Source organism: Panthera tigris, chromosome A1 (genome assembly GCF_018350195.1).
Source record: "Panthera tigris isolate Pti1 chromosome A1, P.tigris_Pti1_mat1.1, whole genome shotgun sequence".
Lineage (NCBI taxonomy): Eukaryota > Metazoa > Chordata > Mammalia > Carnivora > Felidae > Panthera > Panthera tigris.
This window is the reverse complement of record NC_056660.1, coordinates 42145695-42217783: the sequence shown is the minus strand read 5'-3', so window position 1 is coordinate 42217783 and position 72089 is coordinate 42145695. Positions and strand designations below refer to the sequence as shown.

General features: G+C 35.0%; 1 long non-coding RNA gene across 1 annotated transcript; it reads right to left on the bottom strand.

Moving 5' to 3' along the window:
* Positions 1–39220: 39220 nt before the first annotated feature.
* On the bottom strand, positions 39221–45339 carry LOC122231002. Its single transcript, XR_006208095.1, has 2 exons — positions 45188–45339; positions 39221–39784 (listed from the first exon to the last, which is right to left on the bottom strand). It is a non-coding gene; the product is annotated as an uncharacterized LOC122231002 (long non-coding RNA).
* Between the last annotated feature and the right edge of the window lie 26750 nt (positions 45340–72089).

The window sequence follows — 72089 nt, the reverse complement described above, 5'->3', positions numbered from 1 at the left end:
AATCTGTATCAGTTGTTAATTGATTGCTTGATTCAAATACTGTGTTCAAGGAATACTGTTTCATGAAAAATATAGAATAGGATGTGAAGAACAAGAAATACCCAAGCACAAAAATAGCTGATTCAATCATGAATGTGAATAATCAAGGAAGTAAAAAGAGCTGATGTTTTGGGAGAAAAATAGAACAATTTAAAGTGAGTGTCAGGTTGGTCAAACGCTAACCTTTGATTCTGTGATTAACAATGAGAATTAGGTTGCAGTTCCTATTATACAGAGAGAAAAAAAGAACAACTAACACTTCTTGCTTTTGTACTGAAAAGGTGATTGTTTAATCAAGAATGACTTTGGATTTACTTGCCTCTTTGTGGTATACTCAGTACCTATGTTGAGATTGGATGGCATAGCATTTCTTTTAGAGACAAACTGAAAAAGAAATGGTAGGTTTTTTTATTTTAAAAAGCTTGTTGGAAAAACCTCTGCCTCTTGACAAAGCCAAGATACTTTATTTATCTGTTTAATCTGATCTAGTAAATATACAACAATACTTTCTGAAATCTTTCTGGATCTCAAGAACTTATCATTTCAATAACTCCTTGTTTTAATTTGCTATTGTTTATTAACAGTCAGAATCGTATTTATGTGGTAGTAATGTCCATTATCCCGAATCTCTCTCTCTCTCTTTGTCTCTCTTTCTGTCTCTGTCTCTGTCTGTCTCTCTCTCTCTCACACACACACACACACACACACACACACACCATTATACTCAGAAATAGTCTATTTTGTAGGAACATAAACCTGATTCTGTCTCCCACATTTTACCTTGAAGGAGTAATGCTGTTACAAGCTAATCAAGATGAAAAGATGGCCTTCAGGTTTTCCTCAGTTTGACTAGTCTTTAGACAGGCTTATTCTTGACTCTAGGCCCTAGCTCCCTTTTCTTAGAACATTTGTTCTAAGAACGTGTTCTTAGAACATTTTCTTAGAACCTTAAAAAACTTGTAATTGTAAATTCTTTATCTTCTTCTTTGAGATGTAAATCTTTTTTAAAGCCTCTTGCAAATTTTACAACCCAGGAATATTTTTCTCGAGGACCATACTTTTCAAATATATTCATCAAGGAAGATGGCACCCCAATCTCTGTTTCTGTAGGCGAGGAGGAGCCTAACTTCTGTAGGTAGCCTTGTTCCAGATTGTAAACCTACTTCTTGGCACAAAGGTAAGAAAGCTTAGTTTTCCTTTTGATAAGGCCAGTTAACAAATATGGGTGGCCTAGGATTCCCCCTCAGCTCTTAAGGACTTCAGCTCTTAAACACTTTCCTAACCTTCCTTTCTGTGGAGTTTTCTATCTGTCCGCTCTATTACAATGGTCAGAATAAAGTCTTCCTCACTTGTTTAACTTCTACCATTTCAATGTTTGCTTTGATAAAGCCAAAATCATGGTGTTAGGAAACAATGTCTCTTAGTGTGATGTGGGATGATACTGTAATCTTTGTTCAACTTCTCTGTTGACAACCTCTTTCTGAAACCCTCTTTCCATTTGTACCTAGAGATTTTTCTTAATCCTTATCCCTCTGGGGATTTATTCTCTCATGTGTCTCACATTCTAAGGTACAGCTGGAATGCCTCTTATTTTGAAGGTGTGTAAATTTTCAGAGACTCTTAGGTATAGGTTGCTAAGACCCAAGAAGTAATTAGATAACATACTTCTTTTCACTTGTTAATCTTTTCTTAGAGTGATCTTTCCTAGTCTTTGATCCTTGGTAACAGCAAGGCCATGAGGACCAAGATTAGAATGTATGGATAGGGTATTGAAACTTCTTTGTCTCATAAACATTTTGACAGTTTGGTGAAGCCTATGAACCTCTTAGAATATTCCCATTTAAATCCATTAAAATAAAATACTTACAAATTAAAATTAAAGCCAATTATTTTAAAATACAGTTACCAAAATGTTTTAAAAAATTGTTGTATACTAATACATTTGCCTTTTTAACACTGTAAATAATAAAATATAATATAAAACAAAATATATATAAAATATAATAAAACATAATTAAGCAAACCTCAAAGTGGTGACAAGTGATATTTCAAGATAACCACAGCAACTAGGCAACCAGAAAAAGAGATTTAACTTCATTGGTATATATCACTGGTATATATCAACAGTTTAGCTGATTCTACAGTGTTTGTTGCTGTTGTTGTTATTGTTGTGTATTCATAATTGAAGGAAGTGTTAAATTCCAGTTGGTGGTTAGTGGGGAAAAGAAAGATGTTTTATGTTTTGTTTTTGTTTTTGTTTTTTTCCTATTCAACTATATGGATAGCCTGGCCTAGAGTACATGGACCAGAAGAATGTTCTGATTCTAAATCAGGACTTCAAATGAAAACTTACAGCCATACAAGCCCATTGTGGCTTTTCCCCATTAGTGACTATGTGTAGGAGATTGTGACTGAATCCCTATAGAACTAAACAACAAATCCCTTCCATATCTTCCTTATAACACAGAAGCAGTGCTAGAAAGAAAATTCAAAAGGTTGGAATTCCAGCACAATTTAATCACATGTTATTTTTATTAATCTCTGACTGCGTGCGCATAAAATGTCCTCACTCATCAGACTATGCTAAATTCCAATGCCTTAGGGACAAGCTATTCACTTTCAGTGGATATTTTTTTTTTTTTAGTGGGAGATAGGAAAAGGCCCCCTGAGAAGGATTTTTTGCGTAATGGCAGAGATAGGGATCATTTACTTAAAGTGTTCTCTAACCTTTTAAACACATCGAGTTTTAGAAAAACTTCCATAACAGCTGTATAAAAGTGAGTTTGTTTATATATTAGAATGGCATTATGCATTTCTCCTAAATGCTGGTTTCTTTGCAGTTCCCATATTGAATAGATTTTTGCAATCATAATTTTGAATAGACTTTGAAAAAAAGATAAACAGAAATACAGCTAATGAACCCTGTAAGAAAGAAGTATTATATACTTTTAATCTTTGCTATTATCAATTTATGTTTCATTCTGACACCAAGAACTATCAACCTTATTAAAAGCAAGAGGACTAGGAATTTTTTTTAAGGGAAGAATTCTCAAACCAATACAGGGTAGAAATAGTAATTCTTGAATAGAGGCTTCAACAATACCAAAGGTAGGGGGGAAGTGGTAATTAAAATTAAACCTAATGCATTTAATCTTATGTGACATAAACTCTGCCAAAATTTACTATCATGAGCCTGAATTATATTGTTCTCTGCAGTGTTTAATGCTTCCATGCTAATTCTTTTGTGTTTTATAAAATGCCAAAGTTTTAACATTTTTCCCTTTGAAAATTACTAAGGAGATGTATAGAAACACAAATAACTCAATCGGCAATTGTGTTTATCAGAGAAATCAGGAAAGCCCACACCACTCATTCCCATCAGATAATACCTAGATTGTTTCTTGAAAATAGAGTCATCTGAAAAACAGACTCTCAAGTTCGGACATAGGATTATTTCTCTGCGTCAGGTGAACCAACAATAAAAGGATTTGGCCAGCAGACTACCAGTTTACCACCTCTTGTTGATTTGCATAAAGCACACCAGGGTTAGAAAGAAAGGAAAATTGAGGGGGCACTTTTGGTCCTGCAGCCAGCTCATTGACATAGAACACCTCAGTCTCTGATGCGGAGAGAGAAAGGACCACTGTGTGCATTTTGATTTGAGAGCCTCTCAGATTATCCCTTGACCTAACTCCACTCAATCAAATGCCAGGAATTGAGGGAAACGGAGGTTATTATAAAGAACAAGGCAAATCAAAGCTGCATCACTGTGCTTTCTGTAGACAAGAGGCAGTTCCACCTTGTGACTTTAGTACAACAATAAGAGCTTAATAAAGGGGAAATATTTGAGAAGTGACAACAAGACAGATGCACTTTGCAGTATTTTTTTTGGTGGAATCATTCACCTGGGTGCAGCGCTGGTCAGATGCTGTCAGCTTCTAATACACCTGGAGACATCAATCAGAAGCAAATATATTGGCAATATACGAGCCAGGAAGCCATGTAAAAATGGGAACAAAGATGGAATTGTGAGACCTCCCAGGATTTATCCAATTGAGCAAGTGAAAAAAAACAAAAAAAAGTAAACATATGCCAGTTACAGCAATCTAGCTCCTGAGTAGAATCACTGGTGGTAGCCCACAAATTCCTGGTTTATTTTTATTTTTATTTTTTTTGATGTTGTTTGTCCCTTGATCTGTTATTACCCTCAGGCCACTGGCTTAGGTGAGACCAATTACAACTATGATAAGAGGTGTCTAAACACTTCTAGTTAAGTGTTCAGACTCAACAACTTACTTTGACCTAAATAATATATCTTCTGCATGTACAATTGTTTATTCAGACGCTAGAATTCATTTTTTGCTTAAGATATCAGTGTGGCTCATCAGTGCATCGATGAAGCAATTTTTGAGTTAATGGTCTATGCAGTATCCACAAGTAGAATTATGAATTTTTGAAATGTAGTAAAAGAGTATCTTCCTTCTGAGACATTCAACTTCTGGATATCATAATTATAACTCCAATGATTTAGAGAGAAAATTAAAACTAAATATCTATACTCTTGATCTGAGAGTCCATGACTTAGTAACAAATAGAGGAAATCAAAGGAAATAAATAAACCTACCATTCAGGGTTAGAAATCTCCTTATTCATGTTACCCTCAGAAGAAGATGCATGCTTTTCTGCCTATCAGCCTCTTACACAGTTCCTGGCCCACAGTTTGTCATCGTTAATACAATAACAAACGGGAAAAGTCAATTCATAACAGATTTTTTTATCAGAGATAGAAGAAGCAAACTATAGCAAGCATATATGGGATACGTAAATATCACCAAGGAAATTAACTTCATACCCCATAATGGTTTCCTAAATGAAGTATTTACAAACTTTCCTTAATGTAAGCTAACAGTTCCTATATGTATCTATTAAAATTTTGCATCAGACATTGTACCATTTTTCACTCTGAGAAGGAGTTTACTTATCTTTGGCCTGTTTTTGTAGTAATGACATGTGTTCAATTCATTGAATCCTACTTAGTTAAGAAGTGTACTCTAATGTAAAATAAGTAGACTTTTGCATACTAAGAAACACGGCAAATGTGATTGAAATTATTTGCTGTTAACAAACAGAAAAAAAAGGAAAAAAAGAGAAGTAAAAAAAGCTTTTCATCTAAGTGTATTTGTTTAGTTCAATGAGACTATTAAAACATTAAAATTCTTTAGTATCAGTTTTTAGTTATTCTCTGTGTTAATTGTTTGCACTTATATACCAACATAATATTGTTTTCATATTCTTGCACCTTTTTTTTTCTAAATAAAGCATATGTCACACAAAGAGGCAAATATATTTTATTTTTAAATACAGCATCCTTCTTACACATGGTATCCAGTTAATAATTATCAGTTTAAATGTATGCCAAGTCTTTTATGCCATTGCCTGAAATATCTGTCTCCTCCAATCCCAATCCAACTGGAAACCCATCTGGATACACTTCTTTTATGTTTCAGTGTTAAATTTGTATAAAAACACCATAAAGAGACCCTTTTTTCCTCCACTGCAATCCAAAGACTCTTCTTTTCTTTTGAAAATTTTTTTAGATCTGAACCTATCTTAGTGCCTGGTGGAAGCTGAGAGTTTCTAGAGAGTCTGCAACTCCCATATCACCAGAAGTGGGGCTTTTTCCAAGAGATGTTTAGGGCCTTGGGAACTCACTAATTCTTTAGTTCCCTAGTCAAGTTTCGATTTCATTATCTACTGCTGCTTTTTCAAACTTTAGTAATCTCTTGAACATGGCCACACACCTTCCATTTCACAGACAAAATAAAGAGAAGATATCAAAGAGAACTCTCACCAACCTCAGCCTTTCTTTTTCCAAGTCTTCCCATGGATCTGCCAGGTCACACCTTTCAAAGACCTTTCTCAATGTATCTTCAGTTTCTTTCCAACCCCCAGGACATTGAAGATCCTTTTATTTGTTACTAAGTCATGGACTAACCCTCAGTACCTACCTTCTTCGAACCTTTGACAATGATTCTATATTTAATGCTCTCTTCCTTTTGCTGTCTTTTTTCTCCCATGTCTGATTGTTCCCTTTCAGTTTCTTTCTATTCCTTCTATTTCATAAATATTGGTTTTCTTCAGTCAAAAGAAAAATGATGAGCTGTAAAAATATGTGCAACATAGTTTTCTTCTAATTAGTAATAATGCTTATAACCGATGACAAGTTCCCAAAAATGTTGAATTCTGAAATTCTGTACTTTATTTCATATGTACTCCCAAAGTTCTCCATCACCATCATTATCAGAATTATTAGCCCAAACTGTCATTATCTTACTTGGAATATTAAGAACTTCCTTCCTGTTTTCCCTATAAATCCTGTGGGCACCTGTAATCTATTTTATACACAGAACCCGGAATAATATTGGTAAAATACAACCCAAACATGCCCTACACACACACACACACACACACACACACACACACACACACCATCACTTCAAACTCTTTTTTTCTAAGAAGAAAGCCCATGGTTCTTAACCTGACCTGCAAAGTGCTATATGGTTTCTTTTGCTTTCTGCAACTGCCTCACTTCACACAAGTTCCCTGTGCTCTCCGGACTCTTGTTGTAACTAGTCTGCTGTCATTTCCTGTAACATGCCCTAGTTCTTTACAGTCACTGCAAGATTTGGCAATTAATGTTCTACTTCTAAGTGTCCTCCTCCCCTTTGACCTACTTAACTCATTTGCATTCCAATTTTGCTGACGCATCACTTCTTCAAGGCAGCTCTCCTACCCTGACTTCTGACCAAGTTAGATTCCTTTACTTACATTGTTTTAGCACAGTCTATCTTTCCTTTGTTGCATCGTTGCAGTTTGTAACCATGGATTAATTTTATGGCATCATTTATGTATTTACTCAAGCCAGAAATTAAACATCCAACAAGCTATTCCTATCTCTTCTGCTCCCTTAATTTCTCTCAAATCTTGCCAACTCTTTCCATGCTTACCATGAAATTTTACCCCGATTACCTCTACAAATTAGCAAATATTTCCCCTGTTTCCAGTCATGGATTATTTAATCTAATCTCTGTTCCTTAATCAAAAATAACCCTTCAAAAACAAATCTGATCTCTTTCTTCTCTTGTTTAAATCAGTGCAAAGAAGCACCATCGTCCCCAGAAATAAAGTGCAAATGTTTTAATTTGGTTTACAAAACTCATTGTAGGAGAAGTTCTTCTCATCTGTATTTATTCCCCACCTATCACTTGGTATCAAATGTCAAGGGCTCCCATGCTTCCCTGCCACTGATTCCATTCATTCTGTTTCCTTACCTGCCTATCATTTAGGCATCTCTGTGGGGTTGTCCTCCTTGTTTGCGGTAGTTTAGCTGCTCTTTCTCACGTCAGATTTCTCAAGGCAGCTGAGTTTTGTTGCTTTTAGTCTGATTCCATAGAATACCTGGATTTTTTATAGTTTATCTATCTATCTATCTATCTTGGTATCTATCAACAATATATCTAAACACACACACATATGTATATATACGTATATGTATATACGTATATATGTGCATATGCATGCATGTGTATGTATGCATGTATACTTTAAAAAATTAATTTATATAGTTCTCCTTTGTCCTACAAGGCAGTAAACTCCTAGAGGGCAGGGTATACTTTATTCACTTTTGTTCCCCCAAGGCATAGAATATGTATTTCTTAGACATTCATTAATATCTAAGTTTTTTTAAGATAATAAAAATTTTTAATATAACAAATCGAAGGGGTCTGAACACCCAATTCCAACATTTGGGGGGAAGTTTCCCCTACACCACGAAGCAATTTTCAGATACCAGATGGATAACCTATAGTACAATTCAGTTCCTACACTATCTCCCCAGACATAGCCATAGTGTTGCATCCCACAGGTTAAGGGCTCAGTGCTCACTTCTTCAAGACTGCCTGCCCTCTGCTTTAGATGCCAAGCACAAGTCCAGGTTGTACTTCTGAATGACTAGCTACAGAATGGAGGTTCCCTCAAACTCTTCTTTGGGTTTGGTTAATTTGCTAGAATGGCTCACAGAAATCAGAGAAACATTTTGCTTACTAGGTCACCAGTTTATTATAAAAAGATATAACAGAGGAAGAGCTAGAATGAAAGGATAGATGGAGAAGGTATGGGGAAGGGGTCCAGTGCTCCCACACCTTCTCTGAGTGTGCTACTCTTCTGAGTGTGCATGTCTTCAGCAGCCTGGAAGCTCTCCAAACCCTATCCTTTTGGATTTTTTAGAGGCTTCGTTACATAGACATAACTGATGAAATCATTGGCCATCAGAGATTGATTTAACCTCTAACCTCTCTCCCTTCTCCTGCAATCAGGAGTTAGGACTTCAAGTTCTGCCTGTGTCATCACATGGTTGGTTCTCCTGGCAGCCAGCCCCCAATCTTAGGTGTGGTCCAAAAGTTGGATCATTAACATAACAAGAGACAGCTTTATCTTTCTCAAAGTTTAGGAAATTCCAAAAGTTTTAGAAGCTCTTAGCTGGGGGGGCACCTGGGTGGCTCAGTCAGTTGAGCATCCTACTTTTGATTTTGGCTCAGGTCATGATCTCAGGGTTTATGGAATGGAGCCCTGTGTTGGGCTCTGTGCTGACAGTATGCAGAGCCGGCTTGGGAATCTCTCTCTCCTATTTCTCTGCCCCTCCCCTGGGCATGCTCTGTCTCTCTCTCTCTCAAAATAAGTAAATAAACATAAAGAAAAAAAGAAGAAGCTCTGTGCTACAAAAGGAGATGAAGAAGAAATACATATTTCTTATTTTAAATCACAATATCACAAAATCCATGCCCTATCAACGAACTTTTATTGTGATAATGTATATACTCATCTAATGCATTATGAACTTTTTGAAAACCATAATATTAATATTTGTAAAGCTTTATCAAATGCAAGATAACTTCACTTGCAGTATCTCATTTGACTTTCAGAACAAATAAGATTGATGAAGCAGTCATATTCATAGCAAATCAATATTGCTATCCTCATTTTTAGAAATGTATAACTGAGACTCAAAGTGGCAAAATAACTTTTTCAAGTCCATATTCTATTACATATTAAATTCAAAACCCATTTTTTGAGTTTCAAATTACATACTTGTTACTCTATTTGATTCACATGTTCCAACTATTTTGCAAGTTTAAAAGCACTTGGCTGGGTGAATTGCATACAATTTTTTGAATTAATTAATTAATTAATTATCTAAATGAAAACATCATTTTTGTGTTAATATTTTATGATTATTAGAGGAATATAAAATAAAATATGGTGGACTTAGTTTTCTGGGAGCTGGAACTGTACAAGGAAAAGTTTAAAGTATTGTAAAATGAACGACATATAAAATGGTATTTAACTTTTTTTTTGGAAAAGATCAAGAATATGAAGAAAATAGGAAGTGTAATGCAGGATGCAGAACTTTGTTTCATGTTAGAAATTTAAAAATTGGTTTAAAAGGTTATATATCAGATTTAACTTTCCTTAATACAGAAGTTTTCCAAAACAAGTCACAATCTTTCAGACAGATCTATTTCCATTGTAAAGTGAGTTTATATTTAAAATCATAGTGGGGCGCCTGGATGGCTCAGTTGATGAAGGGTCTGACTTCAGGTCAGGTCATGATCTTGAAGTTCATGAGTTTGAGCCCTGCATTGGGCTCTGTGCTGACAGCTTAGAGCCTAGAGCCTGCTTCAGATTCTGTCTCCCTCACTCTGCCCCTCCCAACTCATGCTCTGTCTCTCTGTCTCTGTCTCTGTCTCTGTCTCTCTCAAAAATAAATACACGTTAAAAATCTTTTTAATAAAACAAAATCACTGTGATTTTATGGGATGCCTGGGTAGCCCATTCAGTTAAGTGTCCTACTCTTGATTTTGGCTCAGGCTATGATCTCATGGCTCATGAGTTCGAGCCTTGCGTCAGGTTCTGTGCTCATGAGACAGAGCCTGCTTGGGATTCTCTCTCTCCCTCTCTCTTTCTGCTCTCTTCCCTTGCTCTCTCTCTCTCTCTCTCTCTGTGTCTCAAAATAAATTAACTAATTTAAATAAATATATATATATACACATATATACACACACATATTTACACATATATATGTGTATGTGTATGTATATATACGTGTATATATATATATATTTAAAAGCTTAGTCATTTTGTACCCTGAAAACTATAGAATGCTTATGAAAGAAATTGAAGAGGACACAAAGAAATGGAAGAACATTCCATGCTCATGGATTAGAAGAAAAAATATTGTTAAAATGTCTATGCTACCCAAAGCAATCTACACATTTAATGCAATCCCTATCAAAATGACACCAGCATTCTTCACAGAGCTAAAACAAACAATTCTAAAATGTGTACAGAACCAGAAAAGATGCTGAATAGCCAAAGCAGTCTTGAAAAAGAAAATCAAAGCTGGAGGCATCACAATCCCAGACTTCAAGCTGTATTACACATCTGTAATCATCAAGACAATATGGTATTGGCACAAGAACAGACACATGGATCAATGGAACAGACTAGAGAACCCAGAAATGGACCCACAAATGTATGTCCAACTAATCTTTGACAAACAGGAAAGAATTTCCAATGGAAAAAAGATAATCTCTTCAGCAAATGGTGTTGGGAAAACTGGGCACCAACATGCAGAATGAACATGTATCACCCTCTTACACCATACACAAAATTAAACTCAAAATCGATGAAAGACCTAAATGTAAGACAGGAAACCATCAAAATCCTAGAGGAGAACACAAGTGGCAACCTCTAATCTCAGCCTCAGCAGCTTCTTACTAGACATGTCTCTGGAGGCAAGGTAAACAAAAGTAAAACTGAACTACTGGGACCTCATCAAAATAAAAAACTTTTGCCCAGCAAAAGAAACAATCAATAAAAGTAGAAGGTAACTGACAGAATGGGAGATGATATTAATAAATGACATATTGGATAAAGGGTTAGTATCCAATATCTATAAAGAATTTATCAAATTCAACACCCAAAAAACAAATAATCCAGTGAAGAAATGGGCAGAAGACATGAATAGACACTTTTCCAAGAAAGACATCAAGATGGCCAATAGACACATGTAAAGATGCTTAACATCACCCAACATCAGGGAAATATAAATCAAAACACCATGAGATGCCACCTCACACCTGTCAGAAAGGCTAGAATTAACAACTCAGGAAACAACAGAGGTTGGCAAGGATGTGGAGAAAGAGGAATCCGTTTTCACTGTTGGTGGGAATGCAAACTGGTGCAGCCATTCTGGAATCTGGAAAACAGTATGGAGTTTCCTCAAGAAATTAAAAATAGAACTACCCTACGACCCAGCAATTTCACTACTATATATTTATCCAAAAGATACAGGAGTGCAATTTTGAAGTGGCACATGCACCCCAATGTTTATAGCAGTGCCATCAATAATAGCCAAGTTATGGAAAGAGCCCAATTGGTCATCAACTGATGAATGGATAAAGAGGTGAAATATATGTATGTATATATATTAATATTACTCAGTGATCAAAAAATAATGAAATCTTGCCATTTGCAACAACATTTATGGAACTAGAGTGTATTATGCTAAGCAAAATAAGCAGTTAGAGAAAGACAAGTATCATGATTTCACTCATATGTGGAATTTAAGAAACACTACAGATGAACATAGGGGAAGGGAAGGAAAAAATAAAATAGGATAAAAACAGAGAAGGAGGCAAACCGTAAGAGACTCTTAAATATAGAGAGCAAACTGGGGGTTGATGGAGGGAGGTAGGTGAAGGGATGGGCTAAATGGGTGATGGGCATTAAGGAGGGCACTTGTTGGGATGAGCACTGGGTGTTATTTGTAAGTGATGAATCACTAAATTCTACTCATGAAACCAATACTACACTATATGTTAACTAACTTGAATCTAAATCTTAAAAAATCATAGTGATATAAGATTTCATAAGCCTGTAAAGCAGTATGAGCTGTACCTGCATTTATGTATCTCTGTTCATGTAAGTATAAATGCAAATTGTAAGAATAAGAAAATTATACTTGACCTTGAACAGTGCGAGGGTTAGGGACACTGACCCCCTCATGTAGCTGAAAGTCTGTGGATAACTTTTGACTCCCAGAAAACTTAACTACTAATAGATTACTGTTGACCAGAAGTCTTACCCATAACATAAACAGTCGAATATACATATTCTGTATTTGTATTATATACTCTATTCTTAAGCTAGAGAAAAGAAAGTGTTATAAGAAAATCATAATGGAGAGAAAATACATTTAGAGTACAATACTGTATTTATCAAAAATTCCACATATAAGCACAGTTCAAACTCAGGTTGTTCAAGGTTCAGCTGGATATGCAATTCACATTTGTTGTAGCCTTGTTTTTGTAACAGTGGCAGATGACCATAATCTCTCATCCTGGTGAACACATAGAGCATCATAAAGGGCCACTCCCACAAAGAGTTTTCTTCAAACATAATGAGAGAATAAAATGGACAATACGATCAACTTTAAATTACCTTCAATAACATGGCAAGAATTGTTCACTTTAAAAATGAAACCACCGTCATTAACTCTTATAAGTGTCTGCATAACCCTCATTATTGCTGAAATAAAAAGAAGTGGAAGAAGAAGAAGGAGAAGGAGAAAGAGAAGAAGGGAAAGGAAGAGGAGGAGGAGAGAAGGGAAAATTGAAGCCTTTCTTGTCTTTAGATTATACCCTGAGGTAGACTAACTGTAGTCACATTTTTAAAAAAGTAAATGTTTTTGACTCAAAAGAAAGGAAGGAAGAATAAAAGCAACAAAAAGAACATGAATTGCTATGTATCATTAGTTTACAAATATGTCTTAATCTTTTATTTTAATGATTTAATGGGATGGGACAATGTTACTTTAAATATTTTACCCAACAGGCTACATATCTTGGAAAAGCAGAATACTTCCGATTGTCAGGCATAAAAGTTCTTTTTTCTGCTCTATTATACAAATGCCTTACAGGATTTATAATAATTACTTAATATTATATTATTTAATATATTTGAGTCTACTTCTCAAGAAGTAAGTATGCATTTTATTAAACTGTGTACAACTGTGTTCACACAAGCAGTTTGAGAACAAATACATAGGATTAAATGGTTATACATACATAAGCATTTCAAAAGATAGAAACTCTTTTAAAAAGTTAGCAATAGCCCTTAAATATACTCTGGGGGCACCTGAGTGGCTCAGTTGGTTAAGCATCTGACTTCAGCTCAGGTTATGATCTCACGGTTCGTGAGTTCAAGCCCCGCATCAGGTTCTGCACTGACAACTCAGAGCCTGTAGCCTGCTTCAGATTCTATGCCTCCTTCTCTCTCTGCCCTTCCCCCACTCAGTCTGTCTCTCTGTCTCAAAAATAAATAAACATTAAAAAAATAAAAAATATATATACTCTGAAGACTTGCATTTCATTGCAAAAACTGTAAATGAGAAGCTTTTGATTCTAAGGCTTAATGTCCATATCATGCAGAAAAGTTGCAACTTAGATACACAGTTGTGGCCAAATACACAGTTAGTGAGTTTATGAACAGTCAAAGGACTCTGGAAACAGCATACACATGCTGCTAAATAATGCAATTTCTATTTCTTGCTTAGATCACCCAAGAGGTCACTGAACAGAATTTTTCTTTGTTGCCTATTTTCTGTGGTAAACAAGACCACACTGAAGAAGAATGTAAACATTCCCCAAAGTTCTCAATTGATACGTTTGGCATATTATTCCATTATTTCATGTTAATAATGGGTAACTTCATATGCTATTCTAATTTACAACTTCAGGAAGACTACTTCTGCAACAGATCTAACAGGGATCCACCCACTCCCAGTGCTTAACTGGATCAATTTTATGCAGAGTTAAATTCTTTATATTGACACCTGTCCCATATTATGTAATGCCTATGTGCTTGTGATTCTTTCTTTAACACCAAGCACAATTGGAAAAAAAAAAAAAAAAGTCGACGATTTGAAAGTTTGCTATCCATAGGCTCCAGTTCTAAATCCATCCTGTAGGATGCAGGGCTTCTGCACACTCACCCACCAACCTACATGAATCAACTCAGTCCCATTTTTAATCATTTCCTAGCACAACTCCAAGTTTACTATTCCTGCTTATACTTGCTTAAACCATACCTAGGATTCCAATTCATAATATTTACACATACAATATCTTTTTTTAGTCCTGCAAAGCCTGAATTGTTTGGGCAAGAATACAGTTAAGAATTAACAGGCAGTAGCTATAGCTGAATAGCTGAAAAATCCTAGGAAGCAATACATATTCTAAATCATGTGGACTTTGCTAGAGTAAATCCCAGTAGAACAAAAATAACTACTATTGACCCATAATTCCACTTGACCTATAGTGATTCATGAATACCACTCTGCGTCTTAGATGTGTAGTTATTCCCAAGTTTGCTAATTATTATCCAACTCACCCTGAATCGTCTCTCCCTTGACTTTCTTCACTACTTGCAAAACTATATGCAACTTTTGGTCAACAATTCAATCTTATTCTTTCCAATTTGTTTCTGGGTTTGAAACTCCTGATGGACAAAAGTCATAAAACTCTGATGAATGGGTCACATATAATCTTTGCTATCAAACTATAATTGGTCCTTTATTTTTCCTCATTAAATATTTTCATTATTTTTGGGCTCATTTGAGCCTTCTTTATAGCAGTTCTTTTCATGTTTTCAGAATTCCTCCTGTTTTCAGTATTATTCCTGCTTGACTCACTAAGTAGATAATTTTACCTATTCTCAGGTAAGACTAAAATCATTGGAAATAATTTTCACAATGTCCTTTTTATAGACAAACTCAACACCTATCAGCAAATACTTATCTGTACCTTTATATATTACTCTTCTTAGGCCAGAGGTAACCCTTGACCCCAGACCTTCTTCCTATCTGTCTTAGCAAATAGACTGTCTCTATTCCTCTTTGTTCAACAATAAAAGTATTCTATGATCCCACATAGGAATTAAAATGCTACATCAAAGAGAGAGGTACAAAGAACTTACCAAGATCACTATCTCTACTTTGTAACACCTAGTCTAGGATTTTTTCATCATTAAGAGGTCTACATATACTACAGAAAGTCCATTCTGGCATTTCCAAGGAGCTGCCAAACAAGAATACCTAGGTAAGTCTGTTACTGAGAATACAGGAACTAGAAAAAAATACTTCTTACAATTCAAATTTGGTTTCAAAGGCAACATGTTTGAAGTTCAATTTGCTATAAAATGTCTAATTAAAATATGAATCTTAATAAATGGTGCTTAAGGAGTATTTATTATGCACTTTTAATTTTGGTAATGCCATCTCATTTAGAAAAGCAGTTATAAATACATTATTATCACTTGAAATTTCCAAGATTTCACATTGTGATTGGATGAAAAATTCAGATTTTTTCCCCTCTCAGTGTACACCAGTGTATAACATGGATATTACTCCCATGTTAACTCATAATGTCCTTTATTCTTTACCCCTATTCTGATATTAGTTCTTTCCTTCTCCCCAGCCACTATCACAAATTTCCAACATAATTCTAAAATAATTTTCTATTTTACACAACCCAATCCATAACATGTTCAAACCAACAGATATCACCCTCTGAGAATCTTTTATGCACATTTACTAATGGCCAGACCTGAGTAAATCCATTATCTCCTTTATTTAATTCTAGCCTTGCTAGGAAAAGTATGGTGATTGTATTAATCGGTCTCTGTACATTTTCAATTTCACTTAATTCAACAAATACTTATTCATTGCCTCTACCACTCAGTTCTCATCACATGGTTGAGCACAGGGAAATAAAGGAAAAATGAGATAATTCCTCTTTTTGAGAAACATTCCTTGTGCTAGGTGTTAGACACATGAGCTAAAATAGAAATCAATATCGTTGGACGTGTGCTAAGAAAGGAAGAAAAAACCTTTGCATGGCCTTATAGGCATGCAGATGAGGAACATCAGCCAGCCTGGGCTGAAGCTTGGGGAGTGTCATGAGAATAAAAGGGTTCCATTTAGAAAGATGAGTGCAACCAGGGGAAATAGTCCAGTGTGTTTAAGGAATTCTAAATCCCTTCAACCTAGGTAAGAGTTGAGTCTATGCAAGTAGAAAAAAGATTGGTTCTAGAAGTTTTTGTCCATATCAGTTTAAGAAAAGGAATAAAGTGTCAGCATTCTTGATCAAGAAAAGAGAAGAGACTGGATCTTGGACACGAGGACTTTGATTAGAAACTTCCAAAGTAAGGTGCACATCATGCAATAAAATACACAGTTTTAAAACATAGGATAGATATTTGGGTAGAAAACACGTATCTGAGAAAATCTTTGTGTAAGTAATAAATGAATACGTGATTGTAAATGAGATCACTCATCTGAAAGAGGTGAAATAAGGATAGTTCAAAGATAGAACCCCAAGGAATTTCAGCAGAACGTTTAGGAACAGAATGAGGAGGAGAAATCTTGAAACAGCTTATAAAAGCACTTGAGAATAAGAATAAAATCCAAAACTGATTATGCCGCAGAAGGCAAGAATGAGACTTCAAGAAGGCTGTGTAGAAGAGGACTTCATTAAAAAACACAGAACAAATGACACTGAATATCCATATGATCTCTATTTAGAAAGATGTTTTCTAAACATAAAAGAAAGTATGTAAATTTCAAAGAAAAAATATAAATGTAACTACAAAAAGTAAAAAGAAACATGTACCACAAAAGAATAAATACATTGAAGATACTTATCAAATCAGGAAAAACACTAAGAACAAATATAACATGTGGTTAAAATTATATTACTGTATAAAAATTCAACATAAGTGAATAAGGGGGAAAATCTTTCCAATAGAAAAATAGGCAAAAAGCGCGAAGAGAAATTTAATAGAAGAAGATCAAATACTAAAAGTATATTAAAATGCTCCAAATTACCAGTAACCAAATAAATTCAATCTGAAGCAGGAATAAGGTAACATTTTGCCTATCAAATTAATTAGACTACTTCATTACTGGCTAGTGTGTGGTAAGATAAGACATTTCAAACATTGATAATTAAGAGCAAACATTCAAAAACTTTTTAAAAAGCTATCTGGAAAAATCTATCAAGAGCCTTAAAAATGTTCATTTCCCCTTACTTAATTCCACCTGTAGGGTCATATGCTTCTAAATGGTAATAAATACTTAGGAAAAAATACATTTATTTCTGGTTTGATAACCAAAATAAAACTTATAAATAATAGGAAATATAAATTAAATGAACCGAATGTCAGCATAAATTATGACACTTTTAGATAAAAGAATTATTGTAAACATAAATATTGTTTATGTCAAACTTTTGGTGATTGTGCAAATAAGTTTTAATTGGCTGTTCATTGAAACAGTAGGAGAAATGTAGAGCATATTTTTAAACGGATATGGATTTTTTCCTGTGGTGGAGTGAGGATTGTTTGCAGCAGGAAGTCCCAGTTGAGCTCTCTCTCTTTATGGAATGCAGATATACCTGGGAACTTGGAGACATTTGTAAGGTGGACCTATCAGAAGCCTGCTCGGGAATATTCCATTCTAAAATAATAGGAATATTGGATACTGAAAACTTTTCTTTTTTTGAAAATGGTTTTCCAAATTCTGCTTCTAGAATGATGTTTGTCACTTAAATTTTTTAATTCCATGAAGTCACAAGTGTGTCCTAAAGTAATGCTATTATTCTAAATAAGTAGTGTAAGGCCTAAATAACAACAATTTGGGAAAAATCTAAATAAGTGTTATGCTTGAGAGCAAATAACATTCTCTCTGGGTCTGAGTGTAGCTTTGAGGACCTACAAGATGGTATCTAATAAATAAGAAGATATTTAACAAGGGAGACACATTAGTGGACACCAGAAAGAAAGCAGCATATATAGCAGTAAAGGAAGATGGCAGAAGCACTTAGTCCCAAGGATTTGACCATAGCTTGTATGGACATGTTCTACTGATTCCCAGAAAATACTGGAAGAAATGTTTTCAAAATCAAAATTTCTACAACTACCTAAGAAATATATTATACTAGTTTCTTACTGCTGTTATAACTATTCAGCATAAACTTAGTGGATTGAAACAAAACACATTTATTATCTTACAATTCTGGAGATCAAAATGGTTCTCACTGAGCTAACAGAAAGCTGTTGACAGGGCTGCACTCCTTTGGGAAGCTCCAGGGGAGAATATGCTTCCTTGCCTTTGTCAGCTTCTAGATGCTTCCTAATTGAGTGATATTAACTCAGGGTCCCATTCCATCATCAAAGCCAATAATCATCTGTCTAGTCTTTCTCATGATAACATCTCTCTGTTTCTGACTCTCCTGCCTACCTCTCTATCATGTAAAGACCTTTGTGATTACATGGAGCCTATCTGGGAAACCCAGGATTATTGGATTATTATTGCTATTTAGCAACTTTAATTCCTTTTTTGCCAAAACAGGTTCTGAGGATTAGGATTTTGACATCCCTGGGGGACAAGTATTCTACTTACCCCCACACAGTTTACATATTGTTTGACCTAAACTGTGTGTACTACAGTAAAATGAAAGTCTTCAGGGTTATTAAGAAGAAGCAATTGTTGGTTGGACTTGGGCTAGTAACAAGGTTTTCCTTTTTCTTAGTGATACCTAAATAGCTTTGTCTTGCTAAATGGCATAAGATTCTGTACAGTTTTAAAAAAGGAAGTATTTGAGAGGCAAGTTGAATCCATGTAAATGGAGATGTTGAGCAGAAGATTTTGATTGTAAGATATGTGTATATCAGCTATTAGGGTGGAGAATTTGGTGAAAGTGCAAGATTTTAAAGAGATTGTTGAGTTATATATAATGTGATCCAAATTTTCATCTATCAATAGTCTGGGAGTCATATTTGTTTTCCATTGCACATAATCAAATGTTAACATTTTATAATGGGAGAAAGAATGATGCCCAATGAAACCCCCATATATTTGGGTTGCAAATATAAATATTGCTTTCAGGCTTTTGATCCCAAGTGCTCCCCAAAATGTGGTTCACAACCAACTTTTTCTCTGTTTCTGGTTGTTCTGGTGTGTAGCACATAACTTATGTCTGCAGCCCCTGAGAACACTTTTCGGTGATAATCCTATTGACAACCATACAGAAATTTCTACATAACCTATTATATGTAAAAATCCAATAGCTTATCCTCTTTGTGTTTATTATACATTCACTAGTTCTCTAAGACTTTTGTTGTCTTTCAGAAATAACTATTTTAGAAACTCTCTAAAATTTTTAACTTTTAGAAACATCAATTTTTTAATACCTCTCAGGATATTGTTATTTATAACTATCTATTCCTGATGAATCTCCACTAAAAGAGTTAAAAGTTTGATCCCTGGTGTGCAGGCTAGTAGTACTTGCTAAATAAAAGTACCATAACAATACTTATGTATATCAGGATATGATACATTCTCATTAAGTGTATCTCTATGCCTTGAGCACATGCTCAGATATGTAGTGTTTCTAAAAACGTATAGATTAAAATATTAACAGACCACAGTAATACATTTTTATTTAACCCAGCAGCTGATTCGAGTTAATAAAAAATATAAATATTTCCCTGGATTAATATAATATCTCTCTTCCTCATCCAGATGGAAGCCATATTATGAAGTACCTCCTTGAAGAGACTTATACACATTAGGACTACAAACTGGTCTATAATACAGATATGTAATAGAATTATGATTAGTCTTATTTTCAGTATTGTAATAGATAGATGGAGTAGTATACTATATTTGATTATAATTTCATATTTGATTTATTTAATTATTTCAATTGAATAATGTTAATGGGTTAGTAAGTCTTTTAAAAAATCCTATCTGTAGTCAGAAATATTTTTATCAAAATCCTAAAAATACAAATAATATAGCACAAGATGTAATTATTTAACAATATCTTCACACACACCATTTGAATATGCCTTTTTTCCTTATGTTCCAAAGAAGCTCAAGTGAGATTTTCATCTATTTGCATCATGGATAAGAGATATAGCTTAAACAGAAAAAAACGTGTAAACTGTTTGGAAAAGGAAGATGCTTGTGGCAGAAAGGGTAGCATGCATGCTGGGCAGGTGAATAGGTTTGCATATTTAAATATTTATACAGTTATTAAAGCCCGTAGAGTTATAAAAATAAGTTCTACTTAATTGGCTATGTATCTCTAAAAGAAATACTCAAGCATGTTATAATGCCTTCTGCTTTATATAAAAAGTTAATCAATATCTTTATAGAGAATTGGTTAAATTACTCCCCTGCCAGAAGACCTTTGTATTTTATCTAACATAGCACTTAAATTAACAATTGTAAAATGAACAGGAGAATGCACCAAGATTATTGCGCTGTACCTTCATGTGCTAGGGTACTTTGTGTGATATTTCACTGCAAAATCAGCAAATCAACTCAATGCTATTCAGTAAAAATGAATGGATGAAGATCAAAAGGATCTCTTCAATCCAGTGTTCTGGAAATGCGTGATTTTTGCATTTGCAACAACGCATTGTGATGTTAATTACTTAAAAGAAAAGGACAAATAAAAGCACTGTATCATTTTAATTCTTATAAAATTCTCCTCTTCAAGTTCCTGGTTGTTTCATTGTTATTTATTTATTCATTTATAACACTCAAATACTCAAATTAACACAAATCCTTGCCAAGATTAATTTAATTATTTATATCCCAATTTCTTTGATGGGAAAATATGGATGATCATTATTCACATCCAGAAATATTAGAGCTAAGGAGTCGTAATTATAAAATCACGGTGTGTATCACTTATGCCACTGGCTTATCCGCTCAGTACCCCTTTCTCACACCTTCCAACTAAGTTTTGCATTTTAATAATTGATTTTAGAACAGCAAAAGTCGAAAGGAATGAAGTTAACCAAAAATCCAATGGCAGAAAGTAGTAGAATAATACGATTCTTGTGTTTTTTAGCATTCAGTGTGTCTGCAAGATTCCCCTTCCTCTGTGTAAAACGGGTTTTCTACATTACAAGCTCTATGTATCCTTTCTGAATAGACTCTGAAAAGGAGGTTCAGATAAACATTGAACAGTGCCACAGTCAGGACGCAAGTGTCGTGCATTAACATTGGTGTTATTTCGTCCTAGTTACATAATTATGCCAAGAGAAATTGCAACTGTTTTTCATTTGGCAATTATAGTTACCTAGGATTTTTTAGAACCAAGTGATAAAGGGAGATAGAGAAGGAAGAATAAATCATTGTGAATCCAATCAGCACAGAAAAATTGTAAATTGGAATTAAATTTGGACCACATGCCTGAAAAGATGGTCTTCCACCTAATGTAAAAGTGCTATTTGGCTATCTATTTTCCATGGAAGTCCACAGTAGCAGAATTGTTAAAGATTCACACAGTGGTCTACTACGTGGTGCTAGGCATGTACCCAATGGCGGTTCAATAAAGAGTAATTATTGCTGCTATTTCAGTACGCTAAAGCAGCCTCAGAACATTGTATAATCAATGGAAAGAGAGTACAAATTACATTAGTGGATTTTAAAATTATTATCTCGGGGCAAGAATGGCAAGGAGTAAATAGAGCAGATACCTACCGGCGCGGCATTGCTAAGGGGTACTTTCAGGACAGCATGAACAAAATGTCTACCATAAGTTCTAGATATTGCAATCCTTCCCTGCCCACCTTTGTTGGAAATAATATTGACCTCTCTGCGGAGGGCATAGGCAAATTCAATGTCTTATTTTATTTTCTGTGATAATAGAATAATTAAAAATAAAACAAAAATCAAAGAAAGAAATATGGAATGTTAATTTAAGAGAAAGGAATAGATAGATGGATGAAAAGAAGGAAGAGGAAGAAAATGGGGAAAGAGAAAAAATGATAGAAATATCCTTTGGAATCCCAGTGTCTTTTGGAGAGAGGTACTCTACTGGCTGTGGGTGAGGGGCAATGACTCTTCCTTGTGGAGAGATAGTTCACATCCTTTGATCCCCATGTAAAAGATAGTGACACCTTCAATCACTATGAAAAACAAAACTATATGTAAACATTTCCAAATATAACCAGGTGGATGGATGCCCGCCCCCCTCCCCCCCAGCTTAGGAACCACTGCAGAACTTTGTAACTCATGAAGCTCCTGTTAAAGTAAAAATACACCAGAGACCCATGGCACATGACACCACTGGTTCGCAACCTTGGTTGCACAGTAGAATCATTCAGAGAGTTTTTCAAATTCCCAAAGCCAAGGCCACAATCCTGGTCAATTATATCAGAGTCGGTGGAGGAAGAACCCATATATCAATATTTTTTAAACATTCTCTTCTCCAGGCCAGTAATTTCAATGTTTTAAACCACTTCAGTGACCCACCCTTCTGCCTAAAACTTTAAAATCGATGAGTTGGCTTATAACCAAGTCAAAACCGTAGTACCCCTTCCACCTGTAAGTCTGGGACTAATATTTTAATGAGTGTAACAAAAGACATTAACCATTTATTGATAGCCCATTATGTATCAGAATCCTGCTAACTTATATAAAATATACATATATGTACATATGTGTGTGTATTATATATATATACACACATATATATGTGTGTGTGTATGTATATATACACACACACATATATATGTGTGTATATATATATATATAAATATGTCAGTTCTCAAAACCAATCTGCAAAGCACAAATTACCATTCTGTTTGGTTTTTTTTAAATGAGGAAACAAGTTGTAATAATTAACTCATTGAATATCATGTGAGTAAAAGATTCCAGTTACAAACCAGTTACAAAAGAAACCAGTTACAAAAGATTCCAGTTACAGAAGGCTATTCACTTCTTTCTGTTTCAGAACATGAAGTAACGCTAGGAGAGAGCAATTCCATGGGAGAGATGCCAGCAGGGGCCACAACCAGAATGTGGGGAGACGGTGCCCCTGAAAAAAGAGGAGGAGGAGAGGAAGTGGCAGGCTATGCTGGCTTCTGTCTTTGGATCAACAACTCCTATAATTAAACTTGGTTTACATAGTCAAGTTTCAGCAGTCAAGACCTAACAGGAGGCAAAACATAAAAATAGTGAAGCATGAACATGAATTCTATAGAGTTCATGAAAGGCAGAGATTGGGAGTAGGGGTGGAGGAAAGACAGTATGATCAAAGAGGTGCATTTTTAATTAGCACTTTCTATTTAGATTCAGGGTTTATAATATACAAAACATAACTCAAACCTGTAGAGAATTTTCCTAAATAAATAAAGAATCCTAAGATTTCTAATTTTCTTATCCCAAAATGAAAGAGACACTAATAGTATGTAAATGTAATGGGTACAGAGGTCAAAAAGAAGATGAGTTGTTAAGGAAATAACAGCACCACAGAAATAAAGTCCCTGGGGAGAGTAATTCTAAATACTATAAATATGTTTCATTTTCAACCATTTTATTGAAGCAAAAAGGGAAATGGTATACAGAGAGGAGAAATAAAGGCTTATAACATTCACCTGCATTAAAAGAAAGGAAAAATCTGCAGAAAACATTTCATTATGACACCTCACAAAAGGTAACATGTTCTGCTTCTTTTCATTATAATAGAAAATTAATGCCATATTTTGTTTTTAAATTATATGTGTTCTAGATTTAAAGGTTGTTTTATTTTTTCCAAACTATATATAATAATTATGGTATACCCCCACAAGTGCCGCATATTCATACCAATCTGTTTTGAATTCATACATTTTAAGAATATGATTAAAAATTAAACTTATTCATATTTTCTAAAGCATAAATCAGGAAAATTATATTTCACCATTTAGCTCCTTTACTCCTTGTTTTGGTTTCTTTCCTAAAAACTATTTGAGAATGTTATAAAGTATAAAGACGAATTATGGGTTTTAAGTTTATTTTTGTAAATAGCATTTGTTTAGTATTTTCTTTTTATTGTATTATGTTAAGTGATTAGGAGTTTAAATTTTTAGTTACAAGCATATTTTGCTTAAATTAAAATATTTTCAAACATTTTGAGCAATATATTATAAGTATCTACAAAAAAGGATTTGGGAAAATAAATGACCCACAAGAATCAGCTACAGGCTTGGTAATCAAATCCGTAATATCGTGCCTTGAAAAGGAATCATGGGCTGCATACTAAATATCTGACATTATTTTTCCTACTCCCAAAGAGAATATGACTTTCCCCTGCAAAACATTCAAATTGTAGTTTGTATCCAATGCTCTCAGACTCTCAAATTGTTTAAGACTTTAAAATTTAATCAAGGGATTCCTTAATGGAAGCTAGGAAGAGCAACATCAGAAATACATTTGACAAAAGGGTAACAAATTTCTACTTAATTATTTACAATGGCCATATATGGCTACAGAGAGACAGAAAAGTAGTCAGACTCTTGTGCATCAAACTCAGCTGTCTGAAAGAACAAGGGCATCAATTCGTCCTCACACCATGCAAACAGTTTTCAAGATTGCATCTTGTTGATCTTGATGAAATTACAGGACTAGGATCTGAAGCTTCATGCTGGTAATTTATGGCCACAGGTCACTCAGAATTGAATGTTTTCAGGGTACAGAGAGCTAGCTTGTCATTTGCATGCATCTCATTTTACCACCTAAAACATGTTTTTCATCATTGCTACAAGCCACTACTTTTTCATTTTTTTCCTTCTCTTTAGTTCTCTCCCTTTTTCTCTTTCTGCCCATCTCTATCGCTTGCTCTTTCTATCTTTCTAGAATAAACTAGATCTGTTTTCCACTGAGTCCAACATTATAATAAACATCCACAAGAAATGATAGATTAAAGCAATTTAACTTACTTAGTTTAGGCCAGAGATTTTCTATTGTTGCCATAGACTGAACTAGAATTATGGTATGAATCAAATATTTCAGTTGTTTTATTGACAGGGAAACATCTTAGCTTGCATACTTTGGATTATGCATTCATTAACTTTCTCTTACAAGTAATTGCCCAGGTTTTCTGTTACTAAGACACAGAGGTGCATTTTCAGACCGATGTTTCCTATCTTTGAAATTTTAGTATATAATGCATTTGTTAGCCTTGATATTATTAACTTTGAGTTATAATATATATGAGATTTTTTAAAACCTAAATAAAAAAAGTGAGGTCAGAGGTTTCTTCAAGAAATGTCATTATAAAAAAATCCATAGGCCTCTGAAAAACTGTTTCTTGAAGAGAAGGTATCAACTTAGTTTTTACAATTAAAGGACACAAAGATTGGGTAAATTTATATGCATTTCTGGGTTGTAAGCTTTATTTGCATGAGTTAAGCTTTCTGAACACACGAGTGTTTAGGAATTTTTATAAACCCAAATGTATATAATACCTGAAATGTCCCAGTATACCTTAAAATTTGCTTTATTTTTAGCTTATGTAAGGGATGAAACTGGAGACCCTTGTGGCACATTAAATACAAGATGATTCCATGAATAGGATTAATGTAGTGATGGGTAAACTATAAACTTGCAATTAGATTGTTAGGAAAAATATATAATTAGAAATACTTGTGGGGATTTTTAAAATTTTCTAAAAGTTGTGAAATCATTGAGTCTTGGAGTTGCATGTGCCATCTATAGGAAATCCCTTTTACAACATCCTGCATGAGCATGCAGTCACGTTGAGAAACTAAATAGAAAATATAATTCATATCCATAATTAAACCTCTTTTATTGTACATTATGTAGCTTGGATTATTTATAATATTTAAGAACTTTTTATGTGCCTCTTACCAAAGCAAAAGTAAAAAGCAAAAAGGTTTCCTTGGAATCTCCTTATTTCTTGTTTAAGGTACACAGGAATATGAACTAGAAATCTCGCATTTCCCGCAGTTAAACTCGATATATTTTAGGATTTATGTTGGCCCACTTAAAATTTTTATAGTAGATTCAACATCCTGTGTACAAGATGTTAATAGTAACTTTCTTGGTTTCAGTTAATGCTAAGTGGTCAGAGCCAGGTTGCAATTCTCTTCACCATGGCAGCCATCTCAGCAAATTCTACTCTTTGGTTTTGAAGATTCACTACCACAGCAAATTTGAAAGAAACTGGTATAAGATAACTGAGAAACATTCACACTTGGGATAAATTTTTCTCTAGTTCTGCAAGAATTCCTAAGCCATTCTGTCATTGGGGGAAACATTAGGAAGTTCAGTTAGAATGAGTAGCAGTGGTAGATACAAAAGTGTGCAAGAAATGATAGTGAAAGAAGCATTTTTTTATATATTTCAAGGACTGTGCGAGGTCTGAGGTATTACCCTTTTTGCAAACTAACATATTATCAGTCTGTCACACTTTCATAGATGCTGTCAGAAGATGTGAGACTCCTGCGTCTGAAACAAGACATTATTATTTTATTCCACACTACACAGGAGACAGTGTATCAGTTCCCCTCGCCCCAGCTCCCTCCCCCATCCCCCACCCTAGATTCCACCGAGTTGAATTGAAGCAGAGTTGGGTTTAGGTGGATGTTATATCATTTTTTTAGTGTCACAGCTAAAGAACTCTGAGCTTAGGAACCCCCAATCTTTTAAAAGGAGCCACTAGCAAACTTGTCCACACTTTTCCTGAAGGGAGACATTCTCTTTTAAACTGGTCTTCAAAAAAACCTGTCTACAACATTGAAGGGAATGTTTTGAATTTTCCAAGGTTGTTTGCTATACAAAACATCCTTTGAGTTGAGTTCGGGACAAAAGCTGATACATGTGCAGAAATGTCATGGAGAATTGTCTTCCAACATTGATATGTGAGCCTCTCTAAAACACACTGAATATCATTTCATTTTGATTGTGGGATTTCAAAACTAGTACAAGCAGCTAAAATTGACAAAGCTGTTACCATAATCCAGAGAAACCTAAATATTTCATATGTATTTGTCACCAAGGGTTGTGAAACCCTTCCGTTGAATTTATCTGAATTTTGTAATTATAATTTGCAATAATTTTTCCTGCTCTAATACTCTTGGGACAATAACAGGATCAGCATAACTGATAGATAAATATTCTAATTGAAACATTCATCCATTTTGCATGAAATATAGCCTTGTTATAATTAAATTTGTCCTGACAGTTCTAGAAATCGGTAGATAGTTTTAGTCTTGAAATGTTTCCTTTTTCTCTTTCTCGTACTCTTTTTGACTGTAATAATTTATACAATATTAATATAATATAGTGTAATATACTATAAATAATTCAAGTTTTCCCCCTTCTGCTGAATATCAGGAATCGATATTTTAAACTGAAGTTTAGATCTTTGTGTCTATCCCCATAATCTATGGTGCTCAAGTGACCAGCACAAAGTGAGGACAATGTCTTTCATAATCACTCAAGTTAAATTGTTCAATAATCTACTGACTTGTGCTGCTTTGAACTGTCAAAGCCCTCAGGAATTTTAAGAACAAGAACTTTCATTTAGTTATTTGTGGTCTCTGTCATCACAGTTTATTATATACTGTTTTTTTACATTTTATTTTATTAACTTTTCTAAGTAGGCTCTCTACCCAATGTGGGGCTTGAACTCATGACCACAAGATCAAGAGTTTCATGCTCTACCAACTGAGCCAGTCAGGCACCCCTTTTGGGACTTATTTTAAAAGTAAGTGTGGGGCATCTGGGTGGCTCAGTCGGTTAAGTGTTGGGTTTGGCTCAGGTCATGATCTCAGGGCATGAGTTTTAGCCCCGCGTCCCACTCTGTGCTGACAGTTCAGAGCATGGAGCCTGCTTCAGATTCTGTGTCTCCCTCTTTCTCTGCCCTACCCCACTCAAGGTCTGTCTCTCTTTCTCTCTCAAAAATAAATAAATATTAAAAAGTTAAAAAAAAAAAAGTAAGTGTGGGCACCATGATAATAACCCACGCATTGGGAGAATATATTTGCTTCATATCTAATCAACAAGAATGAGTTGACAGGAAAAAGATACCAAAAACTAATAAGAAAAATACAACCTAATGGAGAAATGGGTAAGAGTTATAAACAAATATATCATAACACAAATGGTCAATAAATATGTGAAAATATGCTCAGCCTTAGATAACACAAAATTCATAATTGACACTACAATGAAATAATATTCTGTACCATTAATTTAGCAAGAATTCAAATCTGTAAGAATATGAAATGCCTGCACACTTCTGCTCACTCTCCTATACTGCTTGTGAGTCAAAACCATTATAATCGGTCTAGAAAATACTTTAATGACCTCACATAAACAAGTAAACCTTGTACCTTTGTCCCGAGAAACGTGAAAAAGAACACCATAGAAGTGTAGTTTTTAATGTCATACAACTGGAAACATTGTATTATACCAATGGACATCAAAATTGTAAAAATAAAAATGTATACTTATGAAAACATACTGTAAGGCAAAGCAAAAACTGCAAATTTTTTAAAATATGGTACATACATAAATAATATATTACAAAAACAAAGAGCATGATAAAACAAATTAATTTGGAAATTTGTGTGTGTGTTTTCTCTTTTTCTGAAATAAAAGCAAAAAGATAGAATGGTAAAAACCTACAAAAACATTGGGAATGTTCCCCTTCTTTAAATGGAGAGTGAGTTCATAGATCTTTAATTATTTACTTTTTTTTAAAATTTTTTTAACGTTTATTTATTTTTGAGACAGAGAGAGACAGAGCATGAACGGGGGAGGGTCAGAGAGAGAGGGAGACACAGAATCTGAAGCAGGCTCCAGACTCTGAGCTGTCAGCACAGAGCCCGATGCAGGGCTCGAACTCACGGACCATGAGATCATGACCTGAGCCGAAGTCGGACGCTCAACCGACTGAGCCACCCAGGCGCCCCTAATTATTTACTTTTTTACTTTATAATTTACACATTTATCTAACACTTTTTGTTTACAACTATTTCATAATAAAAAATGGGGTAAAAGTCAACCTGTAAAAGTGTAAACATGTAAAAGTGGTAAAGGAATGGTAGATAACTGATGTCCCCTCCCCCACCATACACATACATGAGACACAGAGACAGAGGCAGAGATGGGGAGAGATGGGGTAGGGAGAGAGAGAGGGGGAACAAAAAAGGAAAGAGATTTGATTTGGTTTGGTTTGGCTAATAAAGCAGGTATATTCCCTCTGCCAGTGTCATAAAATGTTTTGGCAAATCTTCCATATTTAACCTAATCTTTATTGCAAAAACTTATGAGGTTTTTTAGACTAATTGTCCTTGACTTTTGAGCCTTAATTCTCTCAAGATGCATTTCCTTCTTCAACCTTATGAAATTAAAAATTAAGAGGAGTGTTGAGTAAGAAGTTGCTGAGGGCAAGATCAAAGAGGTTTTTGCCTGCTTTCTCCTCGAGGATTTGGGTGGGTTCCTGTCTTACATTTAGGTCTTTCATCCATTTTGAGTTTATTTTTGTGTATGGTGTAAGAAAGTGGTCCACGTTCATTTTTCTGCATGTTGCTGTCCAGTTTTCCCAGCATCATTTGCTGAAGAGACTGTCTTTATTCCAGTGGGTATTCTTTCCTGCTTTGTCAGAGATTAGTTGGACATACACTGATGGGTCCATTTCTGGGTTCTCTAGTCTGTTCCATTGATCTGAGTGTCTGTTTTTGTGCCAGTACCATACTGTCTTGATGATTACAGCTTTGTAATACATCTTGAAGTCCGGAGTTGTGATGCCTCCAACTTTAGTTTTCTTTTTCAAGACTGCTTTGGCTATTTGGCATCTTTTCTGGTTCCATACAAATTTTAAGATTGTTTGTTCTAGCTCTGTGAAGAATCCTGGTGTTATTTTGATAGGTATTGCGTTATATGTGTAGATTGCTTTGGGTAGTATTGACATTTTAACAATATTTGTTCTTCCTATCCAGGAGCATGGAATACTTTTCCTTTTTTTTGTGTCATCCTCAATCTCTTTCATAAGTTTTCTATAGTTTTCAGTGTATAGATTTTTCACCTCTTTGGTTAGATTTATTCCTAGGTATTTTATGGTTTTTGGTGCAATTGTAAATGGGATTGATTCCTTGATTTCTCTTTCTGTTGCTTCATTATTGGTGTATAGGAATGCAACCAATTTCTATGCATTGGTTTTATATCCTGTGACTTTGCTGAATTCATGGATCAGTCCTAGCAGTTTTTTGGTGGAATCTTTCGGGTTTTCCACATAGAGTATCATGTCATCTGCGAAGAGTGAGCAAAATCTATAGAGAATTTACCAAACTCAACACCCAAAAAACAAATAATCCAGGGAAGAAATGGACAAGACAGTAATAGACACTTCTCCAAAGAAGACATTCAGATAGACACATGAAAAAATGTTTGTCACTCATCATCCAGGAAATACAAATCAAAACCACATTGAGATACCACCTCACACCTGTCAGAATGGCTAATATTAACAACTCAGGCGACAACAGATATTAGTGAAGATGCAGAGAAAGAGGATCTCTTTTGCACAACTGGTGGGAATGTAAATTGGTTCAGCCACTCTGGAAAATAGTATAAAGCCTCCTCAAAAAAATTAAAAATGGAAATATCATAAGACTCAGCAATTGCACTATTAGGTATTTATCCAAGGGAGACAGGTATGCCATTTCTAAGGGATGCATGCACCCCAATGTTTCTAGCAACACTATCAACAATAGCCAAAGTATGGAAAGAGTCCAATTGCACATTGATGGATGAATGGATAAAGGTGTGGTATATATATACAATGGAGGATTACTCAGCAATCAAAAAGAAAGAAATCTTGCCATTTGCAACTACATGGTTGGAACTAGAGGGTATTATGCTAAGTGAAATTAGTCAGACAAAGACAAATATCATATGACTTCATTCATATCAGGACTTAACGATACAAAACAGATGAACATAAGGGAAGGGAGGCAAAAATAATATGAAAACAGGGAGGGGACAAAACATAAGGGACTCTTAAATATAGAGAACAAACAGAGGGTTGCTGGAGGGGTTGTGGAAGGGAGGATGGGCTAAATGGGTAAGGGGCTTAAGGAATCTACTCCTGAAATCATTGTTGCACCATGTGCTAGCTAACTTGGATGTAAAGTATAAAAAATAAATAAATTATAGAAAAAAAACAAAGAAAAAAATTAAAATTAAAAAATTAAAATTAAAAAATTTAAAAAAATTAAGGGGCGCCTGGGTGGCTCAGAGCATCCAACTCTTGATTTCTGCTCAGGTCATGATCCCATGGTTTTGGGAACGAGCCCCGCGTTGGGCTTCATGCTGAGTGTGGAGCTTGATTGGGATTCTCTCTCTCTCCTTCTACCCCTCTCCTGTGCTCTCGCTTTCTCTCTCTAAAAAAAGAAAAAAATAATAATACTATTAATGCTTTTAGGTTTGTCTGAATTCTAGGGAGGAAAAAACATAAAATTATAGTTGGCTGTGGATTTGGAGATAGTTTTTTGGATACTGATTCTAGTGACCATAGAACTACCTTTGAAGCAACTGGCAAGCTGGAAAGCTTGCTGATTCCCTCTCCCATGTATTTTATTTGCCTCGTTGTATGTTTACTAGTTAAAGATGATTTACTGTTTAGAGTTTATCACATATTTTCTTTAAATTTGGAGTATATTCTTGTAATATTGATTTTTCTCTAAGATGTCTCCATGCTGCTTTAGGTTTTACTAAGGAACAGGAGAATGAGTAGAGAGCACTTAGGTTTCAGAATGCTGTGGATAAAAAAAGGAGTACTTTAATTGTTCTTCCCTTTCTTTAAAAAAAGTGGGAGGTTACGTCAAATTTAATTTTTCAAGTAAATTTGATATAGTGTTGATGCTGTACAATACATCTGTTTTATAGACTAATCAATTATTAATCACTGAATTTTAAAATGACTTGCAAAACTACATTAATATTTCATAAAACTGCTGAATTTTGTGGTATCTAAATACATATGTTAGACTTTCTGTGGGTTCCATTGATGACTGTTTTTTAAAAGAACTCCATATGCCAATGTTTATATGTATGTTAATATTGGATATCACTACATTAGATAATTTGGGGCTCAAGCCTTCATGTTACTGACAATTTTCTAACTTGTAGAATTCAATACACCATTATTACAGACTTTCTTAAAACCACAGAAAATATGTAAATCTTCATGTCTGTGAAAATGACATTCTCAACATCATCATAAATAATATAAACTACATAGAATTTTCATTCTGATCTACTCTTTTATCTCCAGATTTTAAAATAGAGAGGAAAACTAGATTGGTTTTGGTGAGAATAGGTTTTACATTTAACACTATTTTATACCAGTTATTTGTGACTATACCTTTAATTTTAAGTCAAAATTATACTTTAAATGCCATTGTACAGGGTAAATATGCATGTATTTGCCAAAATTATATTTAAAGAACATTATAATGAAAATATAACCATTTTTTCTGATAATAAAATGTGTAACACTTATAGCTGCCAAGTAAAATACATACATGTGTGTTTAACTACTCATTAAGTAGTAAAATTGTATTTATTCTTCTTTGCTTTTTTTCCCAGAATTAGAAGAAAACAAGGGGTAGATTTGAATATATATATATATATATATATATATATATGTAGAGTTGTTTGAATATATGTATATATACATATACATATGCATATATATAGTTGTTTATTTGATTTGCTTTTGCCCAACACACTAGATAGTACTTGTGGTACAAAGAAAATATGAACTATGGATTTTACACTCAATATGTGTATGTGTAAATATCTGCATATTTCATATGTATAGACATATATAAATGTATGCATATATACTTATATGTGTATATGTTTACGTATGTGAATAGATAGTAGCATGTATGTCAATGTTTGCATATGATGAACATAATCTAAAGCAGAGATTCCTGAAATAAATTATTGTTGCATAAAACATGAACATTCTTATAATGAGTTAAGCTCAAATCACTTATTTTTTAATCTCTGCAAGAATTCTGTAAAAACTACTATCAATGTGAAAATGAACTGTCTTCCCATAATCCTTTGAAGAGACAAATACAGAAAATAAAATGTAAAAATTTTGGCTTTACTGTTATGTTTTTTGTAAGGTCAAACACTATTACCAACTCAAACTTCACTCTTTTTCAGTTATAGGAAATCCTTCTTAATGTATACGAATCTCTATTTGTATCCCTGCAACAGGACAGAACCCCTCAATATTAGGCTCAAAGCTTTTCAGTGAACATACTATGGTCCCTAGTCACGAATCCTGTGGTCCACAAGTACAACTAGCTCTCCTTTGGTTTGGACAAGATGATTCTAAGCTTTACTATAGCTGTACATTTCTATGGGCTTCTGGTATAGTCAAATCAGTGTGTTTTCTATCAAGTTCTTATATTACCTATATCTTTCATGCATGATAACTTATTTTCATTCTGAAGACCTATGTGTTTTTTCAAATTCATTGGGGCTAACAACTAAGTTCATTGTATTATACAATTGTAAAATCGTGAAAAGATTTCTGTTTTCACCCCCATGATTACTGCAATCCTTCAATCCCCCGCTTTTTGTTTTCTGAAGTATTAAATGGTCTCTGCCTCCAATTTCATCATACTGTCACTTAATTGATTTTTTTTCTAAAACACAAGTCTGATCATATTAGTCTTCTTAAAATCCTGCAATGGTTCCATTGCCTACAAGCTAATATCCACATATTTCAACATGATTTAAAGGTACTTCATTGATCAGGTACAAACCTCCCTGCACCTTCCTTTCCAATTATTTCCCAATTACACTTTCCACTTCTGAAGTACATTATGCCTCTCTACATTTGTTCATGCTGTTCCCTCTGAATAGAACACCTAACCCAATTTGTTCCTCTTATTTTTCTTTCAAGCTTCAGCTCAAGCATTACTTCTAGAAAATAGCTCTTTGATCCATCTGAGAGGTGGAAGAGACATAGCCTTTCTTGTTTTTCTCTAAAACCTCAAATTTATAATATTCATTCAGCTACCACTATGCTATGTTTATTTTTCCATTTGCCAAACTTCAATATCAGTATTTGTTAAATTATGTGCCTTTTTTATTAGATTCAAAATACCTTTAGGGAAAAGTCTTCATCTTTGTATTACCAGACCTAGAACAGGGATGAAACATAGTAGGCTCTCAATTGATGCCTATTGAAAACACAGAATGAAGCATCCACACTAGAATATAAGCAACATAAGATGCATAAAAATATGTATTATACAAATGATTTTATGCATTTACATTAATTTGCCTATTATACATTTATAGGAAAACCAGAGACAGTGTAGTTAATAACTTTATAATTTTCTAAAGTTCTTATTATAAATACAGATTTCTGAGTCCTAAGAACCAAAATTTGTATTTCTTAGGTCTGTGGAACACAGAAATCTGTATTTTGGCTAACTCCCAAGTTAAAATAAATCCTTATAAAATACTGCAAGAAAAAGTGGGGTAATTTTTTTTAATAGGCTGGTTGACATGAAGCAAAGTCTTATCTTTGTTTTCATAATGAGCAGAGTTGAATTATGGAATTCTAAATCCCTGAATCTTGGTTTCCTCACATGCCAACTTAGCTGTCTCCCAATATCTTAAGATGGCACGTGTAATACTTTTTCTTCTAAAAACAGAGTTGCTTAATACTTTTAGCAGTCATAGTTGCTTGATGATCTAAGCATTAAATATGCTCAAATGAAATGCCCCTTCTTGAATTAAATCTCTGTTAGCAGAATTTGCTGAAGGACAATCAAAAGTTTGCATAATAAATGAATTTCTCTATCATATATGCTATATACTTAATTTTATTAATAGGTTTCAGTAATCAGAAGATAAGTTATGGAGCTAAAGTCTCTATGAAACTGATAATATATGAAATATATGGCATACTTCTTCAGACATATTTACTAAAATATTTATATCTGATCCATCTTCCTAAATCCAGTTATCATACAATTAGTGGAGTGAGATAATGTAAGCAAGAATTATATACATATATATATATACATACATATATATATATATATATATATATACATATCTTTTTTTTTTTTTTTTTTTTTTTACTATGTAGCCTTCTCTTCTCAGGGGCATATATGACTTGCCGAGAAGTTTGTATTTCTGTATGGACACTCACACACACACACAAATAGTCACATACAACTTCTTGTCTTAAGTGCCATATGGTCTCTTTTTAAATCTTTTGTCTCCCAGATTGTATAGACTTTTACTATTGATTTGGCTTATCTAACTCATTTTCAGAAATGAAATGAGTTTTCTGATTAACTTGACTCATTCTTAAATGTATAGATTAAATGCCCCTTAATGTGTCTGCTCACATCTGGTATTCCAGATGTTTGCTATAATAATCATATAAAAATCGACACAGCATTTCCAGGGCCATGAAAAACATTGAAGAATGAATAAAGGCAGAATTGTATCTCTTCCGGCATATGATTCCCTAGAAATTGGGTATTCTGTACTGCACACCCAAATCAATTCAAAACCCCAAAACCTAAACAGTTCTAACCCAGACTTCAACAAACTAGAGTCCTAAATAGCATGAGGTAAATTTCCCATTCAAAGATTCTTCTCAGTACAGAAATCTTAACATAATAATGCCCTTAAAGGAAGCATCTTTAAATATTTTCTTTATAATGATGATTTTTTAAAAATCCAGAACTGGTGCTTGACAGGGTATGGTGCCATCTGGGCCAGACAGACATGACCAGGAGGTTAGACATCCACATAGAATTGGATTTTAAGAGAAGATTCAAGTTACATGTATTAAGAGAGAGGGTGATGACACATAGGTGTCACCTCAGCGGTGGTTGCTCTCCGACAATAGATTGCGACACTGATGCATTGGGCAACACGAATGTTTCTGGGTAAGTAGCAGTTAGATGTTTTAGGATGTGAATGTGGCACAAGGATTTATAGTGCGTCCTTTTATTTCAGGAAATTTCTGAGGCACAGAAATTTATCTTCAACTTACCTGAATTAAGAACTGAGATTCCCAGCATGAACGCTAGCAAGAATTTCTGAGTTCATGGCTCTACACTGTGCAACTTCAATAAGAACTACTAGGTATTTTTATATATTTACTCTTCATTCAATAATGGTCCTCTGTACAAAGCCAAACTAAAGAGTATACAGGTAAGTTGAAAATTTTTAATATAAGTACACTCTGACATACTGAAATGATGGGTGTAAATAATCAAGACAAAATTAATAGTAATGCAGATTTCAATTGTAATTAAAACAAATTCGGGGGAAGTACAGAATGGGGAAGGCAAAATCTAACAAAAATATCTGGAAATATTTTCATGTCTATATGAGCTTAATATCATTTGATGTCTCAAATTCTAATACAATGAATAATAACCAATTAAAAGAACTATGGCTTTTAGATCAAGTGAAGCAATATTCCACTATGTTTTACATACCTAGTGTTTAATTCTGGACATCTTTGTTACAAAGAACATTGGCAATTATTATATGTTGAAGAGAGCAATCAGTTTAATTCAGTTTATCACACATCAGCACGTTGATAATTTGCAAAACACTTTGCTAGATGTTATAGAGGGTCTAGAAAGCATTATAGGAAATTCAACCTGTAGAAGTGCGACTATACTTACCCAGAAAAAAGAAGATTTTGTATGAAGTGGAGTCAGGTTTGAAGGAATATATTACATTTCCTTTGAATGTATAAAGGACCTAGTGCCCAGGGCAATGACACTCATTAAAAGTAACTTCATAAAAAAAGAAACTGAATGGAGTATCTTATGAGGTAGTAATTTTCCTATTAATCTACATGTTCAAATAGAAGACTGGTGATAATATTTAGGTACCTTAAAGCAAAGATGGGGCTGCATGTTATGTTTGGTGGAAAACTGCAATTCAAAATTTTGTTTCTTCCCAGCTCTTATGGCATGTGCAGAAACAGAACCTAAGTATTCTGTCTTTTATTCTTTCAATATACTCTGACTTATCTGGGTGATACTTACCAGCCTGCCTCATCTCCTTCAGCAAGTAGATAATGCATGAGAGCCACTTCATATAAAAAAAAAATGTATATAGGCTGTGAAATGTTGCTCTAAGTATAATGTTTCTTGGAGAATAGCAATACAATGGCTTACCTCTTCCAGAAGGATGGAAAATGATATATCTAATGTGAAGGACCATAAGGAATTTGGAAAAGAGGATGTTATTTGAAACCTAACTAAAACAAACATTATTTTATTTACCATTGTGAAAACAATGCTTATGGCGATACTGTTTCTGATGTCTTTAGACATCATAATTAGATTGTACCTATATGTTCTTCTTTTACTTATATTGTACTATAAACATTATTTCTTTTTTTGTTCCTACTGTGCTGGGAGGACAATTTGGGATGAGAATTTAATAAAATGTGTCCTATTTGCTTCTCTATCGGCTTTGAGAACAATGTAGGATATAAAAACATGAGCAACTTCTGATATACTTGTTTCATTTTGAATAATATGAAGGCTTAATAGGTGCTTGATAAGATTCTGAATATATCATATAAATTTTCTCATTTAAGGAAGTTTCAATTACATAATAGGATAGCACTTTAATCAATATCAAAAGAAAAGCTCATTTTCACCTAATGAACATACCAAGCTCATTGGCCATCATTTACACTCCTAGCAATGTGCAAGGTAATATAGTGTCTCAAAATAAATTTAAGAATGTTCTTGACACAAGTAATTTAATATTTTCCCAAGAGATGGAGGTTATATCCACAAAAATCATGTTAGCCTTAAGGTATCCTTGAAAGTGACCAAGGTAAAGCAATCTTTCACTAACTTTCATATAATTACAAAAGACAGGTTTTTTTAAACAAATATCTGGATGATAAAAATAATTTTGAATGTGAAACATTTCAACTGTGCTTGAACACTGCATATTCCTTATATACTAGTTTCTCTACGTTAGTAGATGTTTTATATGACAGTTTAGCTGACCTATGATGTCTTTGCCAAGGAAAGATGTCCTGGTAACTATTTTGTTCTAGTACAGAGATGTGAAAATGGCTGCAAAAGAATTCCAAGCAGTTCAGACCTAAGGATATTGGTAACAAAACACTGAAAACATGCTCGTGTAGCAGAAGCAGTTTGAAAGTTCTTTGTCCTTGCCCATTATCCAGCACTTAGAGTATAATCAGTTTTATAAATGGAAATGATGTACTATAGGTGGCATACTGCTATTTGAAAGAGTTCTCAAGGAGTTTTTCTTTACTTCTAAACTAATTCCACATAAGTCAAGGGCTTGAGTCACTGATTATAAAGTGGAAAACTATAGAAATCCTAGCTTAAAGAAAATAAAGATGATCAATTTGTAGTTGGTGTAAGTCTTTGTATATGTAATATTTAAAGTCATCCTCAAAAAGTATTTTAGAAAATGAAGACTAAAGTTGGCTAATCTATTTTGCTCTAGAATTCATTCTAAAATGGGTAAAAAACATGAAAAAAGAAATAAACTGTTGGGAATCAGCTAAATTGTATCTCAGTGAAGGCAGTTTTCATTAGCAACTTTGAATGCTGACCACATATGTATTTTGGGAAATAATTCACACTGAGTAAACATATGTCCTCAAGTCGCATTGTGTATATTTTCATTCTTTCTATGAGTGGTTAGTTACACATAAAAAATTGACATACACAAACTTTATTAGTAAGATAATTATAGCATTTTGTCCAACAACATGACTTAAGTGAAGCAGGTCAGAAAAGAAAACAGAAATATACTAATGATTTACATGTAGTAGAAAGAATGCTCAATCTTGGTCAAATTTTTAACTATTCAAGTAGGTTAAATATTTTGGATATTATTACCTTTGTCTGTAAAGTATAGAAAATAATATGTACACTACATAACTCAATGTCATTGCATGTTAAAAAAAGTGATTATAAAATAAAGTTGTTAGAAACTGTAGGAAATATAACTAAGTGATTAATCAATGAACAGAGAGAGGTTGAAAAGGTTAGTCTACTTGAAGTTTGTAAATGTGCAGGTATCTTAGTTCTATTTGAAGAGTATGTGCTTCTTACAGGAGTCAGGTTCTGAAGGAGCAAAATCCCACTCTCAGCAGCCTTGGATAGTGAGGGGTGAGCAAGCGATCTCAGTTTATTGACTCATAATCTTTCTTGAGACTTTGAATCTGGAACAAGAGGCCCCTGGAAAAGTATAGACTGCAATTTGTTTTCCCAGCCTCTGTGTCTGGCAGCGGTGGTGGGAACATTGAATGTTTCAGGAAAAGAGGCAGGGATGGGAGAGTGAGGGCAGATACGTCAGAGATGTAGGTTCTCTGTGATGTTCTTGGGGTGTGGGCCTATCTCTGGTTCCCACAACCTGGTGTCCCCTGGCTTTAGCTCATCTTCTGATCAAGTTCTCCAATCTCCTGGTGGTTTCCAAGTCCTAACATTCTTCCAAAATGCATTATTTACTGCATGAGAGAGTCAAAGATGATTTTTGCTGCTTGCAATAAAAAACCCGATTACTATGCAGTGAATTCATCAAAAGTGTGTGTTGGTACGTAGCATGGCTGTAGTAATTTGATTGGTGCTCTCTTTTGAGGATTTAAAATACGATTATTGATTTCATGAGTTCTTCTTCATTCCTAGAAAATACTCCTTTCTTTTTTTTTGAAGTTTTTATTTAAATTCCAATTAGCTAAAATAATAATAATAAATTCCAGTTAGTTAACATACAGTGTAATCTTAGTTTCAGGTATACAATATAGTGATTTGACACTTCCATACAATACCCTGTGGTCATCACAAGTGCACTTCTTAATCCCCATCATCTATTTACCCCACTTCTCCCCCCCCCCATCAATTTGCTCTCTATAGTTGAGTCTGTTTCTTGGTTTGTTTGTTTTATTTCTTAAATTCCACATATGGAAAATACTCCTTTCTTTCTAGCTCTCTGATCTTATATTTATTTATTTTTAAAGTTTATTTATTTTTTTAAATGTTTATCTATGTTTGAGAGACAGGGCAAGCAGGGGAGGGGCAGAGAAAGAGGGGGAAAGAGGATCTGAAGTGGGCTGTGTGCCGACAGCAAGACAGCTGGGTGTGGGTCTCAAACTCACAAACCTCAAGATCATGACTTGAGCCGAAGTCAGATGCTCAACCACTGACCCACCCAGGCACTCCTAAAGTTTATTTATTTACTTTGAGAGAGGGAGTACATTCACGAGTGGGACAGAGGCAGAAAGAGAGGAATAGAGAGAATCCCAAGCAGGCTCCACTCAGTGTGGAGCCCAACAAGAGGCTCGACCTCACAACAGTGAGATCGTGACCTCAGCCGATATCAAGTGTTGGATGCTTAGCTGACCGAGCCACCAGGCATCCCACTCTGATCTTTTAGATATCCTAATATGATAATACTGTACTGTGGTGGTCTGAGATCTCTTCTATGATGCCTTACCTGAAACTGCCATATTCAAGACATTCCATATTTCCTTTTATAGCCCAAATCCCTATCAGAACTTATATTATGGTAATTACTGTCCTAAAAAGAGCTAGCTAGAAGTGGTATACACCAAAATAAGAGGGTTGATGTATTAGTAGTAATGTGTATTTTAGTGTCTACAGTTGTTCTACTTCTCACTGCAATACAGTGCTTCTACCCTTCACTTGTGTAATGGAATTGATGGTATATTTCTGAGGACTGATTTATTTGGCCCAGTTTATATGAATTGATTCATTTTGGAACATTTTACAGAATGGTTGGTATCAAAATAATGCTGTATACAGAGCACATAAACACATTATTGAATGAAGAATGAACTGAAAGATCATAAGTTCTCAAAGATGATGCTCACAGCAAGAGGATTAAATTGCATAAAAATCAAGTCACTACTCTGAAATACATGGTGTAATAAAAGCTTGAAAGAAAAATGTGAGATGAACTCAATTTCTCAGCCATTGCCATGAGTGTAGATGCGCATCCTGCTGTTATGTGAACAATTACAATGCCTGGAGGGAACTGAATGAATGCTGGCACCTATTGGTAGACAGAATAAAAACCCAAGCTTCTTCTCCTATCACGAGGCTCACATGCCATATGCTACAAGCTAATGCATTAAGTTGGCATAATGAGGAAGATAACATTTTGCCATTGCTTGCTTACACTGCTAAAACTGGAACACCATTATATAAGTTGCCTGTAATTCACTGCATTTCCTTTGTCATGAAATTCTTAGAAATTTGGAGGAACACAAGTCATGTAGAAAATATACCAGTCAATTCACTTGGTTAAGAACGTAAGGTACTTCGAACTTTGGCCTACATATTATTCTTGCCATTTTCTTGGAATCTTCCAAGCTACATGCTGTACATTGACCACTGATATCTATATCTATCTATATCTATATCTATATCTATATCTATATCTATCTATCTATATATATATATATATATATATTCCCTATGTATCTTTTTTTATATAAAGTAGAAGAATGCATAGAAAATGTGCAGAAATGATATGGAGAATCTTATTTTCACTTAGTGGATTATTCTTATAAATATAAGTTAATCATATAATTTCAACATCAATGTTAACTTTATGGCTATATTCTCAGTATAAGAGAGGTGTAAAATGTCTGGGGGTAGTTTAAGTTTTGAAGCAAGGGGTCAGTGAATGCTTGACTACTGACTGGCAATTGATACATAAAATGCTTGAAACTTAGAAGTTTGTGTAACCAAATATCATTATTTCTGACAAATCAAAATGAGGATATATGGAGGGAAAATGAACATTTACCTCAAATAAAGAGGAAACAAATTTAGTCCTTCTTTCCAATTATTTCTGACAGAAACTACATGGATATCTCTGAAAAAATAAACAAAAAGGGTAGGGTGGGATGAAGCTACCAAGAGCGAAAAAGAATAATGTGCATGTGATTATTATATCCCTAGAGCTCTCATCAAATCAGCCAGTCAACAAAGTGTTTTGCATTTGACCATGCACTGTGGGATATTCAAGAAAGTATAAGACACATTTTTTTCTTTGTAAGAAGTTTAAATTTCAAATAGGGTGCCAACACATACAGAGTTAAAATAGTAAAAATAAAACCTCAATAGAGAAAAATGATATGTAACATAAACGGAATACACCAAACTAGTGTGAAATTTCCAAAAAGTTGGAAGGCTTAGTGCCGAAGATTGGAGTTTATTGTCTCATGAAGGGTGTGGAGGATATAGATAGGTAAGAAAAGGTATTAGAGAATGCCATGGAAAGGCAGGCCAGAATGAGCAAACCCATTCCAGTATCAAGGAGCATGCTTTGTCTTCAAGAGAAAGGAGTTGTACTGCTCAATGAAATGTCACAGGATAATTTGATATATATTTGGTTAGGAAGGAGCAGATAGCTCATGGAAAATAATGAAAAAGAGCAGATATGTGGACTTGATCTGCTGGATAATAAGGAAATACAGAAGAAAACACAATTTCATTCAAAACCAATACATATTAATGTAATTCCCAGCTACTCCCTGGCCAATGTTCAGGATGTTATCTAGCCAAAATAATTTCCCCTGCATAAAGCAGTTTCAGAGGAAGGAGAGGACTCCAGGAGTTCTATCATCTAGGATAGCCTAACTATTATTAATGTTGTTTAATGGTTAGGTATTCTAGGTGCATCAGCTAGTATCAGTGTGTGGTTTCTTCATCTTTAAAACGTTTTCTGCCTTGCTTAAAAGGTTATTTTTAGACATCAAAAAAGTGAAAAATAAAATATGGTATTTCTGGGTAAGATGAAGCTGTACATTGACACTTTTAAACTTTGATTTCTCTGATACCCTACCTCCTACACCAAAATGTGTAGCAACAGTAGAAAAATCCATGAAGAGAGATTTTTAAAAGCCCAACAAAATAAGCTTTCCCAAGTATCAGATACAGAATATAAATGTAAAGCAATGAGTAGAAGTAAAGCCACATACTTCTTGGGTTTGGGATATCAGTGTAAGCTGGGAAAGCCTAAATTTCAGTCTAAGTAATAAAAATGGAAACTGCACCATATAAGATGGGGGGAAGGGAGGTGCAGAGATAGGCTCACCTCTTAAAACCAGAGCTGAGGAGGATGTCTACTGATAGTGAAAGGAGCTAAAATAAGTTAATGCCAAATAGGACCTACAATTTTGCTTTATCAGAAATGATGAATCTGACAAGTAGATGGACAAAAACCCAACTTAAGACCAGAAACTAAAACAGTCCACTCTGGAATGGCATTTGAATTTACTATATCCCCAGTGTCATTATAGGATAGGAGCTCCAAGCTGACATTTTAAGAATGGGCTCAGTGACAGCTCAGAGCCTGGAGCCTGCTTCAGATTCTGTCTCCCTCTCTCTCTGCCCCTCCCCTGCTCACATTCTGTCTCTCTCTCTCTCTCAAAAATAAAATTAAAACACTTTAAAAATTTTTTTAAATTAAGAATGGGCTCAGGATTATGGGCCTTATAGGTTAATTGGAGGCATTTAAATACAGTATTCAAGATGGCTTATTCTAAAGAGATAAAGATAGGGAAAGAAATACTGCTCTAATCACTGTCACATACATACCACACAAGATGAACCTGAAAAATCAAAATGTTAACAAACACAAAAAATGAAAAGCTAGCAAATTAAATGAATTTACACTACATTAAATAAAAATAATATGATAATATGTAAAAACTTTTACATTCTTATATTTAGTATCATTCAAGAGCTAAATGAGAGAATAAGATTCAATAATTTATTTCTGCAAAAACAGTGCAGAAATGAGGTAATATCAGACAACTGTAAAAAAGCCCATTGGGAATATTTGAAAAAAATATGAATATTGTAAACAAAAACTCAGGATAAATTCCAGAATGCCTAGAGTTGTGGTCCACTATGCTAATTGGACCTGAAGGTTGAGACAAGTATTTTGAATGCTTTGGAAGGATGCAGATATGCCAAGAGGTGAGAGATTAAGCCTTCAAAAATTTGGAGGTTGCCATATCAGTGAAGGGTTTCAGTAATCATTGGTCTGCCAGTGATATCCTTGCAAGGATATCCTTGTAAGTCAGTGGTTCTTAAACTTGATTGTTCATTAATATCATCCTCAAAATTTCTGATTAGTTGGTCTGAGTTGGAGCTCAAGAATTTATATTTCCAAAGACATCCCTGGTAATGCAAAGTCATGTCATCTGCAGCCGGAAGCAAAACACTATTTAAGAAGCAGACTTTGTAATCTATTGGGCACCAGCTGAGGTTAGGTGCCTGACCATGTGACATCAATGAATGTTTATTATCACACACAGAGACTCATAATGTCAGGTGCGTACAGAAGCAATTCATCACTTGGTGGAAACGATATACTTAGGATAGAGTCCTTGAAGTTCCAGAGGACATAAGTAAGGCACATAAATAGGAAGCCCAAACTCTCATGTTCTCTACCTCTCTCTCGCTGCTACCTCTCCTTCAATTTTACACCTATAGTCTCCTAGAGGGATCCCTAAGGGTCACTGACAAAGGTGGACACTATTCAGCTGTAATTTACAGGTAAGAGGAAAATTGACTACTTCCAAACCACAATCCCTTTTCAGGGCTGGCCCTGAAGATAGTGAGCAGGAAGAAATATTCTCCCAGTGGGAAGAACGGTACACCGTGCACACTGGACATTTTGGGGGGAAATGGCCTTCAGTACCAATGTACGCTAACTCCCAGGCAGGCATGGATGGCCTACCGTTTTGCTCAAGATATTTGAAGGACCAAGTTGGGAAAATTAGAGTCAAGGGAAAGTGACAATGAGTTGGACAGGATATTTCTAATCTCTGTCTACCAGTCTCTCTCTTCATAACCTCCTATGCTTGCACAGTGGGTCCAAGAAGAGATTGCACATGGTAGCAGGGTTATAAACTATATACAGGTTCAAGGACATATGTTCATTATCACCACCTATAAACCTGCCAGCAGAAGAAAACAACTCTGAGCCCTTTATCTTAGCACCATTCCTCAAAGAGACTTCTGGTGCCAGGTTGAATATATTGGACTCTTTCTACCCTGGAATGTGTAGCAATTCATTCTTACTGGAATTGACACCTACCTCAGATAGAAGTTTGTCTTCCTTGTCTGCTGCAGGGCCTCTGAGAACATTATCATCTTAGGACTAAGAGAAACTCTGACTTATTGGCATGGGATCCTGCACTGCATTGCCTTATACCAAGATGTCAATTTCATGGCACAAGAGGTTGAACAATGAGCTCCTAGTCGTAGAACCCACTGCTTCCACAATATGTTATGTCACAAAGACATAACTTGACTAATAGAATAATGGAATGGACATTAAAGTCACCACTATGAAATAGCTCAGATTAATATATCTTATGAACCTGAGTTGCAATTTCCCAGTATTTTCTTTGAACCACCAGCTTACATATGGTGATAGGTCCTCAGAAGCTTGAATGCTTGGGTCTAGGAACAATGAGTGGGAGTAGGATTGGCCCCTCTAAACATTACTCCAAAAGAACTACTTGAGAAACAAAAGGGCAAGAATAATGAAGATTTTTGAAGATTTTGAAGAACAAATTTGGGAAGACTCACTCTACCACATATCAAGGCGGTGTATCATCAGTACAGATTGACAAAATAGAATGGCATGTTGGCAACATGGGAAATGACAGATTTGACTTTACAAAGCAGTAAAGAATAAACTTTCTACATAGTAGAACTAGGATGATTGGTCGTTCACATGGAATATATAAATTTGGATTCTTCCCTCCTATCATATGACAAAAATCCCCACTCCAAGCAGACTGAAATTTAAGTCAGAAAAGCAAAATGTTCAAATTTTAAAAGAAAATATGACTTTTTCAGATTCCATATACAAGCAACATAATACAGTATTAGTCTTTCTCTGTCTGACTTACTTCACTTAGAAATTAACTTATTCATTCATAAGTTTTTAAAGAGAAGATATGACCACAGGATAGGGAAAGGTATCCTAAAGAAGAAACAAAGAGCACAAAATGCACAGGAAAATAATTATAAATGTGACCACAATTAATTTACTTTTCGTCTAGATAGAGATATCAAAAACAAAGTGACAAGAAAAGCTGTAATCTGAAAGAAATACTTATAAACATATATAAAAAAAATTGCTTGTTGTTAGGAACAATTCACACAGAAGGAAATCTGAATGAGCAGTCAACACAAACAAATCTAACACCACTAGTGTCCACAGAAATGAAAATTAAAACACAATTAGATGTCATCCTCTCTATTATTATATGGGAAAGAACTTCCAAATACTTGACAATGCCAAGAAATATCAAACATGTGGAAAAATAAAATTAGGAATTGTCTCATACTCCTAATGGAAGTGTAAAATAACAGCATCATTTGAAAGTAATTTGGCAATATCTAGAAAAGCTTAAGAGGCATTGTATCATTTAGCATGATGTTCACATATAAGTAACTGTAAACCAGATTACAGTGGTTCAATCAAGCAAAAGGTTTGTCTCAGACATTAAAATAAAAATTATCTGGACAGACATCCAGGGCTGGAGCAGAGGCTAACAATGCCCTCAAGAAACCAGACCTATTTTGTCACTCTGCTTTCCTTAATGTGTGGCTGCTGCAGCTCCAGAATCGCCACAGTCCCAGGCAAGAGAAAGGTTAGAGATGACTCAATTGAGTCATCACTGCTAATTTATGCTTATATTGCAATGGCCAGAACTAGCTCATAACTTAGCTACCTCTAGCTGCAAAAGACAGGGGGATCCAGAATACTTTGTTTTTCAAACTCTAAAGTAAATTTTCAAACTCTAAAGTAAAGGTAGCCAAATGTAATACACACACACACACACACACACACACACACACACACGATGTAATACACACACACACACACACACACACACACGATGTAGGATATAGGAGATATACATTTAGAGAGACGATATCCTAGTGTGTTGCTACTCAATGTGTTCTGTTCTGTTCTCCATGAACAAGCAGCAGAGACATCACTTAGGCATTTGTTAGAAACTTATCATCTCAGGCTCCATCCCAGATCTATTGAATCAGTATGTGCATTTTAACAGGAGTCCCAGGTGGATCCACATGCAAATTAACACTTGAGAAGCACCACTCTAGAGAAAGCCCTGGACGTGTAACTGTATACTGCGTCTTCCAGGGGAAAGTGGAAATAAGTTAAATGGCCATCCATAACAGAACATTGGACATATTCGGAATTCAGAAGATTGCAACAAATATCGAACATAAATGTATTTATTCAATAGAATCATTTACAGGGCAGTTGAAATGAATAACTAGATGGACTGGTATTAATCTGGACAAATACCAAAAGTATAATATTGAGTTTAAAAGACAGGATACAAAACTAAATCAATGGCATGATACAATTTGTGTATCTTTTTAAAGTACAAAACAATATTTCATATGGATGCATACATACTTATTGAAAATATTTTAAAATGCATGGATGAAATTTGCTTTGCAACTTCATAATGCTGATTAACTTGAGGTAAAAATGGAAGAAAATGTGATTGAAAAAGGGTACAAAGTGGGTTGAATTGAGTCTCTTGTATTTTATTTCTTAAAAAACCTGAAGCAACTCTGGCAAAATGTTAAGAAACGTATGTATATGTTTGCACTGGTGTCTGCAGAATTATTCTCTAAACTTTTTTATATACTTAAAATATTTCATAAAGTGTTTTTAAGGATAAAATGAATCCAGATAATTTTTTGAAAGGATAGTAATGGTGTAACTCTTTTCACACTGGCAATTTGTTCTGAAATGATTTAGCAATAGCTGGGTTAAATGAATACATTATTTATGAAGATTAAGTAAGTAAGCATTAGAGCAACATTTGTAACTGATTTTTATGATAGTGAGTCCAGAATATTTCAATGAATTTGCAGCTCTCTCCCGGTAATAACACAGTTAGGGAACTCAAGAATATATCTAAATACATGCACACATATTTATAATAAGCATGCTTCGAAACTGCTAAAGATGAATAGAAAAAAATGTAGTGAAGCTGAATATTATGCCTGTTTTTGAAAGGAATCTGAATACTCTTAGAACCTATATGCCATTCTTCCAGCCTCTTGTAGTCTCCTCTCCACCGAGTGCTTTGACTTTGACAGTGATGTTTATTATATGCTTGCTCCTGTTCAAAACAGTATATCTGTTTTGTATATTGAAAAATTTACATCCTGGTTCTTGTCATTAGGTTTCCTTCATTTTTAGTACACAACTTTCTCTGTGTTTTTAGTGTTTAACGTTAACTCTAGAAATAGCATATTGTTTCACACTGTAGAAAACAATTGCTTAGCATAGAACACTCCCAGATAGAAATAAGCCTTGTTAGTAAAAGGATTGTTCACCTAGTTTCTGCCATATACACCACTTTCATGTTTGTTAGCCATAAGACAAGTAAAATAACAGGAACAACATTTAGTGACATGCCATGAAGACATGAAGACACATGATTGAAAGTGGCACAAGCAGAGTTTGAAGTAATCCCATGCGATTTCCACGCTCTTCTCTTTGAACATTTCTCTATCTGCACAATATACAGAAATTAAAGCTCAGAGACTTGTAGCTTCCTATTAAAATATGAGATTTTTAGTTTATTCTCACGTTGGCCTCATGTACTTACCATTCCTTGTCTTCTCCCCATAATAGATGTCAAGATAGTTTATCAGAAGAAGCTGATCCGTGGCTCCTTGGTCATCTTCACCTGCATACACAAGTGCCTGAAGCTGGAGCATCCAGAGAGTAATTAGACAGAGAAATCTGGCAAACTTTTACACTGGTGAACCAAGAAGGAAAAAGCTAAATTGTCATTAGTTGCACATAATATATTTCTATTCCTGGTAAATGCAAAAGGACCACTTAAAAACTAATAAGCCTAATGAGTATTCAGTAAAATAGTCAGATACAAGGAAACATACCAAAATAATAGCTTTCTCAAATGCCAGCAATAATCAGTTAGGAACTCAAGCGCACACACACACACACACACACACACACCACATACACACAATTTAAAGGAGAAAAAAACTCCTACTGGGTACTTAGGAATGAACTTCAGAAATTAGAGAAAGGTGCAACTGAACAAAGTAACAAATAGTAAAGAAGTATTAATTTTAAAGTCTTAATAAAAGGTACCATATTCCTGGAATAGAAGAATCAATAATACAAATATATCAGTTATCCCAAAATAAACATGATATTTCAATGTAATCTCCTTCCAAACGGTAATAAGAAGTATATATACAAGTGCTGACATGGAAATACACTCCATGCATATTATTAGTTGAGAAAAAGCAAGATGTAGAATAATATCTGATCCTGTATCAGTCAACTGAAGTTGTATATACATAGAATACATAGAATCTGCATGCATTTTTCTTCCTTTCTCTGTGTGTGCATTTACACAGGAATGGAATAATCCACACCAAACTCTTAATATTGGTGATTGCTGAGAAACAGGAGTCAGAAAACTTTTTATATATTATGTTCTTCTGTTTTTCGTGAAATTTGTATGATGATCATACTATATTTGAAAAAAGAGAATAAATCAACAAAGAAGCCCAAAGAAAATATGTCATATTGGGGGGCACAAAATAATCATTTCTAGGAACCTCTGGTTACTTACAAATCTGTTTCAAGAAAGGCAGTAAGGTATGCTGAAATGACTCCCTCAATGATGTCAACATCTGGGTCCCTGAAACCTGTGAACAGATTACCTGATATAGTAAAAGGGACATGCAAGTGTGATTAATTTTAGGATTTGGAGATGGGGGGGGGTAATTCTTAATTATCCAGATGGGCCCAGTGTAATCACAAGGGTCCATACAAGAAGGAGGCAGAGGAAGATTTGGCTACAGAGAGAAGGGGACGTGGAGACAGAAGCAGACATTAGGTGAGGCAGCCACGAGCCAGAGAATGTCAGCAACCTCTAAAAACTGGCAGAACCCAGGACAGGATTTCTCCTTAAGGCGCCAGAAGGAATAAGCACTGTCAATATCTTGATTTTAGCCCTATGAGAATGATTTTGAACTTCTAGCCTCAAGAACTGAAAGGGAATATATTTGTATTGTTTTAAGCCACTAAGCATGTGGTAATTTGCTACAGCAGCGATAAGAAAAGGATGGGAGAGAAAAAATGCACAGAGTCAAATTTGGTCCATAGTTATAGTAACCAGGTAAACTGCATAGCCAAAAACCTATAAGTTGATGAAACTGTAAGTTGATGAAACTGATGAAACTTGCTTGCAGTGCCAAGCAAGAAAGAAAAGAGAATGAGAGTGAGAATCACCACGGTATGGGTAGAGCCAGTGTTTAAATCACAAGTAGAAAATTTAAATAAAAGTCTGGGATAAGACTGAGTCAAAAGTGAAAGACCAAGATGGTTATCAGGTCAGTCAGTCAGTGGATTCACAAACAGGTATTGGGTGTGTCTTATGCATAAGCTTCAGATGGAAATGTAGTGAGAAATGTACTGTGTCTTTCAGAGTTTGCAGTTAGGGAAAGACAAACCACTGACTGATTTTAGACTGTTGTGTGATCTGATCACTCGCTTTGTAGTATGATTACTCTCTCACCATTGAGGGAGATGGGATTGAAAAGACAACAGTAACCGCAGAAGAACAGAAGCTTATGCCCCATGTGGAAGCTACAAGAAAAGCCTAGATCAGAAGTGGGAAAAGTTAGTGTCAGAGCAGCCATAGGAGTTAAAGGTCAAAGGAACGAACTGTACCGTCACAGCTTCTCGGGACCTCAGAGGCCTCTCTCGATATGACTTGAGGCTTGTGCTGGGAGAGGGGGCCTGGCGTTGCAGGTGTCCCCAAAAGAATGACACTTCTTTTCTGCTAAATAGAGCATTATACCGTATGAGAAAGAAAAACAAAACCAAAATATCACATTGAACACATCAATGTCAAACTAAAATTCTCTGCCAAGCTAATGCCAGTTTGCTGCTGATCATTCCTGTAACAGTGTCATTGATCAACTATGACCCTCAAAATGGAAGCATGAAGAAAAATGTACACACACATGCACACACAAATATGCATGTTTGTTTTGTGCAATATTAGGTATTCTATTAAGGTTTTAGAAAAAATAATCTACTTATTCAATGTCCACATTTGTTTTCATCCCGTAGTATTGGTTTTAACATATAAACTTTTGTGATGAGGGTGCTGTGGTCTTGTTAATCTGTTCCAAAGCCATTTTCAGTGTCAGGCACACATTATACACTAATTGGATTCCTGATGCATCTTTAAAAACTAATTTCAAAACACTAAGTAATCAGAGGCTTTGTCTTCAATACAAGACATTGCATCAGCAAAAAGTGTTTATTACTCAGCCACCTGTGTTCCTCACAAAGCAATTTAAGCAGACACAGTCCCTGCCCTGAGGAACTGTCTAATGCCAATGCCATTTTAACATTCAAAGACATCAGACAACTACGAGCTACAAACGTTATTAAAATATAAAAGAACCCACTTCATAATGTTATTTGAATCAAAGAATGAGCTAGTATTTTATTTGGGGGAAATGACATGAGAACTTGCTAAATACTCAATAAATATTTGTTGAATTAAATAGTGCATACAACAATCTTATTTAGAGTCAAGTGATGGAAAAAAATTAAAATGCAAATACGGTTTCTTGAGTAGACTATGTTATAAATGGCTCACTCCATATGAAGTGGTCTTTAGATAGTTTATCTGAAAACCAGGTTCTTATATACCTTTATACAAATTCCATTAGTTGAAGACCAGATTAAGACAAAACTTGAAGACAAGATCAAGAAATATTACCATCTAGGGGCACCTGGGTGGCTCAGTAGGTTAAGCATCTGACTTTGGCTCAGGTCATGATCCCATGGTCTGTCAGTTTGAGCCCCGCGTCAGGCTCTGTGCTGACAGCTCAGAGCCTGGAGCCTGCTTCGGATTTTGTGTCTCCCTCTCTCTCTGCCCCTCCCCCGCTCATGCTCAGTCTCTCTGTCTCTCTCTCTCTCTCAAAAATAAATAAATAAACATTAAAAAAAAAAAAGAAAACAGAAATACTACCATCTGTGTATCCGTTTTCACCATAGAATCTGGCATATAATATAGACTTTGCAGAAATGTTAAGGATTACTAAATGAAGAGTATACAATAATATTGGAACCAGTTTTCTACAAGCGGAAAAGTTCCTGTTTATTCCTTCTTACTTCTGATATTTGTGGAGGATTATTAATATCCTTCAATAGAAAGAATTGTTAGATCACTCTGGCTTTCCTAATAACACTTTTCCATAATACAGATTATCCCTCTTGACTTCATATATGCCACTACAAGTGTTTCTTCAGTAGCAAAAAGAGGGATTAAATGAATTTCCAGCTGAGTCCATTTTATGAGACCGTCATATATGGATGTACCACACAACTCTAGGGGAGCACCATTTACATAGAGAAAGGAATATAATTGTAAATTATACCCTGGAGTTGTGTATTGTGGTAGCCCTGAGTGAGCTAAAGTGTACACATGATTTTCAGTATAAACAATGACTTTTCTCACAAACTGATGTGTGGAGCCATCATACCCTGTCAAAGCAATCTATACACTGGAACTCTCAGTCTATCTTCCACCATCCAAGTGTTCTTTCAAAATACAACTATTTTTCAGGGAGTTTGGGTGGCTCAGTCAGTTAACTGTCCAACTTCCACTCAGGTCATGATCTCACAGTTTGTAAGTTTGAGCCCTGCGTCAGGCTCTGTGCTGACAGCTCAGAGCCTGGAGCCTGCTTCGGATTCTGTGACTCTCCCTCTCTCTCTGCCCCTCCTCTGCTCACACTCTGTCTCTCTTTCCCTCTTCCAAAAAAAATTTTTTTTTTTAATTCTAAACACAACTTTTTCCTCCTTCCCAGTGGAGAAACAGATTAACAAATAAACAACAACATTAAAATATTATGGCATCCGGGGCGCCTGGGTGGCTCAGTCGGTTAAGCGTCGGACTTCAGCTCAGGTCATGATCTCACGGTCCGTGAGTTCGAGCCCTGCGTCAGCTGTGCTGACAGCTCAGAGGCTGGAGCCTGCTTCAGATTCTGTGTCTCCCTCTCTCTCTGACCCTCCTCCGTCCATGCTCTGTCTCTCTCTGTCTCAAAAATAAATAAAACATTAAAAAAATTTTTTTAAATATTATGGCATCCTCATACATCTGTTCTAGGGAAAAATAATTACTTCCATCAAGCCATGGGATCAGTTTATTCAATAAAGTTCTGAAATCAGAACTCATTGAATTAAATTCACTTGTTCTAATCAATTTTAAAATATTGATGATCTATAATCAGATTTGTTCTGTGATATGTACAAGGTTTAGAAAAATATCCTGAACATAGTTTCTGCCTTTAAAGAGATTTCTGGGAAAATAAGAATTAGCAAAGTACATAGAGTGAGTTTCATTGCCAGATCTTTCACTGTAAAGACACTTGGGGAAACTCTCGTAGGACATACAAGAGAGAATTTTATATAATCGATTATATTATCTTAAATTTATATCATATGTTTTTCAAAGTATACTAGAAATATATGGCAGATGATAGATAGACGCATAGATAGATAGACGACTGACACCAACTCCTGGCAGAAAGAGAAGGAAACAGAATCAACACAAATAACTACAAACAAGGGTGCTTGTGTGGCTCAGTCAGTTAAAAGTCCAACTTCAGTTCAGGTCATGAGCTTGTGGTCCATGACTTACAGCCCCACATCAGGCTCTGTGCTGACAGCTCAGAGCCTGGAGCCTGCTTTGGATTCTGTGTCTCCCTCTCTCTCTGTCCCTCCCCCCACTCTCTCCCTCTCTCCCTTTCTCTATCTCAAAAATAAATAAACATTTAAAAATTTTTAAAAAATAACTACGAATAAATAAATCAGATTCGATTAAAGTTTCATTTCACACCTACCATAGTAGGCTGAATAATGGTCCCCAAATTTATAAAGTCATAATCCTCAGAACCTGTAAGTGTTACCTTATTTGGAAAAAGCATCTTTGCAGATGTGATTAAATTAAGGAACTTTAAATAGGGAGATTATCCTGGATTATTAGGATGGGATCTAAATGTAATCACATGCATCCTCATAAGAAAGAGGCAGAGGGAGAAAAGAATGAGAGGAAAATGAGATGTGAAGACAAAACAGATGCTGGAAGATGCTATGTTGTTTAACTGAAAGATGGTGAAAGATGCATGAGTCAAGAAATACAGTCCTAGAAGCTGGAAAATGCAAGAAAATATTTTCTCCCCTAAAATCTCTAGAGGATGAACAGCCCTGGTGAGACCTAGGTTTCTACACTGTGAAACATACTTCAGACTTCTGACCAAAAAGACAGGAGATAACAAGTGTTGGCTAGGATGTAGAACACAGGGAACCCTAAGGTATTGTTGGTGAGAATAGGCAGCCACTATTGAAAATAATATGAAAATTCTTGAAAAAATTAAAACTAGAACAACCATACGATCCAGCAACCTCACTTCTGGGTATATATCCAAAGTAAAGGGAACCAGGATCATCTAATAGATGTCATTGCAGCATTATTCACAATAGCCAAGCAAAGGAAACAAACTAAGTGGCCGTCAGTGGATGAATGGATAAAAAGATGTGGTATATATGGTGTATGTGTGTGTGTGTGTGTGTGTGTGCGATGTATGTGGTGTATATATATAATATATATATATACGTATACATATATAATATACATATACATACATGCACATGTTACATGTTATACACATAATATGGATTCATATATATATATATATATATATATGAACATGGAATATTGTTTAGCAATCGGAAAGAAGGAGATCCTTCCATTTATGACATGGGATGGATCTTAAGGACATCATGCAAAGTGAAATAAGCCAGGCAGAGAAAGTCAGATACCATATGATTTCACTTATATATGGAATCTAAAAGAGCTGAATTCATAGAAACAGAGAGTAGAATGGTGGTCGCCAGGGACTGTGGGATTGGGAAATAGGGAGACATGGGTCAAAGGGTATAAACTTCTAGTTAAATGATGAATGAATAAATTCTGGGGATCTAATGTGCAGCATGATGATTATAGTTAACAATAATATATTATATACTTGAAAGTTGCCAAGACAGTAGATCTTAAATGTGCTTAACACACACAAAAATGTTTATTAAATGAAGTAATGGAGATATTAACCAAATTATTTCACAATATATAACTGTATCAAATTATCACATCGTACACCTTAAACTCTCACAACATTATATGTCAAGTACATCTCCATAAGGCTGGAAAAAAAAATAAAGATTCTAGACAGGTTTGGGTGTACTTTCAGGTGGGAAGATAAAGATGGTCCCAGTCTCATAAAGACAAAGCTAAAGCAATGAAGAGAAGTAGTATGTTTTAAGATAAAGGTGAGTTAACTTAAAACTTGTGGGCTATTAATGGCAGTTCTACCTGGACTTTTAGAGGCCTCCCTGCTGCTCAGACTTACTCACTATAACACCCCTCAAAACCTCCAGCCACACACAAAAAGTTTCTTATCCTGGACATGCAAATGAATCTTCAAGATCAGTACCCCTTCCAAAATAGATTGGCCCTTTAAACAATTCCTATATTGATTTTCTTGAATTGCCAGTGAAGTTATATTACCTGGTAGCACAAGACCATCTACATTAATTTTCTCTCCTTACATCCAAACATTGCTATTGAAACCATTGCCACCACCCCCCTACATTCTAAACTACAATTTGTGGCATTTGTATGTGACTTATAATTGAGAAATGAGCAGGATGATAGATCCAGAGGTTGAGATTTGCCACAGTTTAACGATCTGCCCAGGTGCAAACCTAGCAATAGATTTTATCTGTTCATTTTTTTTTTTGTCAACTTAGTTGTTTGTTTGTCTGTACAACTCAGCAGAGGTTTGACTTTTAACTTAAATTTAGATCCCTAAACATCCCTGAAAATGTCTTTAAAATGATAGCACTACAATCTGGCATTGAAAAAAAAAATCATACACAGAAAATTGCCTGTCACACACCAAGCAATGTAATCAAAGTTGGTAGAAATTGTCAAATTTCTCAGTATAGGATAAACCTTTTCAAAATCTGGATTTTGTGCAGAACGGATTCATACATGATGAAGAACTATGACACAAATACCAACAACTATCAAAAAAGAAAGTATTTTGGCAGATTGAGACAAGAGCCATTTAATTTTCAATAATATTTAAATTAATTGTAGTTAAAAAAAATAATTTAGCCAAATAGGAACTACAGACAGAATCATGCTATTGTTCAATAGTATTGGGAATCATATATTGAGGATTAAGGATACTTACATAATGACGCTTACAGATATTACATAGAAGTGTATCATATTGCTATAATGATCACAAATTGTCTGAAGTGATTCACAAAAATCTTTGTACCCTGAAAGTGAACTAGGTATAAGATCAAATTCTAATTGTGACATTTAAGAAGAAAAATAGTTAGGAATTGAAAAGATAGTATTATTTATTCTTGATTCATTAGAAGTTTGGTCTTTAACAGAGTACATTATTCAAAAATGGATTGTGCATCCTATAACTAGGTGACATATTGGCTTCAAGAAAATATATATGACAGTAAAATCATGATTAAATGTTCTAGCTAGATTTCACCAGTGTTTCAAGAATTTAGGAGCCACAACTCATTGGGGTCAGTCTAGTGTTGTTAGGAAAATTAGTGAAAGTTTGTCAAGAGATTAAGGGTCTCATGAAAAGGTTCAGGAGTATGAGGTTCAACCATCACTCTTCCCATTGGCAATTTTTAGGAATTAAGTTTTAATTTAGTAAAGAATAATAAATTCCCATTAGAGTTATCAATTGATAAGTGGTCTTATGATTCTGAATGCTACCCTCATATCTTGTAGAATAGTGAATTTGAGAATTCCTAGTTTAACTCTTTCAATACCATACTTGAAGATACTCTGTTGGAAAGTGGAGTACTTCTGCTAGAAGATGCCTATTCTGGGTAGTTTTCAGGAGAAGGTACACTAACATGGTTTTTCCCACTCTAGGCATTGGTAAATTAAGCATTGTCCTTAGACTGTATCCACTCTATCTGGTTATTTATGGATCTGAAAAGGAGTACTTTTAAACTTTGGACCTTATAAACATATAAAATACTTAGTTGTGAAAGAAAGAATCCACATTTTGGAACGATATTTTGGACCCATAGAAAACAACTTCAAATAATCAGTGATAGAGATATTATATTAGTGACCATTAACTCTTAAAAAATTGTTAGAGATCCTAGGCAAGTGTGACTAAGAAAAAAATGGTTCCATTGGTCTTTCATCATCAAAAAACTGCATCACCCTTTGTTTGGCTCCTTTGTGTCCCAAGCTGTTTTATAAGATTGTTTCTTTGCAAGTGAGTAAAACCTTGGTTTGCGGGCATAATTCATTCTGGAAACATGCTTGTAATCCAAAGTACTTGCATATCAAAGAGAATTTCCCTAGAAGAAATAATGGAAACTCAGATGATTCATGCCACATCCCCCAAATATTCATATAAAAGCAATTACAATACAGTAATATAATACAAAATAATAAAAAAATATAAAATATAAAGAAAATAAATTAATCTGCACTTATATTTGAAAACCTTTGTGGCTGGTGTGAGGGAGACAAGAGAGAGGAGGGTTATTGTGTAAGATGATTTTCACTATCATTAGCAGATGCTGATTACAGTACAGTATTAATAAACTCCTGTTGCATACTGTATTTAATGTAACTGGCAATAAGACAGCAGAGGAAAGGGTCTATATCTGCAGCCAGCCTGACCTAGAATGAAGCAAAGCATTCCTAAACTTATTCTTGTATGGAAAAGCAAAGGACTGTCCATAGGTGCTTTGACGTGACAAAAAAACACACTAGTGCCAGTTGTGGACACTATCCAACCTTCTGAAAAATCACTGATTTCTGCTAAACACCACAGCCTGAGACCGAGCATCTAAGCATGGGAGACAATCACCCACAATCCGGCAGTAAGAGAAAGAGAAAAACTATTGGCTCAGTTGTGATCATGTGACATTCGCTGTCACACAGTACTTATATTGCAAGACATTGCTCGTTTAAGTTAAAATTCATTAGAAATCTTTGCTCATCTTGTGAAAAACTCACAGAACAAGTTACTCACAATCCAAGGTTTTACTGTACTTACTACTATTGTTGCCCAATTTCCCATTGTCACCAAAAACCCAGGCATGAGGCAACTGAGATAAGCCTCAGCATTCACAATATACATTCCCAGTCTGTAACCCAAAGTTCAAGTGAAGCAAAGTATATGGACAGGTCCACCAGCCATTCTTTGCTATGTTGCAAGAACACTGATCAGATGTCTAGTGTTCTAGTCCAGGTTAATATTTCTTCTCCATGAGAACCTCGTCATCTCTGCTGGCTCCTTCTCTCCACACTTTCTCTAATAATTTCCATAATCTGTATTTTCCTAAATAGCTTGAAAAATATCTATAATCTTCAGTAATCTTATAATCCTGTTTTTATACACTATGAAGCTGCGGAAGCCTCTCGCTTTTTTAATACTTTATTTATTTTTGAGAGAGAGAGAGAGAGACAGAGTACAAGTGGAGGAGGGACAGAAAGAGGGAGACACAGAATCTGAAGCAATCTCCAGGCTCCAAGCTATGAGCACAGAGCCTGACTCAGAGCTCGAACTCAGGAGCAGTGAGATCATGACCTGAGCCGAAGTTGGATGCTTAACTGACTGAGTCACCCAGGCACCCCAGGAAGCCTCTTGCTTTCCCTGGCAGATTGAATCTTCTAAAAAAGATCACCCTGCACAGCCCTTGTCTTTTCTTCTTTTTTTCCTTTCCCTGTTAAAATGTTTTCTTTTTAACAGAGTAGTAAATATCCATAGACTTAATAATAGAGATCTAGAAAACTGGTTATAAAAAATAGATCTGTGGTTCACATTCCTTATATATCATGCCTCTTCCTCAGAAGTAGCATATTTCATATTTATCTTTTGTTCTATATTTTATCCATATTTATTCTTTTTTTTAGTCTTAGATACTATTTTCCTAATTTCTTGATTTAAAAAAATTTAAATATGATTATCTATTAAATTCCATCTACAGGTGTTTGGGGGTTTATCTCTCTTAAATCTAAACATCCACCATAAATCTCATCCCCTCAATGTAACCATGACAAAAATTTTGGTTATATTGTTTTCTATGATGGCCACTAGCATTATCCTTTAATTGTTGACTATTATTTACAGCTGAGCTATGTCATTTATTAGTATCATATTTCCTTTCTTATATAATTTCTTTTGTTTTACTCATAATTAATAGTATAGTTATTTTTCATTGGTGAGGATTTTTTATGCTTTTCCATAATTCATCCCCAAACTCTTCCACAGAAATAAATATCTCCTTTAATACAGTCAAACACATCAAAGTTTCTATTCATTTCTTTTCTTTTTTTCTTGGACGAGGTTTCACAGGAATCCTCTGGTTCCAATGAGTCATTTCCTTTGTATATCTGCTTCATGACTGTCATTCTGGGTGTTTCATTTGTGCTGGTCTCCATTTCTCAAATTAACAGTTCTCCACAAATATTTCACATTCCTTGGCTCTCAGTTCCTGTTTAAGAATGAAGCACAAATAATCCCATGCATTGGGGTTCATTAACAGGTAGGTGATCATTATCCTGTAATGATCAGCAGGGATCCAACAGCCTAGTTGGGTATGTGTAGAGCTTTCCTCCTGAGTATCTAGGTTTTCACTTCTCAGAGAGAAATTTTCCAGTCTCACACTGACTGCCCCCAATATGGAAGCAAGTTCAAGAAAGACGCTAGGAGTACCCTGTTAGGTATGTAGACTTTCACTTAGTCCTGTTGTTCCTGTACGTAGTCCTCTGTTTCAACATCTCCGGAGACAAAATTCACAGAGTTCTTTCTCACTTTGCAGGATGGATGAGAGAATCTTTGATAACTCCAATAAGACAGCGTTTCAAACAATCTTCTGGATTTTGGCCACAGCAGCACACCTTTGTTATAATCGCCCCTGAGCCTTTTCATGATTCAGCCACATCTTGACTATCTTCTTGAAAGCTTAGGTGGCAGTTTTCTTGGTTCTGCTGAACTTTTTCCACATTCCAAGTTCAAAACATTTATTGATAGATACCTTCTATTATCTTTTACTATCTTCTTAACTCTCTTTTTTTTTTGGTCCATATGTGTGCATGACTTTTAAAACTCTCTAATTGTTATATTGCTGGAGTTTCCAGAGAACATGGAGATAAAAGCATGTGCTCAACCCACCTGTTTAACTGGCTCTCTGCTGCTTTTGAAATCAATTTCTCATTAGTGAAAATTTCCCTCTAACTGTTGTCCTCAGTACACTGCAGTGCTCTTCATTTCTTGCTTATTATAAAGCCGTGAAGGTTTCATCTCCTAGGAGATGGGCAGTACCTGGATGCAGTTTTGCCATCTTCAGTACCAATCACCTACCTGACTTTAAGGTAATCTGAGATTAACAGTGTTTCTGCCTCCAGCCATCAAAACAGGAACTTTTAAGTAATGCAGAAATCATCCTTATATGTGCACCAACTGAAAAGAATTCTTTCTCTGAGTCTGTAATGGCTTAAAGTTGAGTCTTTAAATGTACAGAATTCATAGATGACTTTTTATGGAACTTTTGCTTTCCTAAAACATGTTCTGCTGAGTCTCTGTTGGCACTTATTTTCTTTCAATAGGCACAAATTTGCACCTCTCTTTTCCTCTCTGAGAATCTCAAGTGTTGATGCTTTTAGGAATAAGAAGATACTCATAATACTGTAAAGAGCTACACAAATGTATTAACTGAAAACAGGGCGTCAGAATCCCTCCTAGAAAAGTAATGATCATTGCTGAGCAAATTACGCTGCTGAATCTATATGGGGAAGTAGGAATTTCAAGTTTGGGTTGTGGGAAAAAACAACAGTATTAGCTGAACTGCTCTGCGTTAGTCAAAAAGAGGAATTTCTTTTGCACCTGACTAATGAAGGAATTGGAATGATAGGAGACGGGAAGAGCTTGGGAAAAGAGCCAAAAAAGTTGTGGTTATCTTGTATTCATTTGAACATAAACAAGGTCATAACCTCTATCCCTGCATTCTTAGGAAGGGAAAGAAAAATGGAATCAGGGAAAAGTAAAAACAGGACATAAATTCTATCTTTAGTGTTTTACTTCTTTAAAAAAAATCTGAATTAAATATGGCAAAATGGTAGGTCATATTAGATTACATCATAGGCATATAAGTAATCGTGAGTGTCTTTCTGTGACTTTCTGTATGCTTGAAATACCTCAAATTTAAGAAAAGGCAACATTGAAAGAATATGGCTAGGCCTTCTAAATTGGAAAATCATATCCATTTCACAATTAAGGAACCAGACCTATGATTGAAAGTTTATAAACATCAGCCTGATCAGAATGTTCACAGATCATGAGACCTAGGTCTAGGACTTATTCCAACATCTGTCCAAAGTTGGCCTTCTTCCTCAGAGTCAAATGAAGGGAAAAACAGAAATTAAGAAAGTAGAAAAGAAGTATCAATTATATTCCATTACAAAAAGGAAAAAAAAAAGTAGAATTATCAAAGGTGAAATAGATAGTAGAGAATTTCCAAAAAATGGGATATTCTTTCCTTTGTACCATGTTACTCTATGCAGGCAGATTCCCAGACTCTGCTACATTTGCCCCATCCCCTACTTGTGCATCTACTTTTTGTTATTTTGTTTTCTATGTCATGTCTTATTTCCTCATCTATTTATTCACATGTCTTATTTCCTCACTAAGACTCTTAATTATCATTTATTATCATTTCTGTTTTGTCTTTGTTAACACAGAATTTTCTAAACTTAATTGGGGATTCAAGGATTTTTTATTATTATTTTTTTAAACCTGGGATCCTTCTCATTATCCCACAGTTCTAGTATTTCATGGAATACACCTTAAAGATGATGATTAGATAATTCCCTAAGGCACATTCAAGGGCTAATATTAGATGATTCCATCATTTCCTTGAAATATTGCCCCTTCCTGTGCTGGTGGTGGATATTCTGCTGTAGCTTATTAAACAGCAGATGCTTAGGTATCCTGCTGTCATCCAGGGAGCAGGTTTATTTTGTAGCAAGTGACACTTCCAGATGGTGAACTGGATGCAATCTAGCAAGCTGTTGATGAAAAGGCTCAGGAAGTAGTGTAAGGCATTTGTGGGTAGTCCAAATTTCATTCAAAATTAGATATTAACATCGTGTTTTACACATTCAAATGGTTTGGAGCTTAATGCCAGGGTCCAGCTTTGTCCATTAAGTTCATAAAGGTCACGCTTCATCATTAAACTCAATACATTTCCTCCAGTAACATGTTATCTTAGTAGCGGATTTTGTAAATAGTTGTCATTTCTGTCTTACAAATTAAAAAAATGCCATACTCTGATATTAATAGACATATGACCTTCTCTTTTAGCTTATCAACATGTAGCATTTTATCTACTCTGCAAAGCAAGTTGGATTTTTTTTTGTATTTCTTTACTTTTACTTTTGTATATTTTCAAATAAAATAAATTATTTATTAACCTTTTTCTCAGCTGATTTTTCCTTCTAAAATGATCATTCAAAAATGATAATATACGGGGCGCCTGGGTGGCTCAGTCGGTTAAGCGTCGGACTTCAGCTCAGGTCATGATCTCATGGTCCGTGAGTTCGAGCCCCACATCGGGCTCTGTGCTGACAGCTCAGAGCCTGGAGCCTGCTTCGGATTCTGTGTCTCCCTCTCTCTCTGACCCTCCCCCGTTCATGCTCTGTCTCTCTCTGTCTCAAAAATAAATAAACATTAAAAAAAATGATAATATACGAAGAGTATATCAAATTATATAGTTTAAGTGTCAGTGTTGTTGTCAGCCTAGAACAATAGAGAGCAGAAGGCATAAAAACTAAATTGAAGGAAACATTAAGTAAACAAGATCATTACATCATAAATGAAAGCACCAAGGACCCATTTTAGAAACTGAGTTCTGAAACAAATTCTATGGCATTAGCATAGTTTTTGTTTTTGTTTTTGTTTTTGTTTTTGTTTTTCTACTTTTCCCCTTTTTGCTTCACAGAAATAGTACTCTCAGGGAGCCTGGTGACTCAGTCAGTAAAACATGCAACATCCACTCAGGTCATGATCTTGCGGATTCATGAGTTCAAGCTCTGTGTAGGGCTGTCTGGTGTCAGCAGGGAGCGCGCTTAGGATCCTCTATCCCCTTCTCTCTCTCTGCCCCTTACCTGCTCGCGTATGCTCTCTCTCTCTCTCTCTCTAAAATATAAATAAAAATTAAAAAAAAAAAGAAAGAGTTTCTAGTTGTCTCATAGCAATCCCTTTTCTAAATAATTTATATTGGGTTATGCTCAACTATATTGTTCTAGTTTTCATAAATCCAACAGGGTTCAGATTAAAGAAAGTAGCTTATTAGATCTGAAGATGTGGCTTAAGAATTTACCTTTGTAAATGTCATGATCCAGGTATATAGTATCATCCACATGCAAAGTCGTTTAGTTCCAGATAAATAAACCATGAAAAAAATGCGCTCTGGGTCTACACAGAAGAGAAAACGTATAAAACTTACTAGAACATCGTGTAACAATTTACTTCAAATATAACAGCTTAAAGCAGCAAATATTTTGTTATCTCACAGTTTCTGCTCATCAGGATTCTGGCCATGGTCTAGCGTGATCTTCTGATTTAGAGTCTTACTAGGTTAAAGTCAAAGTGTTAGGAGTGGCTGCAGCCTCCTCTTAAGGCCCACGTGGTTGTTGTCAGAGCTTGTTTTCTCTCCCAGTTGCCTCGAAACAAGACGGTTGGCTTCTCCTAGTGTTAGTGATCCAAGAGAGAGCAAGAGAGAGTACCCAATAGAAAAGCCAGAGGCTTTTTACAACCGCATCTTGGAAGTGACCTCTCATCATGTCAGCCATGTTCTGTTCCTTGGAAGAGAGTCTTTAAGTCCTGATCACACTCAAGAAGAATGGATTACACATGAGCATGGATACCAAAAAGCCATGGTCATTGAGGGTCACCTTACTGGGTAGCTACAATAATATGTTTTGCATCTTAAATGACTGAAATAAATACTATTTTGAGTGACCTTAAATATTTTTAATACATAAGATCATTAGGAAGTAATTGAGGCATACAGGTTTTAAGAAAAGGAATTAATATCCAAGAAAGTGTAAAAAACCAACAGTCTCTTGAGGTAATTTTCCATTCTTTATGTAAACAGACCTAACTGTAATACTAATAGAGATTTGGCTTCATATAATTCTACACTGGGAAAAGTAAATTGTTCCATCTGTGAGATTTACCTGACTCCAAAGGGAAACATTTATGCATGCAAACATTATATATGGACATATATCTTACGGTAAGTTGTAAAAATTCTATTTGATAAAGTACCTTTGTAATTATCCACTACTTTTAATGCACAGAGCCAAAACAATCTTACTTATTATAACAGTGTAAGAGGTTAAAGGCTTTTTGAACAGATGTTTTATATTTCATTATGAAATGTGTTGTTCTTAACAATTTAAAGATTTATGTCAGTATTGTCTTATTATATTTAATAATTTTATTTATGGTAGAAGAAAACATATTTGTTCCTTTGAACAAGGAGAAATGATAAGAGATTTTAAACTATCTCTGATACATAAAATATCAACAATGAGTTGACAGCTAGAAAGATGCCTCTCTTTTTCTCCCTTCGATCATATTTTCTCTATTAGATTTAAGAGTTCCCCTGAAACTATAATTTACATTTTATACCATTGAAAGGGATTAATATAAAGCTATTTACATGCAAGAGAAATTTCAGGTCATTTATTAATTATTATATTTTCAGTTAATAAAATCTATGCTATGAAAGAATTCAAAATATGAACTCATAAGAAATGTGTAGAAAATAAAAGTTGCTTTACAAAGTCATTTTCCAAAATCAATACAGCCTCCCACATTACAGATTGACACTCATCCTTTTTCAAATAATCCTAATTACCATCTCATATCTAAACATTGAAAAAGTAACCTATTTCAGATCAATATTTCATGATAGATACTTCTAATGATAGCTATCCATACCACACAGCTTTTGTTTGTTAAGCTGACACAGAAAATTAGCTCTGCTTTTTCTTGCTTATGATTTGCACTTGCACATGAACCAGATGGCAGTAAGAATCAGATAAAAGAATAATAAACTTAAGCTAGAGAAATTGAGATGGTTTGAAACAACATATCATTTCAAAGATATAAAAACCCTGATGGTTAAATCCTTTTCCTTTTGCTCCTTGCACGAGCTGTCTAATGCATTTATTTCCATCTACCTTTATTGGAGAATCTGTCCATTAAATTAAACCACGGAAATGCAGGGCAGATGAGTCTTTGTTCGGGGAACTAATAAGCCCACTAAGTCATGAACAGGACATCAGATGAGCTGTAGTTTTTCACCTTTCTTACACACCTGGGAGGCATTATACAATTTTTCCTGTGAAGGGGACTTTTTTCCTTGTCCAGAGGAAGTACTTTTCTTACACAGGCTCTAAATAATGAGCCACTTTAAGGTAACTCTGCGTGGAGGGACTTACGTAGCAGAAGTACATCACAGAATGTGTGCTGTATGAAACCCAAGCTTATTACTTTGATGTACCAAATGATGCCACAACTCAAAAAGTCCTAAAGCTCTATCTGTTTGGCATGCAATGAGGTAAGTGACAAATAAAGATGTTCTAATATAGTCTTGCCATCTCCACGTCAAGGCCTGCATGAAGCAGAAACCTCCTTCTCATAAAAACATCTTGTGAGACACTGGCATGAGTGTGGATCCTTGTGAGATTATAAATATGTCCTCACTGCATGAGAGGTTAGCTTTAATAGCACATTAAATATAGTTAATAAGAAAGCTGTTCTGCCAATGGATAAAAAGAACCTAAGAGGTTGAACTAGTGAATAAAGAAGAGCAAGAGAAGAAAATTTAAGATGTCAGTTATTCTAAATTCAGTAAGTAGAGATACTGAAATATGTGTGATATAACCTATATATTTGAATTAATCAAATACTGATACAATAAAAATGAAAGAATTATATGGAAATATTCTATTTTTTTATTGTTTCCAAATTGTTCAAATGTACATTTTGATAAATTAGCTACCTATTTCAAATTTAAAAAGTCATCCCACAATTCTGGGAGTCTGAGGAAATGTGTGTGTGTGTTAAAAAAAACACAAACCATTTTCAGGTAAGAACTAAGAAATTAGAGTTACTAAGATGCCATTTGCTAATAAAACCTGATTTTTGTGATATATTTAAACTGCTTCACGTAATTACTGGCTCCACATAATTATGTGAAACAATTCTAATATGTTTCATTAAATTGAAATAAATAAATAAAGTAAGTTGAAATAACTAACGGGGTGTGATAAGTTATGCACGAGTATTTCATTAGCTATTGTTAGTGTTTTTTGTGTAAATTGTAGGTTAAGTTCTGACAAGCTGGAGAAAGAACGCCAGTAGGAAGTCAAACACATGCACCTTCTGTCTGTATATTTTCAACTTCAGATAACATTTCTTATATAATAACTGACTTCTACTTATACTTTTAATAATAATCATTTTAAAGCACCTATACAAAGGTAATATTGATGAACATCATCCTGAGCTGAGAGAAAAGGATTGAACTGAGTCAACATACACTTGACAGAATTAAAGATCTATATTTTTCCAAAAGTAACTGGCTTAAAACCAAATTTCAAAATTCTGTCAATAAAAATAGATTAAAAATTGAAATTTGTTCAACAAAAACAGATTGAATTCAATAGTCCTTAGCATCTTGAATTTAGTGAGAAATAAGTAAAAATATAAACCTCTGTTAAGGGCACCTGGGTGGCTCAGTCGGTTAAGTGGCCAACTTTAGCTCAGGTTATAATCTCAAGGTTCATGGGTTTGAGCCCCGTATCAGGCTCTGTGCTGACAGCTCAGAGCCTGGAGCCTGCTTCAGATTCTGTCTGCCTCTGTCTCTGCCCCTCCCCCACTTGCACTTTCTCTCTCTCTCTCTCCCAAAAATAAATAAATGTTAAAAAGTAACCTCTGTTATTCATTTTTAATATTTTTAAAGACACAACTTTAATAATGAAAATTTTGAATGTGTCATTATACCTACCAGTATATAAAACAAAATTGAACACTGTTTGGATTATGTTAATAGTTGGTCCAGTCTCACATAATACTCCATTCACCTCCTGCACGGTCTAAATTTTGGTCAATGTAACATATAGGTGCAATGCCCTTGAGAAAAACAGCACCGGAATGGGGAAAAAGGAATTACCTGAATAGCATCCCAGGTCTTCCAGTAAATTACCACATGTAGAGAAATAGACTGTAGTATGGAAGTTATCACTGACTGCTGGAAAAGTGAGTAATATGTTTACTTATTCACCAGTGCCACTCGCAAAGAACATTTGGAGTATGTTTTGGTGAATGTATCACCTGTCATTGTGCTTCAGAGAATAGATAAACTGGTGGAGTTTTTCAATTGAAAGCACAACAGAGAACCAATGTGATGTTCTCTTTTCTGATGTTCTTTTTTCTTTTGATAATGTTTGTATATGTTAACTATGTCTAATATATTTCATTGAAAATTGTAATATTACTTTGCATTTTTTTGCCACATTGAAAGAAAACAAATCTCTGAACAAATCTCTCTTGTTATTTTGTAATAATAAAAATCAAGACAAATTATGCCCAATATAAAGCCTCATAATATCTTAAAAAATGAAAGGTAAATAATAACATTTATATAAAAATTAAACTGCTAAGTTATATTAATTACAGTATAGGCTCAGCTATTGTAAAAAATTAAATTGCAAAATTCAAAATATAGTGATATAAAGGAAGAGAGTATATATATTTTCTCTCTCATCACACTCCAGAGATCAGTGGCAGGTTCAGATGATTCTACTCCAGGAAGTAAACAGGGTTCCAGTTTCATTTCACATTTAAAAAAAATTTTTTTTATTGTTTTATTTATTCTTGATAGAGAGAGAGACACAGAGCAAAAGCAGGGGAGGGGCAGAGAGAGAGAGGGAGACACAGAATCCGAAGCAGCCTCCAGGCTCTGAGCTGTCAGCACAGAGCCCGATGCGGGGCTCGAACTCACCAACCGTGAGATCATGACCTGAGATGAAGTCGGACGCTTAACCGGCTGAGCCACCCAGGCACCCCTCATTTCACATTTTTGCTTTGCCATTGCCAACGTGCTATTCTCTTCTGCATCGTTGAATGTGACTCAGTGCTTTTCCACACTATAGCCTGTGGAGAGAGAAAAGGTAATTCAAATAAATTTCATTTAACAAGTGAGCTGGATGTTCATTCATTCCCATATTATACTGAAGGAAAAATGTCATAACTAACTGCAAGGGAGGTTGAAAAATGTCTCGACAGTCATGTGCCCAGCAAAAATCTACTGTAATGGAAGAATGGGTTTGGACCAGCAGTGAATAAATAGACCCAAATGCATGGGTCCTTCCTTATTCCCACATGCAGATTCATTCCACAATTAATTGCATCTGGCTCAGTTTAGGATCTCTTAGTGAAGTCTGGTTGTCTCCCTCAAGCCTATAAATGACTCTTTGCAACCTGATAATGTATAAACTAATAGACAATTTATATGACTACCTCTCACCCAAAATGTAATAGCATGATACATCAGTCCACCATATGCAAATAACTGGCTTTGGTAATCAGAACATTTGGTCTGGTTTCATTAGCAGTAAATTTCTCTCAGAAAACACGAGATTTTCATCTTATTTTATTGCAGTCTTTTTTGTTGTTGTTGTTCAAGTAACCATTCCCAAAGATTTCTTCTAGATATATACCTCAAGTCTATCAATTCTTCTACTTCCTGGTTCTGGACTAGACTCATCCACTCTCCAATGATGTGAAGGTATCTAAATGAAATATATCTTGAAACAATACAGTTGGATGATAAAGCAACACCTTCATCTGAGCTTTACCACAGACTAGCTCCCTTTTCTGTCTAAAAAGTTTAATTTGGAGGCTGTGGAGATAGGTTGCAAGTGACAATCTCATCTTCTGCTATTTAGGATAAAAAGGCAGTTGGTATTTTAATACTTTTAGGGCCCAGAATAATGCTTGCTCAGTCAATATGATTGCTGATTGTAGGCAGAGATTAGCAGTGCTATATTTTCTTCTATATAGAATTGCAGAACTTTTCATTTCTTGCCTGATCTCAGCTCTCTTTACCAGTAATTTTGCTAAAACAACAAACAGCAGCCAAACACATCATTCGTCTGAATTTTTTAAACAAATTCCAGTAAAGCTACAGACGTGTAAGCATATGGTCTGCCACTGAGATTATCACAGGTGATAGCTTTACAAGTGTCCCACTTGTAAGTTAGCTGTGTCCCAATGTAAGTTATCATCTTTCCAGTCAGGACACTCATGCACCCTTTTCCACTTTCTTATAGCAATGCCTTGCCACATGATTTGGTTTTTGTTTAGTAGCATCTCACTTCCAGTTATGCTTTACTGTACTTTTAAGGACAAAGTTGATTACAAATAAACCACAAAATACACTAGTTTAAAAAGGAGTTATTTCTCTCACACATGCAGTTTGGGAGTGGTTCAGACTAAAAAGCATCATGCCTCTGTGACGTCCCTTCTATGAGGAAACCCAGGTTCTTTCCATTCCTTGTCCTTTCTTCCCCTACATAATTGATTTCATCTTTATGTTATTTGCAAAAGAAGTTATTTGCAAGACATGTCTTAGCCTATGGAAATAAAAACATCTCATTGAGGCAAGCAACCTCCTTTTGAGCAAGACAATCAAATGTTACACAAATTACATCTACTATCCATACTCCATTAGAGAGAACTTGGTCCCTTGGCCACACTTACCTGCAGAGAACCCTCCAGACAGATTCCTCTTCACTGAGGGACTTGTAAAGGGCAATTTCTGGAGTGTTGTCGGCAGATGTATTCCAGCTGTCATGTTTTTTTTTTATTTTTTTCAAATATTGCCTCTGTTGCAAAGAGTTATTTTGTCTAAGACAAGCCCCATCCAGGACAACCTGTATGCAATGACTAGTACATGTAGGGATATAGCTTCTGGCTCCCTCACAAAAATTGAGGACCACTCTGAAAGCCCATTCAATTTTCAAAGCCACAATGGGCTCAGGCAAAGCTGGGTTGAAGCATGGCTTCTCTGACTGCTCTTATTTCCTTCTCTGCTTCCACAGGCATTGATCCCAAGGACCTTCCTCAACAAACATCCTGCACACTAAACTCCAACTCAAAGCCAGCTTCCTGAGGAACCCAATAATCAACGATGATAAAGTATTTCATTTAATTAATGCATATATAAATTTATCTTTCTATAATTTAGCTAGCCACATCAAAGCAAATATAATAGATATCCCTATCCATGCCTTCCACCTCATTCAAACTTTCCATCAATATAGAAATTTTTCCCAAATAAGGAAGTTATCCCCTATCCTTGTCTTTGTGACTGTAGTATCAAATTGAATAAAGAGAAGGAGGAAACTACATAGCTTTAAATATTTTAGTGTATATTCTCATGGGTCCTTAACAACATATTTATTATATCTGTATTCAAAAGCTACTACCTGATAGGAGTAACCAGCCTGCCTCTCATCACTTCATTCCAAATTCGTGTCAATTTAGTAGGCAATGGTAATACTCTGACCCTCTCTGCTTCTATTTGTAAGTACTAGTTTTCGTTTAAATGGTTCATGCCAAAGCCAATACATCATATATCACTACAGACTAAGGAAGTCTTTCGTCAGCCTCGTAAGCGATGCTTGTAAAAGAAAGAAATGCGCACAGAGGAAAGAACATGAGGTCTATGAGGGCTCACCAGACAAGGAGGATTTAGCTTGCTCCTTCCCATTGTTGAGGACAAATGAATAGGGGAGAGTGAGAGAGGTTGCTAGTGGGCACAGGGGTGACTTTCCTTCTGGCCAGGGGAAAGACGTTCCCAGAACAGGGGGAAAAACAAAAGTGAATTCACTCCTGCTAGTTGGAAGATAAGACTTCATTCTGAATAGCCTGTGTCATATTTATCCTCCCATTACATTTTTTGAGGCAAATGAAGGCCAAAAATTTAATACATTCTACATTACATAAATTACCGCAGTGTGTTTTGCTGTTTTGACCTTTTCAGCATTCCTTCTATAATTTGATTGGGCAGCTATCATACTTGCTTTCTGTTTACAACATTTAACCTGAAAGGAAGAGAGATATTGAGCCAAACAAGGAAAATACTAAAATAACACAGAGACTTAATTAGAGGTATAATGTGCTGCAAGTCAGGGGACCAAAATGCCAGCAAGTCTGGAACTGCCTTGTGAATTTCTTGACTGACAGAAGCAGCAAGAGAAGTGAAAGTGATAAGTAAAATGAGGACAACCAAAACCAATTATTGGTATTATTTAAAGGTCATTTACATTAGAATTTTCTCTAGTATATTAGATGCAATAATAAAAGTGTTTCAAAAATAAATTCACAACTGAGGAATGTAAAATGTACTGAATTTACAATAAAATAGCTTTAAATAAGATTTGGCAGAATGGATCCAATCCATCAGGTGGCATTTCTTGAGCATCTAGAATGTATAACATGTTGGGCTTGGAACTGAGCACAAATAAATATATTACATATTTCAAACAGCTTACAATCTCCAGCTGAAGTCGCAGACAATGAATGTGTACTGACACAAATCCATACAAGTGAGTGATTTTCCCCACGGGCTTTCAGCAACCTGAATGAAGAAGTAGCAGCAATAGACAGTTGGATTGATTGAGGGTTGAACTTTGCCAGTCCGTGTAACAGAAAGATTA